Consider the following 64940-nt stretch of genomic DNA (forward strand, 5'->3'; position numbering starts at 1 on the left):
ACGAATGGCCTCCGCAAAAATTTCTAAGTTTCCTCGTCGAACGCCAAAGCACAACTGAACCAGTACCTGTCAAAGTCGGTCAAAGGACCGACTTTGTTGTCGTCCCTCGAAGCTGAGTATCCCCACTTCGCAATTAAAGTCTAAAATCAAATAGACTCTATAGAATATATTAAACATGAGTGATACATAAATATATTTGAATTACCTGTTCGCTAATACGTGTACGAATGGCCTCCGCAAAAATTTCTAAGTTTCCTCGTTGAACGCCAAAGCACAACTGAACCAGTACCTGTCAAAGTCGGTCAAAGGACCAACTTTGTTGTCGTCCCTCGAAGCTGAGTATCCCCACTTCGCAATTTTAGTCTAGAATCAAATAAATCGTATAGAAGATTGTAAACATGAGTGATACATAAATATATTTGAATTACCTGTTCGCTAATACGTGTACGAATGGCATACGCAAAAATTTCTAAGTTTCCTCGTCGAACGCCAAAGCACAACTGAACCAGTACCTGTCAAAGTCGGTCAAAGGACCGACTTTGTTGTCGTCCCTCGAAGCTGAGTATCCCCACTTCGCAATTTAAGTCTAAAATCAAATAAACTGTATAGAATATGTTAAACATGAGTGATACATAAATATATTTGAATTACCTGTTCGTTAATACGTCTACGAATGGCCTCCGCAAAAATTTCTAAGTTTCCTCGTCGAACGCCAAAGCACAACTGAACCAGTACCTGTCAAAGGCGGTCAAAGGACCGACTTTGTTGTTGTCCCTGGTGGGATAGTATCCCCACTTCGCATTTCTAAAATCCCCACTTCGCAAGTCTAAAAGGAAATTAACTGTTGTATATTTGAATTAACTCATCGTTAGTACTCGCACGAATGGTTTCCTGCAAAATTTTCTAAATCCACTCGTGGCGGTAGATTGTCAAAGTCCTCGGGAAGTGAAAAGAAGAAGTCTAAAACAAAAGAAATAGTATAGAATTTCGAAAATGAGAGATATAACATTGTACTTGCGTGAACTCTTTGTTAATACTCCTACGGTTGGTTTCCTGCGAAAACTTCTATGTTCCCTCGTCGAAGTACAAAACACAACTGAACTACTAACTATAAAAATCGGTCAAAGGCACTACTTTGTTGTCGTCACTCGAAGACGAGCATCCCCACTTTGCATGTAAGTCTAAAATTAAATAAACTGTTGTATACTTGAATTAACTGTTCGTTGATACTTGTACGAATGGCATCCGCGAAAATTTCTAAGTCCTCTCGTCGATGTCCAAAGCATAACTGGAAAAGTCGATCGAAGGTCCGATTTTGTTGTCGCCACGGGTGGGAGAGTATCCCCTCTTCACCATTTCATTCTAAAACAAAATAAATCGTATAGAATATTGAAAGAATGAGTGATATAATTATGTACTTGCATTAACTCTTCGTTATTACTTACGGAGAATGCTTACTGGGAGAACTGCGATGTGTACTCGTCGAAATTCAAGGCAAGACTGAACTGTGAAAGTCGTTCGAAGGTCCGACTTTGTTGTCGTCTCGCGAAGCCGAGTATCCCCACTTCGCAATGTAAGTTTAAAATCAAATAAACTGTTGTATATTTCAATTAATTCTTCGTTAATACTGGCACGAATGGCTTCTTGCGAAAGTTTCTAAATCCTCTCGTCGAAGTATGAAATCAAACAAATACAGGAACTCACCAAGTCAGTCAATGGTCCGATTTTGTTTTGCTCGTGCGCAGCGAAGGCTCCACAATGATTTAAACTAAAACAGAAAAGGAAAAAGAGGGGAAACGAAAAGGAAAAGGATATGGCGACAGTAACCCGCCCGAAGGCCCTCACCCTTGTGCCGCTTCCAAGGGTCCCACCCGAAACATTAAATAGAACGTTGTAGTATGCTGCCGTTCGCCCATTAATATTTCATCATATAGTCAAGGATGGGAGAGTATTCCCACTAGACCATTTGATTCTAAAACAAAAAAAATCGTATGAAATATTGAAAGAATTAGTGATGTACTTACATGATCGCTACTTGCGGAAACGCGTGCGTGTCGAAATTGAGAATAGATCGTTTGTCTTCCCTGGTGGGGAAAGCATCCCCACTTCTCCATTTCGTTCTAAAACAAAGTATTTCGCATAGAATATTGAAATAATGAGTGAGTTACTTACACGTTCTCTACGTTACTACTTGCGGAAAACGCGTGCGTGTCGAAATTGGGAGTAGATCTGAACGAGTGGTCGTCAGACTGTTGAATATATAACTTTGTCGTCCTCCCTGGTGGGGAATGAATCCCCTCTTCTCCATTATGTTGTAAAACGTAATAAATCTCATAGATTATTGAATGAATAAGGGATGGACTAATCTACTTACATTAACTCTTCTCTTTTACATGTGGAGAGTGCGTACTGCTTGTATTAAGATGTGAATGGTGGAAATTCGTGGCAAGGCTGCACCTACTGTCAATGTCGGTCTCCTTATATCTCTTCACGAGTATCAGAGTATTCCCACTACACCATTTAATTCTAAAACGAAGCAAATCGTATAGAGTATTGAAGGAAAAATTCATAAAATTATGTCCTTACATTAATTCTTCTTTATTACTTGCGGAGAGTACGTACTGCGAGATAATGTAACATTTTTCAACATAGTTCACAAAGAGGACATTCTTTTAAATATTCGTATTTTTTCTTATTCTATTTCAATCGATATTCCATCGCATAAGTTATATTTTGGAAATATATTTACCGATTAGTATTTTTTTAGTTCGTTCAGATGGCATTTGCACATTCCTTTATATTATATAATTTGATTCTTTAAATTATCTAAATTCAATCTACTATATAAGAATTTCCAGCATAATTAGTAATGATGAGCCTCCTTTCCTATTTCATTCTATTTCAAAAATATTGTTCAGACAATACAAATGTAGATATTTATCTTTATGTGTATAGTTCGATTGAATTTTATCCTAGAAGGGTAGTAATACGTTCCTTAGCACGTATCGGCTACGCGAAACATTCCCATAAAAGTGCACATTATCTTTACCCAATTCTTTCGTCGCACAGTTGAGTGGATGCACATGCGCAAGTCGAATCTGAAGGAATCAATCCATTGTAATCATTAACTTTGCCAGTGAATAAGTTGTTTCCATACGATTCGCATCATGTTAAACGATAGCACGCCATCCGAAACATTAATATTATTCTCTAAGTTCGGTATAAAGGATTGGAGTTATAGTATTCAGCTAAATCGTTGGTTCTTAAAGCCAATAGGAGCATGGCCTCTCTCGTTAAGTGTTACTTTCATAGATAAAATAATTTCTATCTGTTTGACGACTATTAGTAGCTGTTTGATAGGATTCCTGCTCGTTCCGTGTGCTCTCTGCACGTTCCTCGATCGAGGTGATCTCGATGCAAAAATCAAAATGATTGGTCCTTTGAGTTTCTGTGTTATGGCTGCCATCAAATATTACATCCTGATATCCCGAGGAGAGGCTATAACAAGATGTATCCAACATATTTGTATAGACTGGGAACGTGCCTCGAATTATTACAAAGACCGTAAGATCGTTGTCGAGAATGCAGAGTTTGGTCGATCTTTGGTCATTTCCTGTGCAGTCTTCATGTACGGTGGTGGCTTCTTTTACTGCACTGTGATGCCGCTCTGTGCTAGAAGAATGGAGATCATTGATAACGAAACGATAAGAGCACCATCTTTTCCGATCTATCGAAAGCTTATCGATCCACGGACCAGTCCATATTTCGAGATAGTCCAGTTTTTGCAATGTTTAGCTGGCTACGTCGTCTATTCCGTTACGATAAGTGCTTGCAGTCTAGCTGCGGTTTTCGTCATGCACGCTTGTGGACAGTTTCAAATTCTAATGTCTAAATTGGACGATCTCGTTCTCGGTGAAAGACAAACAAATAATCTTGATTCTTCAGACAAACGGATGGGAGACATCGTAAAGTATCATTTACGAATATTCGAGTGAGTTCATTTTGACAATAGTGATGACGATAAACTAAAAATAATATTAATTTTCTTTTTAATACATTTAACCCAACAATTTTACACTCATCAATGTCTTTAGTTTTATATCTTGGATCGAACAGCTCTTCAATGAGATATGTTTCGTAGAATTAGTGGGATGTACATTAAATATATGCTTTTTGGGATATTACCTTATGACGGTATGAAGATCAAGAATTTACGTATATTCGAGTACTCGAAATATTTTAGACGATCGTCAACTTTGCAACATTCAGTTTCTTTCAGGAATGGGAACGTAACGAAACAATAGGAACATTGACGTATTGTACCTTACTTGTGTCTTTTATTTTTAACATATTTATTCTGTGCTACATTGGGGAACTTCTCGCTGAACAGGTATTTCTGTACCAATTGAATCTTTTCTTGTAATGCATCGCCGTCCGATTCATTTGACAGTGTAAAAATGTCGGCAAGACTTCCTATATGATGGATTGGTATCGTTTACCAAAAAAGAAAGCACTTGATCTTACACTCGTGATCGCTGTTTCAAACGCTCCGTTAAAGTTGACAGCTGGAAAATTATTTGAATTGTCTTTGGCTAGTTTTTGTAGCGTAAGTAACATTTAACACTCAATATTCTTTCACTTTTCATTTATTGTTATATTAATGTTTCAGGCGATGAAATCAGCTTCAGCATATTTGAGCTTGTTACGTACTCTTACTAATTAATCTATTTGGGCTCTTTAACATGTGATCATTTGTACCATTAATTGATCATCTAGAAAAAAAGAAAGAAACGAATGATTGATTATTACCAAAAAGATTTCAAAGCCATTTGCTAAAAAATTATCAACAAAATATTACTTGTAAAATATACATAATTATCGTTAAATCATTTTTTTCTTCCACATATCTGCGTTGATCAATGTAGAAAAATCTTACGGTTATTTGATTTTTTACAATATAGAGGCATTTTATTTTGTACCATTTTATTATATAGTAGCGTTAACACAAGTCATCTTTCCGATAATCATGAGAGATAAATCACTTACTTCACTTACACGCGTATAATCACTATCTGGAATATTGTACCACCCTTTGTATGGCGCACGCGCTGTTATACCATTCGATGAACGCACGTTAGGAAATTGAACGACGACTTTCAGTAGTAATCTATCTTCGAACACGATGGTCAGCATATTGACATCCGTAAAAAATACGAATTATAAAAAGGACCTAGATTATAGTACCGAATTGAATCGCTGGCTTTTGAAGCAAATCGGTGTTTGGCCTGCATCCATCAATGCATCTTGGATGGAAATAATCTTGTATCGTTTTTTAAACGTAGTATGTACTTCTCTTATCGGCTTTCTTATATTATCCGCGTCTCTCTATATTATTATAGATGTAAAGGATATAGAAATGAAATTAAAAACGATCGGTCCTATAAGCTTTTGTCTGATGGTACTTGCAAAGTATTGGTTATTTATAATACATGAGAAAGATATAAGTCGTTGCGTAAGTCATATGGAGACCGATTGGAAAAATGTCAAAAGTGAAAATGATCGACAGATTATGATGGATAGTGCACTTTTCGGTCGTCGTATTGTGATAGTATCCGCGACATTCACATACGGCGGTGTTTTCTTTTATCAAGTAGTGTTACCTCTAACATCAGCCAAAGTAGTGATAGGCAACTATACATTCAAACCACTAGCCTATCCCATCTCCAGGATCATCGTTGACGCTCGTCAAAGTCCAGCGAATGAATTGATGATACCATTAGAATGTCTTTGTGGTTTCGTCATGAATGCTGTCACTGTGGGTGCTTGTAGTTTGGCCGCTGTATTTGCTTTACACGCCTGTGGACAATTAAAGGTCATGATGTCCTGCTTGAAAAATCTTGTAGATGGTCGAGCGGACGAAAATAATAGCGTTAATGATCGATTGACCGATATCGTTCAACAACACGTACGAATTCTCAGGTAAAACATTTCTTTTATCATACGTCTCGATTCTTAAGAAAAAGTACGATTATACGAAGATATTTTGTGTCTTAGAAAAGTAATCATCAGCAATTTTAACGTCTGTAGATCATTGTATCTTCTTCCAGTTTCGTTGCTTTTACGGAAGATCTATTACAGGAAATTTCTCTTGTCGAAGTATTAGGATGTACATTGAACATATGTTTGCTTGGATATAATCTTATTGCGGTATGCTCGTAAACGATTATTATATTTTAGATCGTTTCCCAATATTTTTGCTCTTCGAATCTCTGAAATCTCAAAAATAGTTATGTTACACTCGTTCTTACAGGATTGGGATAAAGGAGATATGGTCTCCGATATGACTTATATCGCGTTGATTATCTCTTTTGCATTCAATATATTTATATTTTGTTATATAGGTGAACTTCTCGGCGATGAGGTATAATTATATATACATACATATATATGTTTGTGTGTGTATATATATATATATACATATTTATATTATAATACATAGATCCTATATAACAGTTGAAAAGATATTGTTAAATCATTTAATATCATTTTAATAGTGTAGAAGAGTAGCCGAAGAAACTTATATGATCGATTGGTATCGACTTCAAGGAAGAAAAAGTCTCGCCCTTCTTTTAATAATTGCCATGTCGTCGTCCTCGATAAAATTAACTGCTGGAAAATTCGTTGAATTATCTATCAGCAGTTTCGGTGACGTGAGTAAAAATGAACAATAGTTCGTGCGTTTTCGATCTATCAAATATCGTAAAAATATAAACGATATAAATTCGTATAGGTCATCAAGGCATCCTTTGCATACTTGAATATGCTGCGAACGGTGACGATGTAAAAAATTGATTAAAATCTAAGAAACGATAAACACATGTATAGTCGTCAACATCGTAGAATAATAGTAGGAGTCTCATAGTAACTAATTGTAAGAATTTTATATTATATATATATAATATAAAATGACAAATGTTTTTAATGCATCGTTGATCCAAGAAGATGAGACTCTTAATTATGATACAGGTGAAATTACGAAATAAATAAAATCTTTCGCATGAAAAAATATAAAAATTTCACTCGTCTTTTTAGGATCACCTACTATAATCAAAAGTAGTGTTTGTTATAATATAGGAAAGAGCATAATAAAATAAAATATTTACTTTATTAATAATATGTTTCTTCTTTTTAATATACTCTATTCGTATTTTTACTATTTCATGCGATAATTTTTTTATTATTATATAAAATATCGAATTATTAATGAGCAGTTTCAGTAATGTACGTATACTCACGTATTTGTACTTTTGCAAAATTTTCATCATAAGACTACACGTAATATACGTATTACAGATGATAAAGTTGAAACTCACGTTATATTTCTATAATATATAATATTATAGAACATTAGTTATTAAGTATTGTATGAAACTAACAGATCATTAACATTACTTATTTAATCTTTTTTTTACCATCTTAATTCAATAACTATAATTTCAATAACTATTTGTCATTATTGAATATTTAAAAATAATCTGAATCGGATTCTAGAGAATGTCTTAAAAAATATTCTTGAATGATATCAAGTTCAAAGAAAATACATTCTAATATTCTACCGCCGCGTATTAAAAAAGTTGTATAACTACGGTAGTAGTTGTATACTATGGTCTGTATTATAATTTCCTTGCGCGAACGTAAAGTCAGTAAACACGTAAAGTCAGTCATTACACATGAAAAACTATCCTCACCTATAATTTCTCCCCTCTCGAGTAAAGAAAAGTAACGCACGCGCTGCGACTTTATACGAGAATGTATCGTCCAGAGTTTGTCAGTCAAGAATCGATCTTCGAAGATGGCAGGTAACAAGAATCTTGTCGTTGATAATTCTGTATCGATATCGAATGCCAATCATCAGGAAGATATAAATTATAGCATCGAGTTAAATCGTTGGCTCTTGAAGGCAACTGGAATCTGGCCTAGAAACGAAAACACGAGCTTGCTCGAGATACTTCTTTCTCGATTTTTAAACGTTCTACATACGTCGTTAATAATTTTCCTTTTAATCGGTACGGTTCTTTACATACTCCTGGACGTACAGGATATTCAGGCGAAGCTAAATAAAATAGGTCCAATCTCGTTCACTACTGCAACCTTGATAAAATATTGGTTACTGATACTTCATGAAAGTGGAATTAAACGTTGCTTGGATCACATAGAGATCGATTGGAAAGGGGTTAGGCGTCAGGAAGATCGACGGATTATGCTTGAAACCGCTCATATTGGTCGACGTATCGTCGTAATTTCCGCGTCTTTTGGATTTGGCGCTTTATTTCTATATCGTGTAATAGTCCCGTTAAATTCACCGAAGATGGTAGTAGGTAACTTGACGTTCAGGCCGTTAGCTTATCCGGTTTCCAAAGTTATCATCGATGCTCGTCAAAGTCCGGCCAACGAGCTAATTCTTTTAACACAATGTATTTGTGGTTTCATTATGAGTGCTATCACAGTGGGTTCCTGCAGTCTAGTAGCCATTTGCTCCCTTCACGCCTGTGGACAGCTGAAAATCTTAATGCACTGGTTGAATCGTCTCATAAACGGGCGTGCCGATGAAAATGATACAATGGATGATCGATTAAGTGACATCGTTAAAAAACACGTGCGAGTATTGAAGTACATTGTTTCTTTTATACCAAGTTTAAAACTTTACACCTATGAGTCACTGTCATACAAGTGATCTTGCGTTCTTCCAGTTTCATCACATGTACGGAAGATTCTATGAACGAAATTTCTCTCGTAGAGATCTTTGCATGTAGTTTAAATATGTGTATGGTTGGATATTACATGATTAGGGTAAAAAGATCATGTTCTTCTTATTTCTTCTCTATTTCTTCTATTCGCTTTTGAACAGATAATATTCTGAATTTATCGTTTCAGGGCTGGAATAATGTCAATACGATTAATATGTTGACCTATGTCACACTTCTCATATCCTTTGTGTTTAATATATTTATTATCTGTTATATTGGTGAATTACTTGCAGATGAGGTACGATTAAATGTTACTAAATAAAAATAATAATGCACCATCAAATGCATGAACTATGTTTAATTAAAGTTTCTTTCACCTATATCATTTCACAAAATAAATATTAAATAAATACACATATGTAGATATATGTATGCAAATCTGAAATTCTCAAGCATTAATATCGCATTAATAGAAAGTTATTTGAAAAGTTTTTATTTAAAAGTTAAATGTAACATCCGAACATAATCGTATAATAGTGCAAGAAAATGGCAGAATCGACCTATATGATCAATTGGTATCAACTTAAAGGAAAAAAAGCTCTCAGTCTCATTCTAATAATTTCGATGTCGTTGTCATCTAGTAGACTCACCGCTGGAAAGTTCATCGATTTATCTCTAAGAAGTTTTGGCGACGTGAGTATCCAATTTTTTTTTGTTCAAATTTGATTATTAGAAAAATTATATCTACGTAAATACATGTACCGTAGGTTATCAAAACTTCGATGGCTTACTTGAATATGCTTCGTGCCGTTACATCGTAAAAAAATATCTACAAATTTGATTATACTTGTATAAAATCATGAAAATCGATGAAATATATTTCACAGTATTTATATGATATAAAATAGGCAAAATCAATTAACAAAACACGCTGGATAATCACGAATGAATTGCATTATTTATTCAGAATGGTACTAGCGGAGATCATTTGACATAATGTTTATATCTTTCGCCTATAATAATTTCATATTTTGTTATATAGAAGAACTTCTAACAAAACAGGTAATCAGTTTTTCATGAATATATTACTTGCATGTTAATAATATAAATGTTCGCTTACATGTATATGGTACTTACGCAAACATAGAGAATCTTACAGCTCTCCAGAGACATTGTTTTAGGCAATAAATATTTTAAGAATCAAATAAAATCTTCTAAATATGTGTGAAAAGAAATCTTATAATAGTGTAGAAACTTATATGATCGGCTGGTATAGTGATAGTTTCCATCAATGTTGGTAAGGTGAGGCCGTTCTTATAGATTTTAAATAAATCATATTTCAAATATTATCGGCTCGCATATGAGACACAAAGGGACGGTCCATCATTTTAGATAGTATTCTACAACTGCAATACTTTTGTTCAATACCTACTAGTACATCAACATTTTTCAATACTCTCATAGTCAAATCTGAAAGAAATGAATTTGGAAAAAATACTTAGACAAAATACATACATAGCTACGTTTATATATATATATACACATAAAACTCTTTCACTAAATAATTTCTCGGAACTTACCCACGATTCTTCTTATTCAGGTTGGCTTTACTTTCTACCCCATGTCACAGTAAAACTGTTTCTCTGATATATCCTCGTTTTTATCCACTTGTACAATTATCCCTCTCGCACACACAATCCTTGTCATGATGTCGAGTTAAAATATAGAACGCAAAACTGCACTCGCGCTTGCGCGTATCAAAGTTGCGGAAATACGAATATTCTTCCGACAGTCTTTAGTCGGTCTCGTGCACGCAAACCGTCATAATGCATGATCGATTGGACGACCGCCGAGATAATAATTCGGAAATAGAAAATAAAGATTATCAGAAAGATATTCGATACGCTCTACAATTATGTCGTTGGGTTATCAAACCGATTGGTATCTGGCCGTTAATATACGATGGTGTAACGAAAAGGGAAATAATTATTTCGATCGTTCTCGGTTTCGCTTGCATTTCCTGTCTGTGCTTTGTTCTTATACCGTCCGGTCTCCATACATTGATTTACGAAAAGAATATAAACATTAAATTGAAACTTTTCGGACCTGTTGGCTTTTGTCTCACATCAACAATAAAATATTGCTACCTTGGTATAAAAGGAAAAGCCATTGGTCGTTGTATCGGCTACATGGATAAAGATTGGAGGCATGTACGAGATAAAGATTATCGAAGGATCATGATTAAACACGCTACGGTAGGTCGCAATCTTACCATTCTTTGCGCTAGTTTTCTTTACAGCGGTGGCATGTCCTACCACACTATCATGCCGTTGTTTTCGCGCAAGAGGATCGATGAAAATCATACCATCAGACCTTTGACCTATCCGGGATATGATCACTTTTTTGAATCGCAAGCTAGTCCGACCTACGAGATCATCTTTTTTACACACTGCATATACGCCTTGATCACATACAATATCACTACGGCGACCTGTAGCTTGGCGGCCATTTTTGTCAGCCATGTTTGCGGTCAAGTGCAAATTATTATATCTCGGTTGGACGATCTCGTCGATGGTAAAAGAAGCAAAAACACCGTAGTGGCGGATCGTCTAGCAGTGATTATTCAGGATCACGTAAAGGTGCTTAGGTAACTTAATTGTCTAAGAATCTAAAATGAAAATCCTTTCTAGAACGAAATATCTCTGATTGTATCGTTGTTGTGATACCTCTGTGTACGCCATGCAGAGAAATACAAGATAAAGTAAATATTTCTAGATTTTCAGAACAAGTCGAAAAAGTTCTACGCGAAGTATGTTTAATGGAATTAGTCGCCTCCACCTTGATTATATGTCTACTTCAATATTATTGCATGACGGTAATTAATTTGAAACTAACATTACTATTAATAATTGTAACGATAATATCTTCGCATTGTCAATGAATATTCTCTATAGATATCTGATTTTTAGGAATGGTCTAATAACGATGCTGTTGCCATTTTCACGTACTTTATCCTCCTAGTTTCTTTCACTTTTAATATTTTTATCTTTTGCTACATCGGTGAGCTGCTCGTTAATGAGGTACTCCTTGCATTTTTTCTTTCTCTATATTTTCATTCCCGAATGAACTAAAGTTTTCATTCGATCGTTCATTAAGCTTGAACGCTAACAGTGCAGAAAAATTGGTGCAGCCTCCTATAACATCGAATGGTATCGTCTATCTGCAAATAAAGGTTTAGACCTTGTTTTATTGATAGCGATAGCGAATTATCCGCCAAAAATTACTGCTGGAAAGATATTCGAGTTGTCATTTGCGACTTTCGGTCGTGTGAGTATTTCGATTTATAAAAAATATTTCTATAACAAAAATTTTTTTCTTCGCCTATTTTGAAACAATTTTTTATTGGTAAAGAAAAGAGAAAAAAAGAAAAAAACAAAAAAATAAAAATTGCAGGTTCTAAAATCGTCGGTCGTATATCTGAACTTAATCCAAGCAGTAGCAGAATGAATTGAGAATATTTTATATATAATTAGATGTAAAAATGTATATCGAATTTGTAAAATCAAAAAAAGTACAACTTACCTATTTATTAATGATTAAAATAGTTTTTGCATCTAAACGTTGAATTAAACGAAGGAGATTGATCAAAAAATATCCGTTCATTCTTCACGTTCCTTATGCATCCGGTTTGATTAAAAAACCTTTGGAAAGAAAGTTTTATTACACGCACACACAAACCTATAGTATACGTTCGATAGATTAAGTCACTCATGATACCATGTGTATCGTCGAAGAATAGTCACGCTTGCGCATTTCTTTCAATCGAACTATTCCTATTCCTTCGCATCATCCTTACGCGATCAAACTCGCGCCGAGTTTTACGTTCAGTCAAGCTCACGCTCTCGAGTCGTTCAACTGTATCCTATCGATCGTAAGACTGATCTATCGGTGAATAATTTTTCTAAACGAATTAAAAAAATGTTGGAGGAGGATGACATGAATTATGCGATCCAACTCTGTCGTTTCGTGTTAAAACCAATCGGACTTTGGCCAATGGTTTACAAACACGTATCGAGTGCAGAAAAAATCCTTTCCGCCGTATTAGCACTCACGTGTTTCTCTACGGTTTGTTTCGTCTTACTACCAGCCGGTCTTTACACGCTTTTTTACGAGCATGACGTAAATGCCAAATTAAAGCTTTTTGGACCAATTGGTTTTTGTTTAACCTCAACCATCAAGTATTGTTATCTTGGGTTAAAAGGCAAGGCCATTGGACGTTGTATCGCGCACGTTGAAAACGATTGGAGAATGGTGCGCGATCGGAATCATCGAGCGATCATGAAGGAATATGCTACGCTCGGTCGTAATCTCACTGTTCTCTGCGCCCTTTTTCTTTTCAGCGGTGGCATGTCTTATCATACGGTCATGACACTCTCCTCGAGCAAGAAGATTAATGAAACTCTCACAATAAGACTACTTACCTATCCAGGATACGACAGATACTTCGACGTACAGGCTAGTCCAACTTACGAGATCGTCTTCTTCCTTCATTGCGTGTGCGCCATGGTGATGTACAGCATAACAACAGCTGCTTGTAGTTTGGCAGCTACTTTTGTTACTCATGCTTGTGGCCAGGTACAAATAGTCATGACAAGGCTGAGTGATCTCGTTGAAGGCAAGGAAAGCAATAACATCGAACTAAACGATCGTCTGGTCATTATTGTCCGAGATCACGTCAAAACCTTAAGGTAAATTGAATTCTTCAATCTGTTTTTTGTGTTCTAAACTTAATCCATCAATTTGTTCCCTTTAATGTTGTTATTTCTACCTTGATGATCGTCCTCTTTCATTGCCAAAATAATGTGTCTCTGGAAAGTTTAAACGGATCATTGATCGTTGCGTTATAAGAATTTGTTTATAAAAATTTTATAACAAATTATTAAATAAATGTATTTTTAAATATTTTTGCGTAAATACGTAAGATTTTGACATCAACTTCTGAAAAATTTATTAGCAAAATTGCTTATAAAAAATTATTTATAATAAATTGTTTATAACAAATAGTTTATAACAAATTGTTTATGAAATATTATTAAATATTTATAAACGTATACGTAACTACAAAAATCATTTTTTGTCAATTTATAAAAAATTACTTTGCCAAAATTGTTTATAACAAATTGTTTATAATAAATTGTTAAATAATTTATTCATATATGTAAATGTATAGATATGTACCAAAATATATTCATTTTATATCAAATTATAAAAAATTGCTACACAAAATTATTTATAACAAATTGTTTATAACAAATTGTTTATAATAATAAGATAAGAAAATAGTAAAAAAATTGCCCTTTATAACGGTGCTTTTTTTAAATCTCTGCGATTATTAGTTCCCGAGATATGACGATATAAAAAATTGTATTTACAATGACCCACTGACCTATATAATTTCTTGGAAAACGTAGTAACCTATATAAGTTCATTGAATATTAACAGCTGTTACTAATTCATATAGTAGTACTATCAGTAGTACTACGCACATATGTTATGAATTATGAATGAAATTTTTTGAAGGCGATATCTCCGTAACCGAAAGTCGTAGAGACTTGAAACAAATACCATTTTAACGAGAAAAATGCTCTCTTTTTATCTACGTATTCTGATTATATCCTTATAATAGAATCGATTTTATCAATTTTTCATAAACTTTCATTCATCATTTAGACTCATCTCATCATTTTGCTATTTCTCAGCATTTTCTATTTCTCAATTAATAGCAAATCGCTCTCCTTTTATTTTCTCCTCCTTATACGATTAAAACGTTCCGTCACGTCCACAGAGACGAACGATTTTTGCAGATTTTCTGTACAAGTCGAAAAAGTGCTGCGTGAAGTATGCTTGTTGGAATTGGTAGCATCCACGTTGATCATATGTTTGCTCGAGTATTATTGTATGACGGTAAACACCAAGAGGACGACTGTACTGATATTAACGATATATTTAAAGAGCTTGTACTTTTAGGAATGGGAAAATAATGATCCGATCGCAACTTTGACATACTTCATCTTGTTGATTTCTTTCACTTTTAATATATTTATATTTTGCTATATCGGAGAGTTGCTAGTTGATCAGGTTCGTTATTCCAAATTCCCTTATCGTTTGTTACTAATAATTGAATTTCAAATGATTTGCATAAAATTCTTTATATCGAACTATGCTTATAAATTTTATAACAGTGCAAGAAAGTCGGAGCTGCATCATACAACGTCGAATGGTATCGTTTACCAAAAAGTATTAGCCTCGGTTTAATTTTATTGATAGCGATCTCAAATTATCCACCAAAGATCACTGCTGGAAAATTATTTGAGTTATCTCTTTTAACGTTTGGTAGTGTAAGTATTATTTGAAAGTTATTTTTTTTTAACGCAAAATAGCTACATATTTTATCAATCCATGAACTTCAGGTGCTTAAGACGTCTCTCATTTATCTTAACTTAATACGGACGATTACAGATTAAATTGCGTAATACGAAACAGGTAAATTTACTTTTTAGAATATAACTTTTACGTACAGACATCGAGTTAAATGAATGTAACAGATCAAAATTGTCCAACTGTACTATTATTTATAATAAATTTAAACGTATAATAGAACCAGTAATTTAACGCTAAAATTCTCACCATTGAAAGGCGCTCCTTTTACTCTGTCACTATAATATCGTCAATAATGAAAGATCTGGCTAATCCATTCGTTGAATCGTGGTAAGACTCCGCCCTCGTGCGTCGTACAGATGCGCATATTGTAAAGTTGATACGTTTCTGCTCCGACAAGATGGCGATCCAAGAACATTTTTCCATCGTGACATCTTTGTTAACAATCGATCGATAATCGAAGGTGCATCTAAAATATATATCTAATTAGATATAATAAATGATACAAATGAAACGAAATGTAATGAAGAAATATAAGGATAAAATGAATCGATACGATGTTTTTTAAATTTATAATCCCATATATGAATTTAAATCTATAATTAAAATTAGAATCTGTGGTATGGTCGAATGATATCGTTTACCACCAAAAATAGCAACAGGATTGATCTTAATGATCGCTGTATCGAACAATTCAATTAAAATCAAGACAAAATGGTTAATTTGTCTGTCTTTACCTTTGATAACGTAAGAACTATCATCTTTTATTTTGCTTTTATATAGACTTTCATATCCTGTCGAATGTTTAATTACGTATATATATTTTATTCCAACTTTTGAAAATTCACACGAGAAGAAAGTACGCACCCTGTGCACCAATCAATGATCGTATTTCAACTGATGTATTCACTCATTGGTGCATTGGAAAACTTCGAGATATTCGATATAAATCTCGAAGAACTCACGTGGCATCTAGCAGAAAATATTGACATTATTAAATATTTTAATTAACTCTGATGAGATTGGATGAGTGTATGAATCATTAAAAGAGAAAAAAATGTAGTATATAACGTGCGTTTATTTAAATCCGAATTTTTATGTGAATTATTATGATAAAACATAGTAATACAGAATATGCATTTCTCTCTATGTTATGTGTGTGATCTCTGTTTGTACTATGAAGTCTTATTACGCATTGTTTAGGCATGTGAAATATTTGTTTTACGAAGCAACGTAACGACTAAAGTCGAAAACATAATCTTAATATCATTTTATATTATATACGAATGTATGGGTCCTTTGCACTACTTATCTTATGTTGTCATTCGACAGCAATCCTCCTTATTTTTAATCTTCATCAGTAAGTATTTAATAAATAAAGTAATAAAAAGTATACAAAGTAGAACACTTTATCTTTTTTTTGTTTCTATTGTTATAGGTAATGTATACTTTGGAAGATCGTATTGTATTTCTTTGTAAAAAAATATAAATCTAAAATGTCAGAAAAACAAACAGTAGGAGGTATTCCGGTCGAATGCTTGACAGGAGAATTGGGTGCTATATGGTCAGGTTGGCGTATACTAGGTGATCGAGAAGTTGTCAGAGAAGCTTCTGCTAAAGGTACTCATATAAATTTAGCTTATAAATATCTGGCATTTAGAAAGAATTGTAGCTTGGACAAAGCAAAAAGTTATTTCAATGAAGAAGTGGAACTTTGGATTCGAGAATTAATAAACAAATGTCAAGTTTATAGAGCTTCTCATATTTTAAAAAATATGGTACGTTAAGATCGTTGGAATATATCTTACTTTAATTTTATCTAATTATAGTTTAATATTTATATATTGTATTATGATTACTCTAGGGAAAAGATCCGACCAAGTATATATTTGAAGTTTGTATTAAATCTAAGGAACCTGTTTTAAGAGATTACTTAGCAAATTATATGATAAATAATAACGGCTTTGATGATGTGCAAAAGGAAGCATGGACTATTATACAAAGTATTTTACAGTATGAAAAAAGATACACGTAAGTTCCTTGAATTATGAAATTAAGTGTATTAATGTACATTCATTTTAATATGATATTAATTTCTCACAGGCTTGAAAATCTATTCGGGAGTACAATATGTATAGAGGACATGATAAATTTACCTGAAAATATTAAGCAAGTATTATGTACGGAATTATATATTCAATTATTTGACCCAAAATTGTTAAGAAACATGACAAATAGTGTTGTATGGAACTGTTTGTTACTATATAATAAGATTGATACAATTAAATATTGGATTGATAAAAGATATAATACTAATGTGATAGTAAAAGAAACATATGCAATTGATGAAAATTTAAAAGATTTGATTGATAATCTTACTATTACTTCTGAAATGATTGAACAGATAGATCTCTCAGATGCTAATAATCTTATAAAAGATTTAACAAAGAATCATTTCTGCAAGTATGTATAAGAAACTATATTAAATACCAGATTAAATTTATATAAAAACTAATACTATAAAATGTATGTAATCTTTTAGGTATGGGATATTTACCAAAACAGAACAAGATAATCTGAAATTAATGCTAGCAAGAATATTTAGTAGTCAACACACATTACAAGATTTTGAAAAAATATTATCTTATGAAAGTTGCAATATTAATAAAATTGAATTTTTGGAGAACATTAATATAAATTATTATCTTGTGCAACAAAATTATAACGTAGAGACTACATCAAAAGTAAAGAACTTATATAATATTCTAAATAGAATGAGTGATCCGCAATGTGATATTTTAGATACAATAACTGATGCAGTACTTCAGAATATTCATTATATTTCTGATAACTTTACTGACTTTTTGAAAGAAAATTACTTAATTTCTTTTGCATTAGTTTTTTTACAATATTGCAAGATAGATACTATATCAAGTTCTATAAATAAAAATATAGAATTTACACATGACAATTTCAAAAACATGTTAAATAATAAAGATGGATTACAAATAGGTGCTAATACTGTGCCATACGAAATTCTTTGCAATACACTAGAATATATACCGATCATACGATGTATTATCCAAAATCGATCAAAGGAAAATGATATTACAATGTATGAACTGTTAGATGGTTGTCAAAACTTTACTGCAAGGCTATTCTTTAAATGGAGGTATAATAATGGACCAATACCCCATTTTTCAAACGAAAGTTTAGCTAAGAAATATGGATATAAGGAAACATTAACATATGCTTATTATCTAAAAGAAGGAAGACCCAATATGGCTTTATATACGCTTAAACATCCACAAGGCAAATCTCTTGGAACTATCTCTTCTAGAATGTGAGTTACTTTTTTTTAATTTGTATTTAATCTAAAAATAACTTTTATTTTTTTATTTCAGGAAGTGTAAAGCAGCTTTCTATGCCCATAGTTTTGCTTTAAAAAATTTAAATAACTCTGAGATAATCTGTAGCTGTATTTCATTTCTTGAAATGTTAGGAATCAATTCTGAAATTTTGAGATTACACATTAGTGCAGCAGATTATGTCCAGAAAACTCTTAATATTTCTATTGGTAATATTACTTACATAATTATTAGAAGAAATTTATATCTAAAGTACTTTTAATGTTGTAGGACATCTACTGGAATCTATTATGTTTAAAAATCAAAATAATTTGCAAACTATAATGTTATATTTGGAAAACAGTTTCCAGTCGTATCTAAACGATAATGTAATCAATGAACTGACTCTGTTTTTCGATGCATTGAAAACTTGGAAGTTTATAGTACAATTTGCAAGGACTCATGATTTTTTTTTACCTGATACTCTTCTAAAATACTTAGCCCAAAAAGATTTATGGTTTGAGTTTATATTGGTGGGACATTTTTTTGCTTATTCTACATCTCAAGTATGTATTTCAAATTTCTTTAAATCCAATAAAGAAGTTAATATAAAAAACACTAATCTTAACTCTGTTATAGATTTTAACACTTGCAAAAGAATTTCAAAATATAAACATACGTGAACATTTGTTAACCTGTTTGAATACAGAGTCTACAAGTGTTTTGTTACATTCCAAATATGAGACAAAATTGAAATCCAGAGATGTAAGACAATTTTTATATTGTAAGATTGGATTAAAGCAAAACGTATGAATTAATATTATATTTGCCATAAGTTAAAATAGTATTGTATTCAATCTAAAATTTACATTTTTTGTAGGAAGTACCTTTATCTTCCAGTGCATCGTCTTCATTAACAGATAGTAGCAGCTGCAATACATATTCAACTGCATCTGAAAAAATTTCATTTGCTGATAATATATTTTCTTCGGATGATGATTTATGGATGACATTTTTAAAGTGTCATCATAGTCAGGATCCACCTGGTGCATTACTGCATGTATCTCACATTACTTTAAGACCTATATTGATTATTTTGGCAACTTGTTATGAGGTATTGTAAAATCTATTCCAATCTTATACTTTATATAAATTTACTAATTATATTTCTTTTAGCCATCATTAACTGCTGCATATTGCTATTCCTGGATGGTAATATCTACAGCAAATAAAAGTATTCTCTCTGATTATGCAGAATGTCTAGATCAGATAATGTGGCCAGCTAATAAAGTGTTAGAATTGATACCAAGATTAGTATCTTATGGATACGTTTGTACATTAAGTAGAGCATTCAAAATTTTCATGCCTGTAAGGTTGCATTTGTAACAATCATAAATTATTTCTTAATATCATGATTATATTGTTATTGAATATTGTAGGACAGCATATTAAATCCATTTTTCGAATTCCTTTTACGGTGTACAAATTATGGGGAATTCAAGGAGTGTCAACAATACTTGAAGGACTTTAAAATACAATCTTCAACACTTATATGTAGTGTATGTTAATACTATTAAGATATTAAATTGAAGTATCTCCAGTATTAATAAATAATAAAATTTTATCTTTTTAGAAAATTGTTAATTGGGAATCAGTTGATGACACGTACTTGAAGAATTTTTATTGGGTTGCATTGTTAGTTGCAAAATGTATTGTAGTGGCACTTGCTCATAATTTTCGAAGTACGCAGTTACAGATACATTTCTTGAGTTCTCTATCAAAGTGCAATTTTCATTGTGGATTGCCAGGTAATAAAAAATAATAATTTATAATAACACAAAAGATAATATCACGGATTAAGATAATTTTGTTTTCAGTTGACATACCCAATTTTCAAAACCTTTTAAACATTACAAAGGTTTTGTTGAAAACCGAGATTACAATGAATTTTGCAGCCTTCACTGTGACAGACAATGTATATTGTTATGACCAAGAAATCAATAGATGTATTGATCGTTTGGTAGAACTTAAAGATTATGTCAATGCGTTACAAATATGCAGTATAACAGCAAGAGATACAACAGAAATAATACTTGCTCAGGTATATTCTTTAATAAATTCTTTTAATTTTAGCCTAATAATCGTATATTATAGAATAATATTCATGAAATAATTGCTTTCAGTATCGTAATGAATTTGAACATCATGCAAGTACTAAAAGTAAACTAGAAAAATCGTTTTGGAAACGATGTACAGATGATTTTAAAAAATATAATGTGCCATCTAAAAAGGTAGCAGAGTTTCTAGTTGAGCATGCTGAAAAAGTTCTTTCTCACAAAGAAAGGTATATATGGTAAAGAATATTTATAAGGGGATTATATATAGAATATTATTTGTATATTAATATCTAATTTTGAACAGATATGAAGTATTGAAGTTTGCTTTTGAAACATTGAAAGAGAGTCAAATAGAGCAACAGACTATTGATACCTTAGAAATGGCTATGTGGAAATCATGTATTTTAATAGCTCCTAATAACGTTTTATTAGAATATGAGGGAGAAATCTTACAAAAATTAAAAACTGAATTACTGTCAGGATTGAATAAGTTACAAGTTACATGCACTTTAGCTGATGCTAATGAAACTAGTGCTGCTGAATATTTAATTAATAAATTAATAGATGCAGGCAAACTTGATCTTGCCTTGAGGATTAGTACAATATTTAATTATAAACATAGAGTAAGTATTATTATTTGATATTATAAAATAATCATAGACAGTAAATTCGTTTTTTATTTAGGATTTGCAAGTATTAATGCTGTGTTTAAGTTTGGCAGAAGGAGAATTATCATATACAGAATTAACATTGCAACAAAAATATTTTCTCATCGAAGGTGATAAATGTGTACCACAAAAATACAATATTCTAAAAAATCGTGGACTTCAAAAACTATCATCGACATCGTCGTGTAATTATATCATCCTTTATACTATTGTAATTTATTGTATATATTTTAATTTATGCACACGGTCTCCCGTTTAACGATATAACAAAATGTTTTAGGAAAAAGTAAAAAGGTATCAAGGAAAATGAACTAATGTAAATGTATTTCCTTTTTCAGTGAATACAATTGGTATAGAATCCGGTAAAATAATCGACGTAAAAAGTACTCCTGTCCGACAGCATCAAATCGAATGTATGTCTGTGTTAGAAAAATTAATGAAAACACTTCGTAATGGGACTGATATAGGTTCTAGAATATTTTTATGTTATAAGCTTGCAATACGATTAGGAAAATCGTACCAGTCGCTAATAAAATTAGACGAACCTGTTCAACTTTTGCAAGAAGTAACAGATAGTAACATTGATAATAAGTTTGAGACTGCAAATGATATCATAATAGCGTATAAAATTAAAAGCAATGAAATTGCATTGTTTTTAACGAAAAATATTGTAGAAAGCATTACCAAAGCAATAGAAGGTAAATGAAAAAAACAAATTATTTTATTTCTGAACTTTTATGTTACGTTATAACAAAAAAAAAAAATAAGATTAATTTTTTTAGAAAAACAAGATGATTCAATAACGATGTGGGGCTGTCCTTTAGATGCAAGTTTTCATTTAATAATGGAATTGTGTAGTGATATTTCCATCTTAGGATTAAATCTCTTAGAAACAGCAAACAAGCTAATGGGCTATTCTCAAGGGGAAAAGAGAGATGGTAACATATATACTGGTTTTCACAATTTTTGGACCAATCGTTTTTTTTTTCTTTTTTACTGTATAACTTCTATATGAAAGTAAGTCAAAATAGTTAAGTGAAGAAAATGGAACAATAAATTTCGATAATATTGTCACGATTAAACATCAAAACAATCGATATTTTACAATTGTTTCTGATTATGCTTATAAGTTATTTATTTTTTGTCCAAAACTTTCGTCTGCATGCTACTTTGTTAACATATAGTAGCTTTCATAAACTAATTCCTCATGACTTAAACACGATATTTCAGTTTCAACTTTAAAGACAATAGTAGAATTGTTAATCAGGTCTCACGATTGTTTTACTGCTTGTTGTAATATGGAAGGAATAGCATCTATATTACGAAAATGTCAGAACATTGCAAATACTCTGCAATATCGCAAGTATTGGACATTATTGGTAAATCGTTTATCTTAATATCGTTAGTCCGAAGATTTAACTTGAAAAAAAAAAAAACAAGAAATCATAAAATCTTAATAATGCTTTTTCTCAGGTTCGTCTCGTAACAGGGGTTGGTCGCTTCACGGAAATGAATTATATTTTCCAAATATTAAAAGAGAACGATCAATTTGAGTTTTTACTTGGGAAAGGCTTACACAAGGTATACGCTGGATAATTATATGCCATTATATATCTTATTCTTTGTTATAATCTTTTTAATGAAACAGGTGCCCGGTCTAAAAACAGCATTACTAGAGTTTTTAAAACGTAATTGTCCAGAAAATAAAGAACTCTTTACTTTAGTAGCATTACACTTTCGTCTTTACTACGAAATCGCTTTAATGTGGGAAAATGAAGCGAAGGAAGCAACGAAGGAACTTATATCCGATTTGGCAAGAGAACATGGAAAAGCAGCGGGTCCTTCTCAAACGGAGTTGAAATTAATTAAAAATGAAAGTGTACAACAAAAATTGGAAATAATAGTAATGAACTTTACCCACGCAGCGCAATATTACTTACAAGTAAGACACGAGATTTTTTCCTTTCTTTTTTTTTCTTTTTAATCTTCTTTTAACGTGTTTTTCTATCCTAGGATAATAAATTACATCTTGCAAACAAGTGTTGTCAACAAGCGCAACTCGTTGCTCTGCAAATCGCATTACTTGGCACAACTTCGAATCAATATACGATATGTATCTTAAATTTAAAAAGCGATCAAATCGATAAAATTCTTTGCGAGACGTTAAATTTTCAACAAGCTCTTATAGTTACCGGCGCTTATAATCATCATCCAGATTGGGCAAATATTATTTACAGTCACTATATTCTTAACGGGGAGATAAAGTACCTGAAAGACTTCGCTACGGTAATAAAGCTTTCATCTAATGTAGTTGAAGACTGCGCGCGTAGGTACGTTTATACGATTAATATTTCTATGTCTATTTTTTGTCGTACAAAACATTTTTTTATTAATTTCATTCATTTTGCATTTTAGGTATAGATCCGAAAAAAATCTTACTTATGGTATGAAAAATAATATGAAAACATTAATATCCGAATTGGTAGACGTCGAATGTAAATATATGTTAGCAAGCCAATTAGGATTTAAGGAAATCGTTGAAGTTATACTCAATAGTCCTGCTACAGCTGCTTACCTCAAAGATACAGTATGGAAAAAGGGTTACAAGGCATCATGATTAACGATGATACATTCCATTTATAATGTATTGATTGCACTAATTTTTATATTGGAATGAAGAAAAAAAGAAAACAAAAGACAAGCCATTAGAAACGCAAGTCTTGAAACGTATAAAAACTATATATTTTGCTACGTCGATCCTGCTACAATATAAAAAATAAATTGTATTTTTTATATAACGTTACAATGGTCTTCTCGGGATAATCCTATCAATTGACATGGCTTATTTAAAAAAAGAAAACCTGTCAATTTTCATGTCTTTCCAGATATATAGCATTAATCAGATTTATTTTAAATAAAATCGAAGCTATGTCGATACGATTTTATTTCTTAATTTATCGATCAATCGTTATCGAATAATCAACTATCGAGGGAAGCTCCAATCACAAGACTTTTCTAAAAACTTTCATGAATTGATTAAAACGGTTTATGCACAAGTACACTTCCAAAAAACGTTTATATATAGTCGGAGAATTAAATTCGGATGTACAACGCCTGGATGCATATATAAGAAATTGTGAAAAACTGTACGAGCAAAAAGCAGCGAGCAAAAAGGTATCGAGACGTCGGATGACGTTACGGGAATACATCGATCGTTTGATGGAATCTATTGAGAGAGAAGAATTAAAGAAAAAAGAAGGTAAGGCTACACAAGTATTTCGTATTTACAAAAACCAATAAAGGTAAAAATTCGATATTCATCAGCGTTCGAGTATCTAGAAGCATCAAACGAAGCCATGAAAAAAACTATTTCAAAATTACAAGATTCTATAAAGAGTTATCGAGAAAGCATGCGCGCGGAATTTCAGAAGTTGGATACCCTGAATACCGAGCGACTTTTAAATCTTGATCCAAAATTATTTTAATCTATTTCAAAATTACAATAGTCCTAGCAAAAGTCTTACTTTTATATACGTATACCTATATCTAAAACAATGTACATATAATAAATATATATATATATATACATATCCGCCAGATGAATTAACTCGAGACCGTAAATGAAATTAATTCCAACCAGGATCCGTGTTGGAGTAATTTCGATAAAAAAATATATAACGGAATTTAATTAAAATAAATAAAAATTATCATTAAAATAATCATTATTATAAATATTAATTAAAATTAACGCGTGCTATATCGGTCGTGTATATTTTTTATCTCACATAGAAATGTTGGTTTTTCGTTGATCTCCGTTGATAAAAAGATAATAATTGAAAGAACTTTGAAAGTACGGATTTTTATATACGTAAAAAAAGATGGGAATGCATAGAACGCGATAGGAATATACACGTAAGTTTCGTTTATTTTGCGAAAAATAGAAAAGGGAGAGGCTGGCTCGTTATATCTTACCCTCTTACCGCATTACGTCTTCCATGTCGCTTTTCAGGAAACCAACCCCTCTCGATAATTTTCCTACTTATGGGATTAATCTCTATACGATGCAGTGAGATGGGTTTTCGATAGATCGATACGGCAGCTGACATGGGCACGCGCTTCTAAGCCGCTTATACCGATACCTCCGACGGACACAGATTTTTGCGCTTTTTTGGAAAATCCTCTCGTCCGTCTAATCCGACAGGCACAGAAATTGCTAATAATTTCGCAGGAATAAGGCGATAATTGATTTAAAAAATATGGATGCCATCAACTTCCTTTTATATTTCGAAGCTACAACGCAATCCTTTGCGACATGCTAAAAGAACATCGAACGCAAAACCGATTATTTTTTTTTTCCTCTTATCATCGGAATTTCATCGAAAATCAATTTACGTTAAAATTAACGCCAAGTTGTTTCTTACTTAATCTTTGATGAAAAAAAAGGACTATTAGAAAATAAATTCCATGGTAGAATTTTTACGTACGAGTAAAAGAGAACGAGAAAATGTGAAACGCGATAGACGTAGGTTTCGTTTACTTTGCGATAGATATAGGATATTCCATATTCCGATCGAGTATTCCATGTATACGAATAATCTAAACTAACTTAATTTCGAAGTGTAGAAATATAACTCGTAGTTTCTTTACGATGCGAGTTCGAAACGAGTCGTGGAATAAACGAACGAAAAGGCTGCGGCGTATGTACGCAAACGTTATAATTCTGAATTATGGTGCATATTTTACGAGAGATTACTAGTGGTTTACAAATGAGTCTCATATATCGACGGATTATAGCCCGCTTCATGTACAATCGAAAGAAAACTACGGGACCTGAGTAAACAAGGTATACCTTATGACGATGATCGTCCGTTGGGAAGAACGTTTGGTAAGACTAATCGTAATAACAACACATTCGCCTATCCGTATGTACATATGGACAAAAATGTGTCAGCTGGAGGTCGTCTCATCTTATATTATTATTATTTGTTATTGAAATATCCTTTCTTCCTCGTTTTCTCGTATGTTTTGTTTATCGTTAATCTCTGTTAGAACACGATTAAACCTACATCGACACGTTGGGCGAGTACGTCGTAATGGTAAGTCTGAATGTAATATCTGAGTTTAATTTGATAATATAAAAGTTTCTCATCAAAAAGACACGCGCATCGTATAAGGATTTTACAGATAATAATGTTTTCATTAGAAATTCGTATAAAATTTTGTATAAGATTTGTAAGACGAATGATTAGCGGACCACGTTACTCAAATTTCTAGATTAGCGATCTACGCCTAAAACGATTAGAATTAAACTTTAGATAGAATTTCTAATAATAAATTTAGTTTCCTTGTTTACTATCGATCGTCGTACTTCCATTATCCTACTAATTGTAAGAGCGGAAATGTGATCGATGGAAAATTAATTATTGGAGAAGCACAGCATCCCTAAGCTGTATCCCTAAGCTATATACTGCGGTGTATATAATATATTCTCTTAGATCGAATAACTGCATTATCTTCGCCCATAATGCGCAAACAAATGAACGAGTAAAGAAAGAAGAAACGAGTTAAAGTAGATCGAAGAAATAAGAGGAGGGCTCGTAAAGAAATGAGACAAACGACAAACAACAAACAAATAACGGAAATTTTATCCCCATGGATAGAGCGAACGATGATGGGGAGCATGGGAGACGAAAGAGCATGTCGTACGGGCTTTCAGCCAGGACAATTTATCGCGAAGTAAGCATCGCGTAACTAACGCACCGTGACTAAAGATGAGTTTTGCGCGATACTCGACTCCACTCGAACACAATATCGAGATGCTTCACAGGAATGGTGTTCCACTGTCATTCGAGTCTGCGTTAATAAAGGGGGCTCGAATATTGTCAACGTTGAGAACGATTCGAGACGCGTTAAAGGTATCCGCTAGTTGAAAGGGAGAAAAGTTAAGTAGCCTTTAGAGTTTAGCTAGTTCCGAGACCTCTTTGCCAAAACCAAATAGAACTTTCTTTCACTGGTTTTCACTGGTATCGATGATAATGCCGAAAAGGAGCGGCTTCTTCGAGATCGATAGAAAAAGGTGAAACTTTCCGAGAATCTACCGTCGCCGAGCTAACGAACTTATTTCTCGACGAAAATGAGGTTTCTCTGTTTTTACTTAGTGTATATAACAATGAAACTCGGAACGAGAAGAAAAGTCGATCGAATGGAATCGAAGAAGAGACATGGAAAAAAATATCTTTACTTTTTTCACCGTTTCTATTCGATTACATCTCGAACTTTTACAATTGCTTTTAAATCTACTCATCGTAATTCGCGTTTCAATTCGGATAAATTACACGACAACGAGAAGATAATTTTCCTCGTTGCGATATGCATACTTCGCGATATTTCTTTTCTACAACGGATGCAAGGACATTCTTCTTTTTTTTTTCTTATATTTCTTTTTTCTCTCTTTTTTTAGATAATCTATAGGCGGATACTTGTGCTCATAAATCAACTTAACAAGTTCACGATCTTCAAAGTTTATCTCAGACGTCACATTCTTCCTTGGATCTGAGAAAGAAGCGTACGTTTTAACATTGTGCCATAAATAAAAACGGATCGACGGACCTTTTATAAGGTAACCTTTTCACGCAAAAGAGATATATCGACGATCGGAGTATGCGTTAATTGACCATATTACGTCATACACAAGCACCTTACGTTCCTACGTAACTTAATAATAAACTCCGGCTCTAACAAATAACTTAAGTAGAAAACTGCTACTCGAATCGATAATGAAAGATAGATAATGATAGGTAGAACGCTTTACGTTGTATTCATTTGAAAGTTTTACCGAGCAAATTCTGTCGTGATTTCCTTATCACGAAACAATCGGGACGAAATGAAATTTCTATTTTCGTTCCACGAATCGTATAAATCGACCAAGCGACTTAACTTGCCGTCCTTATCCACTTTATTTTCGCTTTCTATTACTTATTCTATATACCTATCCTTGCTATTATCAAATAATTTTTTGATGAAAATTTCCGTTCTTTCAATCGTTTTCCGACGAGTCAATTTTAATAATACTTCGAAGAGATACGATATCAAGAGTGATAGTAAGTAAGTAAGTAGATTAGATACTCACTGTGCATTTAACGAGCGAAACGATTTGTTGCGTGGGACGATCGTATGACGTTGGAAATCGTTTCGAACCATCGATAAATCACTCGTGGTTATACCGAAAATCTCACGTAGAAAATGACTGGATTCGAATAAACGGCGATCGATCGATCGCCGAGAAAAGGTTCCCGTCTATTATTCGATCAATGCGATTACAAACTATTGACTATTCAAAGGGAACGCGTCGTACGTTCGTCGCCATCGCATTAGCAGTACCTGTTTTTGTTAGGAACCACGAGAGCCTCTTGTCGAGTTTTGGGCGGTGTCGGGCTATTACCTAACTAACACGGAACGTTTCGCCGACGGGGAGAACGTGAAAAAGACAGAGAGAAAATATACGTGTATCTATCTCTCTCTTTCTCTCCCTCCTTCTCTCTTTCTCTCTCTCTCTCTCTCTCTCTTCTTCTTCTTTCTTGCTGTCACAAAACGACACCTGGATTTCAGTCACTTGGAAAATTGCCGGAAAATTGCCACAAAAAGCGATATTTTATTCCTTTCGGTTGCACGCGGCTACATTTTCGGTCCTGTTTACGAGCTTTTATAGACTCATGTCTTTCGATGACAACGCTAAGTCACACCTGGTCGAAGAATCTACGATCGTTCTCGATCGTTTTCAAAATATGTGCTCCTTCTTCTTTTTTTTTCTTTTACGTACGTTCGAAATTGAAAAACTCATTTAAATATTTTTTCTAACGTCTCCCAATGAACAAATCGAGTTTACTCGTTTCCTCCTCCATACAGAAAGTTAGGACGGATGAAAAGAAAATTAACTCGAGGCTTCGTCCACGTCGCGATAATGCAATTTTCACATAGCACAATACAAACTAGACGACGTATTCTTAATCGAGAGACGCGTCTTTCGTTGGTTATTATCGTGGCACGCGTATGGAATTGTTCGTTGGCACGTGGTCTTCGGAAGTCGAAGGGAAGTCTGGATGAACCAAGTTGCCTTATAATTTTCGTTCATTGTCCGTCGGAGAGGTTCACTCCGTATTGCGTCCGACGGTAAAAACCTTTCTACAATAGCTTTATAACGGTATTAGCGAGGAAACATCGCTGTGTCGTCATTACCTCGCTTCGAACGCAACCCTAACTAGAATGAAGTTCACGAAGTTCGCAAAGTTCGATAAAGCTTCTTTCAGAAGACCGATTCACGATCTTTGCTTTATTTTCTTTTTTTCTTTTTAATAGGATCGACAGAGATTTTGCAAGGGTTAGATGACTTTGTGAAATAGTTATTCGATGTCATATTGACGATGCTTAGTCGATATAAAACGAAAAATAACGAAGGATAACGAAGGTAATAGAGGTAGTCTTTGGCACCCCTTTCCCATGGTCCGTGATGAATTTCTAACGCGTACCGACCGGGGACCCGCTGAAATTTCGAACGAATAGAATAGATCCAAGCCAATGCTTCGTCATTCCGCATTCATTTTTTCTTCGCGCGTATGTATGAACGAACGAGACAAAGTTCAAGCTAGTTTACTGCAGCGCGTGATTAAATACATCGCTCGACAGTTAAATTAGGTGATTAAGGATTTAATTGATAACTTCTTTGATGACGAAACGTTTTACTTGTGTATACCTATATATACGTATATAAATGCTGAATCGAGTAATTCATTTTTTATAGAGCCGTGACAAAACTAATATATGGTTCCAACTTTAAAATTGCAACGAAATGATAAATATCTACGATCCTTATTGTTTCAGAACAATTTTCTCTCGGAGTTTTAGCATGATAAATTATATTCTTTCTATTTCCGCTTAAATCCTTTTGATGATCATAATTCACTTTCCTCTGACAGCCGAATAAAATATTACAAAAATTGCAAACTTTACGGTATAATCCGCTTTCAGCGATTCAAGAAAACGCGAGTCTGCTTTTCGTATTTTCGTTTTCTTATATCTTTCTTCCGCTTCTCTTGCCGCTTCTGTTTCCATTTCTTGACATTTATCGTTTGAAAAAAAAAGAAAGCATCAAGTATCTATTTCGCATTTTGTCGGAATTATACGTTGGAAACTAATCTGGGGAAAGAGAATAAGAAAAAGAATAAAAATGAGAAAAGGTAAGAAAGGTAACTGGTAATAAAAGCGATTAATGATCCATAGATGGTTATGGGCCGATGTTGCTGCTCGTAGAACTCCCACGCGGAATTTTAAAGTTCGAAATTTTCGGCTGGGCGTAATCCACGTCCGCGGCATTATTCTTGTGTAAAGGTAAATGCGCTTATACCGATCTTTCATTCACGATCGGCCGACTCCTCGAGCGTTCGTCTGCCGGTAGTTGCGCCTTTCACGATACTCTCACGAGTGTTCAAAGCTCGCGTAGTAAAGTGTACGGGGAGGAGAAGAAGGAGGAGGAGCAGAAGCTGGAAAGGGCGAAAGGGAAAAAGAAAGAGAGAGAGAGTGAGAGAGAGAGTGAGAGGAAGGGAGGGACAGAAAGAGAGAGGGAGAAGAGATCGTTTTCAATTCATCGTAGCCAACAAACCGTGCTGTATCCGTCTTTTCCTCTCCATGACTGCAACCATTACCAAGAGAGGTATCCATAGCGCGTGTCAAAACAGAAATACTAAGGCCGAGAATCAAGGAAAGTATGAATGAAAGTAACGAGTGAAGTATGAAAGGAGGAATAGAGAAACGAACCGCGAAAGGAAAGTGAATGATGAAGGTCGGTCAAATAAGAGAGAAAGATTGGCCAGGGAGCTAAAAGCGAATGGTATGCTTTAGCGCACGGGCCAACGTGTGCGTAACTCACTGAAATTATCGAATGATACACGCTAAGTTGATCCTGACAATACCGTACGAAACAATACTTCGACAACAAAGGGCCATCGATGCGAGCCAGATTCGAACCTAACTAATCCATGAATTTCGTGCTGTTCGAGCGAGCCGATTCATTTTACGAGGACGAGTTGTTTCCATGTTCTTTCTTTTTTATTTATTTCTTTTTTCGTTATCTTTATTTTGATTAATTCGCCAGGTCCTTTCGCTTATGATTCTACGTAACGAGAAATTCATACGTAATTGCAAGTCTTTATAAATAATATTAAACGTAACATTTTTTACAACAAAAAGAAATAAGTATCAAGGGACGACGAAGAAGCTTATAGAAAGATAGATGTTGGATGTAGGAAAAAAGAAAGGAAAAGAAAAAAATCGAAGATACGTTCGTCGTTCGAATTGAAAGGATTGAACCATATGTATGGCAAAGGATGCTGAGTGAGGAAATACAGAGTTGTGATCGATCGTTGTGCAAGATATTCATCCGGATATATATATATATATATATATATAGAGAGAGAGAGAGTCTAGGTATAAGAAAATGAACGTGTACCCGTATGGACGATCGGTAATATACATATGTATACACCTATCTATAGGAGGTAAAGGATAAAGGATTTTCGCGATAATCTCTGTTCTCCAGACGTTGCCGTTCAAATTATCCGCTCGAAGTGATACGAAAAGGATCGATTTGAAATCGTATTTGCTATTCCCATGATTGCTATTTCTTTAGCCACTGTCGCAGCCAACCACCGCCGTTCTTTTCTTTTTTTTCGACAAAGTTTCCCTTTTATGAATGACCGATTGGCGTGGGTCGCGAGTCTCGAACGGGATATTCCTTTGTGTCAGTGCATTCTTTTCGATGAATGTACTTCTTCGCCGGGTGAAATGAGCCGTACCGATTTTTTGGTACTACTTGTCTGAGATGCGTCCTTTCGACGAACGGAGCGGAATCGCGCGCGGGGACTACTGCAACGGAAGAGAGAAAGGGATAGACTTGAAGAATATGAAAAACATTCGAGGGTGGATTCGAGAGAAAGAGAAAAAAGAATAAGAAAAGTTTGTCGTAAGACGTCGATCACGGTGTGTACACACGAATCCTTTTTACGAGAGCCCCTGAGGAATTTTCTTCGATATCTTATTCGATTCCGTCGAAGGATCGTTCTCAGGACGATGCGTCTTCTTTTACCTAGGCGTGGATATACTACCCGATATACTCGGTATTACCACGGGCTACTCGAGCCAAAAGTATTGAAAGTGGCTTCGACGAGATGCTCGATAGAACCCTTCGATAGTTACTCAAAGAAACACGGAGAAAGATGTCTATTGTATCGAATTCGATCGTTCTCTTATTCTTTCCTCGATACATACTTTCCTTTCTTTCTTCCTTCCTTCCTTCCTCTCTTCTTTCCATTTCCTTCTTCAAATGCTTCTAAGAAATAAAATTGATTTATCCGTTAAGACAGTGGCACTAGACTCGAAATACGAACCCTTTCGCATATCTTACGAAAAAAAATTAGATTTGTTTTATCATTAATCCTCGATCCTTTTAATATCAATCTGAAATCTCTTAAAAATGTCTCGTTAAATATTTAAATCACTTGGAAATAACTCATATTTTATTTTATACATTGAAGTGAAATTTTCTCTCTCCTTGATAAATGATACGGCAAGATTAAAAATTTCATAAAACTTTCAATAGAGTCTTTCAATTTTTCGTATTACTCTTGAATAAATAATAAAAGCGAAATATTAAACTTACATACATATGTACCTTTCGAACTCTCCAAGGACCTTCTTTCTTTTTCTTCTTCTTTGCTTCATATCTTTGTATAAGTTTGTTTAAACTTCGCAGCGAAGCTTCTATGTATTGACAAATATTTAACCAGTCTTGAAGCTCGTGGCTGTTTTTGTTTATGCGTCGTGAACTTTTCTTTTTCCATCTCCGTTCTTCGTGTCATTGATACGCCACGTCAATGTAATCGTCTTGTGCAATATGTGTTTTAAGCTTTCACTCTCTCTCTCTCTCTCTCTCTCTCTCTCTCTCTCTCTCTCTCTCTTTCTCTCTCTTTTTCTTTCTCTCTCTTTCATGCACATACACGTAAAAAATTATGTGTAAACGCCGTAGAATATGTAAACAGCTTGTTTCTTTATTGTCTCTTTTTCGTTTACAAACGGAAAACTTGCGAGCAAACAAAAACATTATATATTTGTTGTTGAAACACATTGGAGGAACGTATATTACGCACAATAACATCGATTTTACTACGATTCGACGCGTTATTTATTTCGACAAAGAAGAAGTCTGACTTTCCGAGAAAGAAAAAATTAAGAAAGAAAAACAATTTCGTCCGACATTCGTGCAATATTATATATGATATTAATATAATAAATCGTGAAACGTAAACGAACCAAGTGTCCTTAATAAAATGAAAATATAATATTGAAATACTCGATGACGTAATAACACAGAAATATAATGGTATAAGAAAATGGAAATCGTAGAGTTCTGTTTGTCCCTTCATCGAATAGCCACGCCTCGAAGGAGAGAACCGACCAATAGGAGAATACTCGACCGAGGGTACCGATCGAAATTAAAATATCCTTCGCTAGTAATGACGTGAGATACGAGTAAGCAAGTACGATACCCTATGGTGAGCTTGTGTTTGTCGGAAAGCAGGGTGGTCCTATATCGCCACGAATCCCCTCTCTTTTTTCTCTCAACAAAGGGTTCTCTATCATGAACCCTCTTTTTCGTGAGTATGCCGGACATATGCACGGAAGGAGAAAAAGAGAAAGATTGTATTATTCACGAGTCGCTGGTAAGATAACACAAGCGTGATTTTTAATACGAGCCGAAGGAAGAAGGGTCCTCCTCCTAGTACGGCCCTTCCGTATGCTTTGGTAACATTGTAATGGGATTAGTCGTGTTATTAGGGGTTTCGAATCACGGCTGTGTTTTCTCTGTTCCTTTTCCATCGCTCCTTTTATGCATCGCATAAATTCATAAGCGTAAACGAAGAGATTGCAAGAGTTGATTTTTCTTTCTAAAGAAACACGATGTTTCTGAAGGTCGATGTAATATTACCATAAAAATATCTAGAAAATTAATTGCTACTACGAAACGGACCTAAATATCAAAAGGGCATTGTCCGATTTATTAACAGAGTACAATTGTAGGTAAACTAAATGGTAACAATTACTTAATTAACATGCTAGCAAGCAAGCAAACAATCGGCTACACTTACAATTAGTACCGAACTCACGTATTCTATGATACTTCACGCAAAGCTATTAGAAACTATTCGTGACACGTTAATTACCGTGCAAATTGTCAAAGACATTCTCCGTACTCGCACGTACGTACCTATAAGATATCCATAACTTCATTTTCGCTCCTCCATATACTTCGTTATACCTCGCACTGCTCGCTTAAATTGGCTAGCTGTCAAGTATATCGAGTTGCTTTTAGCGCAAATGAAAATTACATTCGGTCGAAAACGCGACCGAATACCTATACACACACATATATACATATACGTATTTGTGGTCCATGCCATGCAGACCATCGCTGATTTCAACTCATGAAAATTGCAACGAGAAAATGTTTCGTTTAACTAGGATTAAAACCATGTTTTGTTGAAAATACATATTGACTAAAAGAAAAAAATAAAAATAAAAAGGAGACTGACGATCGAACCATATCTCAAAAGTTTTTTATTCTGTTCGTTTCTTTTTTTGCAAGAATTTATCGGAATTAAATTAGTTTAAAAGCATATTAGGAAAATCCAGATTAATCTCGAAAAGAAAAAAAAAATACCGATCTCGTATACGTTAAATTGACTCGCCGAACCCGGGTCCTTCCGTTGCCGGTGCGGTTAAATCAAGCTACGAAATCTCATAAACGACGTACATGCTCATGACCTTACTTTACCTTACCTTACCTTACCTTATTTTACCTTACCTTATCTTACATACCTACATATATACTCCTCGTAGATGGAAATCTTTGAAAGGAGTACGGAAGTTCCTTGAAGATTCCAGAGAGTTGATTTGGATCTCTCGTGAATATCGATTCTCTTCGTGGAGCAGCGACGTTAGATTTCTCGCGTGATTGAATCTCTTTTGAGAAACGTACGTACATGTGTGTGTATGTGTGAGCATGTGTATATATATAAATATATATTGATTGACATCTCGCGTATGACTATCGTTTATCGCGATTACGCGTATGCGTGTATATACGAATACAAGCAAAGGATAAGGATAATTATCATATAAATCCACCCTGTCGTCTCTTCTTATTCAAAAAAGGCAAAACTTCCTAATTAATCCTCTCTTACTAATTCCCTATCTGCTTTGAAATCAGATCGTAGTCGTACACTAATGACTCTCTCTCTCTTTAAACTAACCAACTCTTTAAACGGACCAAGTACTATAGTATTCAGAATGTTTGAGGACTCCTTGCATTAGTTTATCTCGATCATCTGGCCTAAGATTACTTCGTGCCGATACTTAATGCGTTCGCGTGTTGATAAAGCTGAAAAGAAGGAAAGAACTCGTTGGTCTTTTTACTCTTCCGTTGAGAAAAGATGAAAAGTCAGAGAAGGGACGAAAGCTTCTTTCTCTCGTTCTCCTTATGAAATGCAGCGATGAAAGAGTTCTCTAATAGAATAGAATAATTTAACTGTGAAATTGACAGTAATAACAGAGAACGGAGAGTACCGACGGAACGCATAAATGGAGCGACATTAACCGGAGATGAGGCTTCCTTCGAAAGGATTATCGAAGGTTTTCCTGTATCCTTCTCATAATTTGAATCCGTACCAAGATATACTAAAGTAATAATCCGTTGTACGGGCAGAGGTTAACAATAATAGAACGATGCACTCCGATGCCGTATAAAGTTTCGAGTAATATTAGCTACCACCCGTCAAATTGGTGCTGCCGAAAAAAGAAGAGTAAGGGAGAAAGGGAGGAAGGAAGGGAGAGAGAGAGGAAGAGAGAAAGAGAGAGAGAACAAGAAAATACCCTACTCATTGTCGTCCCTGGGGGACGATGTTCGGGATGATAGTTCGGGCGTACTTCGTTAGGGTGAAGTTAAAAGGGGGCACCCTCGTGAAAAGGGCGGGGCCCGATAGAAAGAGGGCCCCTCGAGAGAACCAACCCCTGGGTGGAGTTAGCAATCGGTATATATGCTCTGACAGGGGTGTCCGAGATGCAGAACTCAATGCATCGTCGTACCGTCGACCAGCCAGACGAACTTTTCATGCTAAGTGTTACGAACTTATCGGGATATATCGTATTGTCGAGAAAAGTTAACGATATCGAAAAAAAAGAAAAAAAAAAACAGTGCAGCAGAATCAATGAACAAGCAAATCTCGTGAATTAGATCGTCGCGTCGCAAGATTCTTTAGTGAACTTCTCCAGGATTTTCTTTTTTCAACGAGATGTCTCGAAGTTTCCTCGTGGATTCTCTCATCGGCAACAACTCACCGCCGTCCTATCCGTTGCCTTATTACGGGAATCAATTGCCAAATTACATGTTCAACTTCTTCAATCTGGGATTAGGTTATCAACCAATTAGACCCGTTCCTAGAACACCGGTGATGCCTGTGGCACCAGTTCCTATCAGTCCGTCGGCAAGCGTGTCTTTACCTATACCTGGACAAAGTCCACCTTCTCCTCTAAACGTCTCGACCAGCAGACTCTCAGGTACGTTTCTAAACCTCTCTTAGATTAAATAGGACCACGTTTACAAACGTAGTCTGACCGATCAAAGATCAAAGTCTATCGCTAGCTAACTCGCTTGTGTTGCTCCTTTACAGATGTCTCGGCGTCTAACGAGTCACCGTCGCGCAATAGCACTCCAACGCCACCACCGAAATCACCAAACTCCGTTTCGAATAGCTCGAAGCGTATCAGAACGGCATTTACGAGCACACAATTGCTAGAACTCGAACGAGAATTTGCTTCGAATATGTATCTCTCCCGTTTGCGTCGTATCGAGATTGCGACGAACCTAAGGCTTTCCGAAAAGCAAGTAAAGATCTGGTTCCAAAATCGAAGAGTTAAGTACAAGAAAGAGGATCTACCGTCGGGACAGAATCAAAAGTGTTGTTGTTTACGTACATGCGGTAGAAAGAAAGAAGGCTGTACAGGCGGTTTGCAGAGTCGACGGTGCGATCAGGAGGAAGAACAGGATGGAAGGTCCTTTGATACCACGACTACAACGTCGACCTCACAAACGCGAGAAGAATCGAGCGGTTCGATCGAACTCATGGTTCGTCGTGAGTATGAATCACCGATTCGAAAGACCGAACGCTTCGAAATATCTTCGCTTTCGAGACAAACGGAAGACTCGCCATTTCCTGGCGAACCCGATGAAAAATTGAATTTTCGAAGGATCGAGCCGTTTCACGAGCGAACGAAAGAGGAGACGAACGAACAGCATTCGGCCGTTGGCTGCAAAAGAAATACCGAGGATGAATATGACAGGACGGATAAGAGGAGAAAAATGGACCTACCACCGACCATGCATCAGAGTACGGAGCATAGAGACTCAATCTCTAGACCGGTGTTTGACAGCTTGTCTCGCACCAAACATACCGTGGACAGAATCGTTAATTCTTAAAAAAGCGGAATAACGTTTCGGAAAGCTTTCGAAAATGTTTCCAAAGAATCGATAAACTAAAATATCGACGAACGAACGATCGAAACTGGTGGAACGACAAATTTTGTACGCCACATTATGTACATATATATATGTATAAATATTTATATAGTCGCGATTTGTAAATATTGTAGATATATTTTTGTACGTTTTACGCGAGAAATAAGAGATCGCATATTTTTCATACGAATATAAACGAAATAAAAAAGAAAAACCATCTATTTTACATGCTTCTCTTGTGAATTCCTTTTTTTTTAATCTCATGAGTTATTATCAACATGCTAATTAATCCAAGTTACATTAGTAGAGGTTCTTTGTCATTGCGATCTAAAAATTTCAAAAAGTGATCGCTCTTTGCAAAATAATGTCGAGAGGTCGAGAATTTGTTAAGAAGATTTATAAAAGCTTCTATCCGACGAGGAAGACGGATTATAGCGGATAAAACGATCAGGGTGCAATAAGCTTCCTACTAATGGAAATGAAACGAAAACAGAGCTATGAAATTAAAGAGTGAAGTAACATCGAAGGTTGTCCGGTTCTTTTTGTACGAGCATTTAAAATATATCCTTTTGATGGAATATGAATATACGAGGTATTACGAGGAGACGTCTGACGAAAAAGGCAAAATGAATTCTATAAGTAGGAGGGTCGCAAAGAAATAAAATATAACGCATCTTGTGGTACGTTTTCGTCGCGGTCCTCGAACTTATTGTTGGCATGATGTTGCCGTAAATCTAAAAAAATTTGTCAAGAGGCCTTCCACTTTGGCTTGAATTTAAGGTAAAACGTAGTTAATGGTGTTAAAGAGCCAAAGCGACAATGCGAGAAGCGACTACTTCTGGTATTCGCGCCTTTTGACAATAGAACACTTGCGTCGCCTTCGTGGGCTCAGCGGGAGATCAGCGTTTCAAAAGCAGCTACCTTTTTTCTTGCGTGCCACCCGGACGTGGCGAGGCCTATTCTCAAAATCTCTTCGAGATCGTCGCAGTCTTCTTTTCTCGGTTCGTTCGTTCCTTCGAGAGGGGATCTATTCGATTGTGTCAACTTGTCGGGAAGTTCCGATAAAAGAAAATCTGTCGTTTTACCCACTCTATCTTTCAAGGGAGATAGAGCAGTCTAAAAAAAAATGTTTAATCTTTCGAAATTGTCATTATCATGAATATCGTCAAACTATGTATTAATATCATTGATAAATCGTATAAACCTTATCGAGAAACAACCTCTCTTCCTATCGATATTCATTGACGCGTTCAATATCATTTTCATACGATTCCGGAGGAAACGTATTCAGCGTTTTATGGTTTGCTAACGAAGCGTATCGCTTTGTTTAACGTTCACGCGGAATCGTATCTCGATTTACTATTCGAACCGTAATCATATACGCGTAATGCGCTTGACGCCAAATTATCGATGCCAATTATGTTACGGTTCGTTGAGCAAAGAACAATAGAGGATTTCATTGAACGCTTGCTCGGTCGATAAGCTTTTTCCTCGGGAAGCTTTATATAATACTTGGCAAACAAATTCAATGGGATATTCTAAAGTGACGTTGGAAATCAACCTTGCTTTTTTCATGAGTCGATTAGCGATCGACTTCAAAAACGATCGCGCTAATTTTGTTCGTGGTCATCAGTTTTTTTTCTTCTTTTTACTGGATCTCGAATTAATGCTTTCTATGTTTTATTATAGAATTGCGGTCATAAATCGTAATTAAATAATACTCGCTCACGAGTTTTTATCCTGCCTATTTTTTGTTCACTCCCTTTTTTTTTGTCATGAATCGTGTGCAATTCAATTTTCCGCCACTTTGCGTGCCTGTCGCGTTTGGGATCGAAATCTTCTCGTGTCGTCTTTCGTCTCGTTCAAGATACGTTAGAGATACATGGATATCGTGCGAGAAAAATTACTTTCGCCTAAGACCGTTATCTTCTTACTCTTCTCTCTATCTATCTATCTCTCTTTCTCTCTTTCTCTGCCGTACATCAACCTTTTAGAATTCGGTACTAATTTCAGGCATCCGCCTTTAGAATAATCCTTCTAGTGACGTCAAAGAGCTATCGTCTTCGCTCTACTGTTTTAAACGAAAATTCATCGTGTTTCTACTACGAACGGATAATTTATAAGCTCTACTTCATTGTTCATTTCTTTTTTCTTTTAGTTTTAGTTTTTATCATACCCTTGTACGCCATTATTTTCATTCACTTACAAAGATTACCTGTTTCCATTTTCTCTTTCGCTCGCGCTCTTTTTATGCAATCTCAAGAGAAAAAAAATATCAGAAAGAATTTCGATGAATAAAGAGGAGATAATTAAAGTCGATTCGAGTTCATTAAGATTTACATCCATTAAGTCCTTCAAGGAGATAACCCATTCGTCTCATGTGTTTTTACCTTTCGCGTATTGTAAACGTCACGATTGAAACTAAAAAAAAAACTTTGCTCTTCGACAATACTTTCGACAACACTATTCGGAGAAAGAAGCTGAAACGGTTTCCACTCGACTAAATGTTGAGACGGAAACACTAGGTCCGACAAAAGAAACGATCGTGGTTTACAGGGCTGCCACCGTTTTGTTGTTGTTGCTCTTCTGGAGTGGCTTTAATGAGATTGAACCACTCGCGCGATGCTCGAGGAAACTCGTATTGTGAAGCGTAGCAACGGTTGCCTAGCCACCAAATTGAATTAACAAAAGAAAGAGAAAGAGCGATAGAAAGAGAGAGCGAGAGAGAGCGAGAGAGAGAGAAAGTTAGTTGTAAGACTGGAGGATGGATAAAATGAGAGGGAAAGAGGGAGAGTGTGGAACGAGCTGTCAAAAACCATAGAAAGATGCCGATCGAGCATCCAGAGTTCCGGATCGCTAATTCATTTCATTTTATGCACACTGAAGAGGCGCTCGATCACAACTGAAAAAAGCTACCGCGACAGCGGCACTCGAGAGAGTGCTATTGGCAGGCGAAAGGGAAAGGGAAGACTGAAGGGAATACTCGGGAGGAAAGGACGGACAGGATAGAAGGACCTTGCGGTAACGCGGCCACTCGACGAGCTCTAAACCGTTTTCTCCTTTCTCTCTCTCTCTCTCTCTCTCTGTCTGTCTGTCTGTCTGTCTTCGTCTCTCTCTCTTTTTCTCGCTTGCACTCATTTTGAAGCAATGGTGGCAAACTGTCGTCGTTCACTCGTCGTCCATTGTGAACATTCTCCTAAAGTCGTCGTTCAGAAAAATCGCTAGTTTTGAAGATGCCGGTCATCTCTCTCTCTCTCTCTCTCTCTCTCTTTCTCTCTCTCCCCCTCTCTCTTTTTCTTTCTCTCTCTCCTTTCGAACGTCAAATGTACATTCTTGGCGAGTTCTGACACTGTCATGAGTTCGACGGTCGAATTCCCTGCTCGATGACGCGTAGGTAATATCGATGTACCGCCCACAAAAAAGCCGAATGGAAAGGTCCTTTTGACTTCAAAAGAATTATCGAAAATTCTCACCTCATAGCAAATTTCAAGGTATTTCAAAGCGACGTAATAGATCGTATTAGGCTTCTGAATATCGTTTCTCAGTAGTGAACACGTGCGAGAGAAAGCGGAAGGTAATGGTCGATACGTTTGCGCGTCCTTCCTTTGGGAAAAACGTCCTAATTAAATGATATAGTTGCTAATGAAGGAGAGTCTTCGAAAACGCTAATTAGGGAATGCATTTTTTTTTAAAGCGAATAAAAAACGATTCTTTCCTAATGGAAATTTTTCTTTGAACGTAATATCTTCGTTTCTTTAATTATCGGAAATTTTTATCGGAAAGGGTGCAAATAGAATCGATCGATCTCGAAATTCTAAGAACGTCGTACCTTTTCGTATCTCGTTGTAATATGCTACTAATATATTAGTCGAAGAAAATTAATTCAAAACTGCCGACAAAAGATAAACGAGAAACGCGTCCGTACCCAGTCTTCTTTATCTATTCGTATCGGTGTAAGTATATTTTATGAGTTCGTGAGAAACGTATTAAGAGGATCGTATTAAAACATTAAACTGTGAAAAAACAACAAGATTACGGTAGAAATTAAAGTCGCTGGTTGTATAGAGAAACGTCGAACCTTTCTCTATTTTACAGAAAAGCAATAAAGGTAGGGTTTCACCTAGTCATTACTCGATCATTACGCGCAGCAGGTGAGAGCTCTCCTACGCGCGTGTACGGTGTTTGACCTTAGCATTAAACCGTAAAATACACACGTTAAATGCACCTGTGTCTCAAGCGTGTCCAGCCGATTCTAGCAGAAGCCTTTCAGGAAATTACCTATAGGACGAATTAGATCCAACGGTAGAAGTTAACCGAGCGTGTGATGATCAACGTCGATTGAGTTTCCCCGAATTCCCATCTGCCATTGAAACTCGATCTTAACAATTCGTAAATGCATTAAAATATATTCATGAGGCGTGTAAAGAGAAAAGGTTATGTAAACATTATTTAGAATCGTTTTGTTAAAAATAAAATGAGAAAATGAATGAAAAAAAAATTGGGCTCAGCCGGGATTTGAACCCGGGACCTCTCGCACCCAAAGCGAGAATCATACCCCTAGACCACTGAGCCGCTCTTGTTGGATTCTTCTTATTTCATGAAGACATTCGATCGATAAAAAAATCTTTTTATTTTCTATTCTCGTTTTATATAAACTTTGTTCCTTTTTTTCAAGCAATACGAAGTACATCCCTCTAAAGAAAAACATAAATTATTAATACCAAATTTAATTTTTTTCATTTATATATAAGATATACGAAATAAGAGTAAGACAACAAATGTAATTGTTTTAGATAAACACGATATCATACTAATACGCTCGGAATAGTTTCGCTGGTACGTTTAGTAGTTCACTGTAATTTGTCCGAACATAATAGCGCTCAGGGACTGCCGTAGCATAATACGATAATTAAACTTGAAACTACTGACCGAATAACTTGTTCCAGATTCGAAGTAGGAACGTTCATCGCTTTATTTACGGATGGACGAAAGATTTCCGAATTAAGGGTTTATCAAAATAAAATAGATTACGCTAATTGATTTCTCCCGATTCTATTTGAACGTGTCGAAGTCTTGTTTACACGTCATTTTAGTTGGAATCATCGAAAACGCAACGACAAATCGATATTTAATATTTTTGATATAATTTCCAGAGATCGATCGGTTGACCAATAGTCCCTTCTATCTCGTGTCTCGTTTCATTATTTCATATTTAATTTGTGAAACTTCCACTCTGTTTGAATTGCTACATGGGACGCATGTACTTACTTAACTGCTAATGAATTTCGCAGTTGATAATAACTCGGCGTGGTCGTATAAATGAATTTTGGATAACACAATGTTCCAGTGAATTCGTGTTTAAATTAAATGATAAAATTAAAGCTGTCATACCGACTCGAAACCCTTATATATGAAGTAAAACCGGCAACTAGATTAACCGCTACTACAGTTCAGCATACATATGTATGTACCTCCATTATAAGCTAAAACGTAACGTTTATTTATTTGTGCAGAGATCGCAAACATAAGGTACGGACTCTAATCGCGTAGCAAATCGAAAAATGAGCGTTTTAATGCTACGCAAATAGACATGCATTTGCAAACGTTTGTCCGAGACATTCGTCATAATTAGTGCCGTAAAATTGCTACATTATTTTCTATCTCGGGTTTTTTCCACGCCCTCTTGTTGTTCCATTTTGGGCGATGGAAAGACAGGAAGAAAGAGAAAGAGAGAGAAATATGAGCGATAAATCTCGTAACATCGGGACTATAAAAAGTCTCTATTGTACTTTCATTTTGTCGTACTTAACGTTCACGCGGAGTCATCCTGGCCCTTCGCGATCTTTCATTTGAAAAAAGAAAAGGGACCGGGAAAATAATTCTCCTTTGTGCCGAGCTCGCAGAGCAAAAAAATATTTGGGATTATACTTCTCGAATGTGTTAGAAATATGAAACTATATATGCAGATATATCAACAACATAGCATTTTTATGAAATAATATTGTGAAAGACATCAGTGAACAAAAAATAAAAAGAAAATTACTCGAATTGAAAGAGAAAGAGCGGGAGAGAAAGAGAGAAAGAGACTAAAGGAATTAACAAAGGACGAAAAAGAAAGTCTAGTAAGCTTTTTCGGGTCAGAAACTATCTAGTAGAAACGAATCTCGTGTCTTTTAACGTCGCTTTAACGCCACCCGATATCGATCTACCGATCGTTTCGACCCTAAGGGCGGTCTAACATGCCTTACAGAGTAAAGACGAGAGTCTTTGAGAGAAAAGATTCTGATTGGATCGCGATTGGCTTTTCGTCAGCGAAAAGTGGCATGCGGAACGGAGATGTATTCGAGTCGGCGATGGTTTTTCGAAAGAACGTGTCTGGTATAAAGGTTCTTTCGATTCTGTCGCGTCATCGTGCTAATCCTTATTTAACCCCGGGTTTATCTTAGCATGATCGTACTATAGGATTAACTCGAATGTCCGTGGACAATGGGTAGCGTACGAAAGAAGACATCGCTTAACGCCTTCTACTCTTCTCCGTCGTCCTCTTCACTCACTTTTCCTTTCCTCACCCTCCTTCCTCCTTCTCTTCTCTTTTTTCCCCATTAAGATTTATCTCAATCGAGAACGACGAAAATCGTGTGAAGGTCGTGTCGGCGATCTTACGTTAACATCAGAGAGAATGTTTTGTAATGATAATAGTTCGTAGAACAGACGGACAGACAGACAGAGGGAGAGAGAGAGAGAGAGAGAGAGAACAAGAGAATGGTGTCTCCGAACGAATTTCAATTAACGTCGAGCCGCTTAAGGTGACGCAATTAAGATCGGGAAGATGATGCTTACCGATCGAATCGATCTCGTCGAGTGTTATTTCATATTTATATCGTCTATTCAACAATCTCGTAATTTATCGCATTTTAATTAATCGACAATCGATCAAAATTCGATTAGTTCGTTCGTTTAATCACGAAGCGCGGTAATACGATTGCGTTTAAGAGCCGTTGAGATTGTTACCTAATATTTATTTATACTTTTTTATAGAGAACGCTCGTGTCGCTGATGGATTATTATTTAAATAATAATCTATTCAGAAATAATATACTACGTCGGAAATAAGTTTTATGTCGACCTTGTAGCTCCGAATGAAGCGGCATCGTTAATGAAGAATTTGCATAACGTTATGGGGAGTCCCTTCGGCGGTGAATTAATGTGCGCACCTTCGACTTTAATGGAGGGACAATAGGTATACTCACGAGGGTTACTACTAACCGGCTATAAAAAATCGTAACCACTTATGCCTATGCTAATTTTATGTTACAGTGAAACCAATCGCGCTACTAAATCAGCTCGGGAAGTTCGCTATCACGTAAGAGATGTAAAATTGAAATATGAATTATTCCTCGTGACGAAGGTGACGAGAGACGATTAGTCCCTTGCGAGATAATACTCACGTCCGGCTACTCCTTTGCCTAGTTTCTGACGTCAGAAACAACGTCATTGATATTTCATTATCAATGAAATAACGTTCTTATCAAAACAAATCGCCCAAAGGATTACCCTTTTAAACGGAAATTCTAACTTTTAATTAATAGAAACGTGATCGCAGATACGTAATTTTAATCGAATTTAATTATCTAATCACATAAACGCAAACGTCGTAAGGTATTCTACGCTAACTGTGAATTTATGTAAAGTGGAAAAGTTTATTTCATGCTTCTGTATATATCGTAATGTGTATATTTTACTAGAACGTCTGTAGATCTTCTATAAATATACAGGATGAGGTAAGCCGTTTAATTATAACACGAAGATCCATCAGACATTGCCTGCTTAAACTTGTAAATGTTTCAACATATCTAAATAAAACGAAAATTTAATAATGTTTCAATCTCTTGCATGTTCGAATTTTTTTCTTTTTTCGTTAATATCAACTATACTTTTCGTTCTATTTTCCCGCGCATTTATACTTATATTCGCAGGAAAGTTATATAAATTTAGAATTGCACTTTTCAAATCATATCTATGTAATCTAACAGGCTTCTAACGGTTTCTCGTGATGCCAACGTAGAAGTTAGGTACAATCGACCTATTTTCGTGGTTAGAACTTTGGTCAAATCGAAAGGGCGTGGCGGATGCCTAGTATGAACGATCGTTCGAACGAATTCTTTTGGCAAAATAATTCTAGTAGTTTATTATTCGAGTGAACGTAACGCACGAATTAGTTGGGCTTTATACGTTAGGAAATGAAATGATGCCGTCCGAGTTATGATACGAATGACTAATTCGTAAATCGATTAACCCATTCGTTTAATACTTGAAAAAAAGCAATCTTGAAGGAATAGTCGAATCGTATACTTGGATAAATATCGTTTGTTGCCTGACTCTTTTCAATTCCGACTGGCTCTCTCGACGAGAGTAGTGCACTTAATTAAGTGAACCTCCGACCCTTTTTCTGTCGATATTGTTCGTGTTGCAGTAGACGACAAGACGGTCATGTCACAGTCACCGTTCCTACTTTCCTTTTCTCTCTTGCTCTCTTTCTTCCTATTTTTTCTTTTTCTTTTTTTTCTTTTCCATCACTCCTTTGAACTATTAACATTGTGACCCGACCAAGCGAGCGAACATTCCAAATCGTATAAAACTTCTTTTTTCTCTTTCTTACTTATCCTTTTTTCGTCAACTAAATCGATAGCAAACAGTACCTAAAACGAAATCACATTTCATAATAATAAGTAGAGAAAAAGAAAATCAGTCGTTCGATTGAAATGATATGAATCAATTTGTTGCTATCTTTCTTATTTTTATGTCTCCAAATGAATAAAGATATGAAAGTCAGGAAAAAAGGTAGCTAGAAGAATAATAGTTCCTTCTTTTTTCATTTTTTTTTTTTAAACCTGGACGTAGGATAGCTCTTAAACACGAAATGACGTTATGTAAGCCGAATACTTTCAAAAAAAAGTTATATCGACTCAATCGTTAGAGAGTTCCTTTTGTCCTCTTTTTGCTTCTTACCTCTTGTCATGCCACGAGCTCCTTTAAAGGTACCTTATTAAAGCAGGAGCTGACGATATATCAAGGTACTCGAATATAAGCGAATAATGGAGTCAGTAATACGTATGGAAAAGTACGAAAGTGAGCCACGTTAACTCAAACGAATTATGAGTTTTTGGCTGATATTAAAATAATCGCTCAGTAATACACGACAATATCTACCATTGTTCCAAACAAAACGTTTGAGCAGATCGCCGAGGATCCTTTCCGTAGCTAGCGTAATTCCGTCGTCTCGTTAATTACAACAAGTTTCTATTTGAGAAGTATCGTAATATCTTCTTAAATTACAATTTCGTTGTATAACAATGTTTAATTCGTCCTACAAGCTATCGATAGAAACATATTTCATATATATTAATCCAAAGGAAAAAGAGGAAAAGAAAATAAAAATAAAAAAACAAGACAAAGGAATCCAAAGCAAAGTCACCGGGTTTTATTTCTAGAATTCTCTAATTAAACGGCAGCAAATGCTTATCTTACAATTAGTAAGATTTAATCGGCTTTCTCGATGCTCTTCTTTCTTTTTTAATGGATTCTCTTTTACTTGTACATAAACTTTGTGCTAAAGGCAGAATCCTGATGGACGGTTTCGTTTTGCTGACTTTTCAACAACTTATCTACTCGAAACGTTATCACTTTGTCCGAACTTCTGACTCGTTTCTTTAAAGTTTCAATTAAAGACAAGAGTTCTATACTTTCCGACGGTAGACCGTTAGAACCTGGAAATTTACGATATTATTCCTTTATCGCTTTAGTACGAATACGTTCTCGAAGAGAGATGTCTTTACAAAACAATACCGTTCTACTTTGGTCAAAACCTTACATCCATTCGCTTTGGCAATCGAACGATTTTCTCACTGGTTCTATAAACTTTTCTCATAAAGAAAAAGGATCTGTTCTTGTTCTGTCGGGATAACGTTTAGTGGAATATTCGAATACAATGGTTCGCATTCTTTAACAATGGCATTTGTGTTCTCAAGCTTGTTTACGAACGGATTCGTCAACCGAGAAGTTCGATCTCTGAGGAGAACTCGCAGAAACAGATTAAAACCGATCGCTAGAGATCGTCTCCGTTTCGATCTTCGTCGATCACTTTCGAATGCCTCAAGGGAAATGGACTTGTATAGAAGTTATATCCACTTTTCTTATTGGCTGCAAACTGCAAAACAATCTTCCTTTTCATTCATTTAAAACGTTAAAGCGAACAAATACTTTTTACATTGTATTGACAATGGCAATTTTATTTAATGGCTAATAAATCTTATTCGCCTAACGAACCTTACGAATACTTTTAACGAAATTTCTTTACTCGAGTTATAATCTTCGACTATGCAATTTCAACGAGCTAGTTTTCTCCTCGTCAAGACAGAACTTTCTTTCTGATTTTTTTAAATGTCTGTGATTGTGCTGGGATCTCTCAAGCACATTTCCTTTCCTTGCCGGGTAAACATTTCATCCGATGAAATAAAAATGTCCTTTTTTCGAGCAAAGCCAGATATTTTTAATATGCCATTTTCAGCTCTTCCTTTTTCTTCTTCTCTTTGTTCCGAGCGCGAATGAACGTGGGAGATGATTAAAAACAATTGCGTGGGATAAGTACGAAAAGAACAACGTACTTTTGTTGATTCTTTTGTATTTAAATCGGTATCCTTAAAGAAATAACATTTACCCGGAGGAAGAGAGTCCGAGAAAAAAAAGATTACAAAAAGAATTTACTTTACGCAGAAATAAAAGATAATTCTCAAAAGATGTCGACAAGAGAATTCTTGTTTCGTTTTATCTTTAAGAGAATTTTTTCCAATAAAATTCTTTATGGACATACCTATAGGCGCAAAGAACAAAAGTCCTTGCTGCGGGACGGGGAAAAAATGAAGAGAAACGTCCTTTGAAAGTTTCTCGTAAAACACAGTTAACCCATTGCTACGGAGGATTATAATACATCGAACATGAATTCTACTTTTTCTTCTTACGAAAAAATACTCTTCCCTGGATACGTCAAGCTTAAGAAAAGAGATATTTATTTCTCTAGAGGAGCACAGGTAAACGAGCGATATCGATTTTAAACTATTCGAAAGAAATGCGATCGAACGCACGTTAACGCATTCAAATGCACGTATTCTCATGGGCTTTAGCGAACGATCGTTTAACCGTCGTTAAAATAACGCCGTGAGCTGTGCCGCAGTTATAATCATTTTTCGATCGATACACGGACGTGAACGAAAGAAAAAAGGAATCAAAGAAATTTTTTCTGCGAAGATCCTGAGCAAACGATGTTAAGAAGAAGAAAAAGAAAAAATTTTGACGGGATATTTATGGTGTGTAAGTTAGTATATATCATAGTATATATCGCTCGAGCGGAAAAAATACTTTCCCGCGCGTGTTTGGTGCAGGTCGTAAGCGTGTTTGATCGAATGCAAGCATTGTTACCGCGGTAATAGACGAAAGAGAAAATGGGGATGGTCGAGCGGGCTGTTCCGTCGGTAAACTCCCCTCTATCCACCTCTTCTCCTCTACTTCCTGCCATTGTTAGCCCCGTTATTCCCGATTCTTACCCCCTTGTCCGTGTACAGAAGTGCTTAATGCAATAACGCTATATAAAGATACCATCGAGAACTCGACAATCCATGCTTTTTGCTTCGCACGCATGTACACGCGCGACCCTGTTCTTTCTACGAACGATTCCCTCCTCTTTCTCTCTCTCTCTCTCTCTCTCTCTTTCTCTCTCTGTCTGTCTGTCTGTCTATCCGTCTGTCTGTTTGTCTATCTATCTGTCTCTCTCTCTCTCTCTCTCTCTCTTTTTCTGCTCAAAACACGGATCGATGAAGTCTAATTAATAAATTATATCGAGGTACCGACGTATCATTCGCTCGTCTACGATTCGTCGACGAGCATGTTTCTCTTCCGAGCATCTAATCAGTAAAGCGTTATAGTCTATCTATATCTATATTCTTGTTACGTATTCTGACCTTTCTCTTTTGCACGTTAAGTCTGATGAAGTTATACGAATGCATTACCAACGAGTAATGGATGCCGTTATGGAAATAAGTTTAACATATATTACAACATTCTCTCTCTCTCTCTCTCTCTCTCTCTCTCTCTCTCTTTCTCTCTGTTTTTCAATTTTCCTATTCCTTGCCCTTTTACGTTGAAAGAATCAAAAAGAAGAAGCGCTTGAACTCCGTCGGATTACCACTTGCAGTGATCAGCCATGAGGTAAATTATGTCACGCCTCGCAGTGGCCAGGTATGCACCAGGTGTCACCTAGACCCTACCCAGCATAACCATTAACCATTTGAATTTTTCCACTTCTCCAGATTTCCTCCCCGAGAAAAAAGAGAGAGAAAGAGATAGACGAATCCCTCCTTCCCCTCCCCTAACACGTTGGACTTCCACGCCGTGTTTTGCCACACTTGTAATGCACCCTCCCCTTCGTCCTTAACGGATGGCTCTCGTCGACGTTACCGCGTTTCCTCGGCGACTGACAAATTGCTAAAAATGAGGACATCTTTGAATGGAGCGTAAACAAATAAACGTTGATTTTAAAAACGAGGCTTCATTAACAATCGTCGAAGAAAAAAAAGACTTTCTTTGAACGATCTTTTTATGTTATATTAAGAGAAATTTTTTTCGTCGCCAATCAAACTTTTAACGATTGTAATTTCTTTTTTGGGATAAACTTCCTTAAAACGTTATCGTAGAAGCAGTATATTCGAAGAAAAACCAAGAAGGTAAGAGAGAGAGAGAGAGAGAGAGAGAGAGAGAGAGAGAGAGAGAGAGAGAGAGAGAGAGAGAGAGAGAGAGAGAGAGAAGACTAAAGGTAAAAGTCAAGTTTGGAGGAAGCGAAAGCTTTTCGTTGATCTTTCAAGCGTTAAAAATACAAGACTTCAAGCAACTCGAGTATTTCGTTCCTTCGAGTTTCGTCACTCGCACGTCTGCGGGAATTCAAACGTCTCCCGCTAAATTCTTAAAAAATAAAGCACAAGAAGTTTTACTTCTTTCTCTAAAATTCTCCACGAGAAATCTATTTATTTCGTGAAAACACGAAAGATGGCGAACGTAGATGCACTCGACTGCAGCACTCATAGGTTTTCCAATTCCAAGGTAGCACGAATAAAGCAATTCTAGTGTAGTTTTTTTTCTCTTTCTTTTCCTTTCTTTCTTTCTTTCTTTTTCCCGTTTTTATTATTCGAGAAGAAAAATCGGGATGAGTTGGACAAGAATTCTCGAGAAACTTTCGAACGAATATCACGAAATTCAGAATTTTTCGTCGAGAAGTCATCGTTCTCATGCTCGTCGTCGTTGTCGTCGTCGATATTTTCATGCAACGACAGCTGCAACGTCGAGTGTCGTCGAACGGTGATTTTCAACGTTGCAGGCGAAAGGTCTGCAACAATTTGTCGCTCCGGCAAAGCCAATCCCCTATATAGATTCGATACGCAGCATCTTGGAAAAATCGTTGTACGCTTAACGCGAAGAAATTTCATGGCACTCCAAGAACCGCATACCACTCTTCTTTGGTGGTTGCGCTTCTTCGAGTGGATATTGTCGCTTTAACGCGCCCCTAACCGACCATATTCGCGTTTCCTTTTGATCCTTTTGATCGTTCGTTCGTTCGTATTAATCAAAATCCAAGTTAAAAATATCGTATAAAATTCTTACTTGATCGAGAAATCATTGAAAGCTTTAAGATGATTCAATGACACGATTATCAAAGATATTTGATATGACATATCAAATCTTTTGTTATGTAAAAGACAAGAAAAAAGTATATCGCGCGATTAAAGTAATTCATTCTTGAGATGGAATCCTATTCTTATCGAATTATTATCTCGGTTATAAATCGACGACAGGCGGATGAAGTCGATGAAAAAGACTGGTTTATAACGTTACCGTAAGATACGTAGCTTAGCTACCTGTGTATACGTATAAATCTGTTCTACACAGTTATGGCTCTTCCCTCCGTGTACTGCCTCGAGTCAACCGATGGCAATCTTCCCAACTATCTTTTATCGAACGTTGAATCGGTCAAGTTCCTATCTTTTGCTGAGTACTCTATATAATCCCAATAGCAAATTCGTATCCGATACAAAAAACGATATTTTTTGATTGGAAACGTAACTATGAGTCACGATTCGATACTAAATTTAAATTGATCGATGATAGATATAAATTCGAATTCGTTGATTTATAGGAATATGTACTTGTCGTGTACATTGGATACGCGCAATACATCATAGTATTTCATGTAAAAAAAGGATATATAGAGCCTCGTCGGTAGTAATACTAGTTGATAAAGTTTTTTATCGAAGTTGATTTAAAATCGATGATAGTTTATAGTTTATAATTTATATGTGGTCTCCATCGACAAAGGAATACGTCAATTATGTCGTTACTGCCATCCATTGTAGTTAGACATCAAAGCTTAAAAATCTATGAATTTTCCTTTTCCTGGATTTATCGGTTGACCAGTTTTTCACAAAAACGTTCATACCACTGGTAAAAACTTTTGTACGATTCTTTTTAATCTTTGAATATTTATATTACTGATAAATACCGACGAGACTCTCAGAGATCGATGGATTAACCCGGTTAAAATACATCTAAGTAATAATTTGAACATTACAAATTCTACTTCATTAGATTAAAAAATTGAATATAACGATAATCTCATATCATTAAAACTGTTTAGCGCATAAACAAGTTTTTATCAAATTTATAAATTCATCAGTATATATGTAATAAATGGGATCAAATAAAATAATAAAACATAAGGTTCAAGCGGTAGGTAAAAAATAAACACGAAGGTAAATCGATTGAAGGAAACCTTTTGTAGAACGCAGTTGGCTGTTATTAAAGGCGAGCTAACGAATTTATTGATCTCGCCTGCGTCAAATATCCATAACATCTACCCACGCATCATTTTCGTGATCGTTGACCTCTTTGATTGTTTTATCTAAGCTTTGGCCTATTCGAATAAACACATTGAAAGGAATATACGAATATTTTATACACAATTTATATAATACGAAATCGATAATATTACAGCTTGTTTATAAGACGTTACAAGGAGAAATGAAGAAACAAGAAAGGAGAAAGGAAAAAAGATTTGTTGATATATTATCTCTGAGTGACAATAGATACGTTCGTCTTTTTCTTTCTCTCTGTTACAAGAAATTTCTTTGTTCTCTCTCTGTTTTTCGTTCTTTCTCCCTCTCTCTTTCTCTCTTTGATTCTTGTGTTTAGCTCTCGAAACGACGCCATGGCAGACGACCTGTAACCTTTGAGCGCTTGTATCTCGTCAAATGAGTGAAAGGACCAGTGAAATGCGGTAAAGCCGAGCGTCACTTCGTACATGAAATGTTATTAACGTCGGATAGAGATGGACACCAAAATCATAGAGTCATACTCGTTAATATAATAGGTACTGTCGATGTCAAACTGTCTCTAAGTTTCTAACGAGTTTCTCGTAAATTTGACATTTAGATATGGTTTAAGGTGTCACTCTTTCCTTTTATATTTAATTTAAATAAAATACGATTTATATTCAACTCTATATTGAATCCGATTATAACGTTATACTAGTATATACAACTTTATGCGATACTATGCGGCTGTATAAAACAAGTGATCTATTTTATTCCTCTATGCATCTTCAAAATATATGTGTTTACACTGATATCAATACTTTATCTACTCCAAAAGGTACATATTTACGATATAACAACTAACTCATTTATGTATGACGTGATATTCTATCATTTCTTTCACATAATATTTGTAAAAACAACATCTACACGAAGAGTTAGAATTATTTATTCTGTATTTTACAATATCCTTTTTTTTTGTCTCATATACGAAAAATAATGATTATATTAACGATTATATTAACGATTATATACGATTATATTAACGAAAATATCAAAAACAAACGTGTGGCAATTCATACGACCTTTAGATACATCTGTAACAATAGCGAGTCAATACGAAAACGATAATGTAAGGTTTTCACATAAAAAAGGAGAAAAAAAGAGGGAGAGAGATCACGTAAAGCTCTTTCGTGGAAAGGACGGTAAACGCGTTTGTATATTTGTATTGTCCCACTTCGAAGCGCGTCGTATCGTTTGCGAGACAACGATACGAAATGCGTATACTTCTTCGGGTCACCTTCTTCTTGCTCAGTCGTTGTTAAACCTTACAAAAGGAGAGAGCATCGCTCTCCTTCCAGAAGGATTTTTCGAGCAGCGAAATGATCCCCGTGCGGCCATTATTATCCTCGTAGTAAGTCGAGTTTGACCAGATGTTAAAAGTCCCTCTCTCGTACTACGCAGAGATTTCATTCACAGACTCGTGGGCGACTTCTCGAGCCGTTTCATTGTTGGTCTGGAGTACCTGTAACTTAGAAGGTCTTTAGAAGAACCGAGTATCATACTATGGCGTACGATCGGGGATACTTTACGCTTTTAAGAAAACGTAGGATTTGAATTTCTCGCACAGGAGGGTGTCCTCATTGAAGACGGAAGACTTTCATTGAGTACCTTCTTGCAATGATAAAATATTTCTCTAGGGAAGAGAGAGAGAGATGAAGATTAGTAGAGAGGATACTGCAAAGAGGAAAAAGCAAGTCGAAACTTCTCAATGAAACGACGTTCACGACCGAGAATAAGAAGAAGAAGGAAGGAAAAGAATGTGGCGAGGTCGAGTTTCATTCACTTCTAAAAACGATGAATGAAATCGAACGATTCACCGCATTGAGGAGTGAAACGAAGTAATACCTGTTCCTAAACTAAGAAAACTACCCCGGGGAGTCCTCATAGATGTACTTTAACAAGTCGACTTCACCGCTATAGATGTGGATTGAATGGAAACTGCATTTAGGACATTTGTCCATTTTGTAAGTAATATCATTCATTTCGTGAGAAAACTTCACTTTTCGAAATGATTTCTACTCATTTTCCATAGCTCTCTGAATATCGTATTACGACGTATCGCATGAATAACGATAATTATTACAAAAATAATCATAAAGATATTTACGCGTAACGTTTCGTTATTTCACGTTCTTTCATGACGATTTAATAGTATTATATACAAAAATCCCATCACTTTTATCGGCGAGATTTGAATTTTTTCTCTTCATTCGTATTCTCTTTTATCGCATCAACCTTCATCGAGCTATTTTATTAGAACGCCAGGTAACGTATTCCAACGTACTTGAATTGTTAATTTTATTTTTATGTTGCTTTTAACGCTCGACGTCAATAAAACATTTTTTTCTATTCTCTGAATACTTTTTTTAAGCGTATATCTTTGTATTCGAACTATTCCCGTCAAAATAAGTAAATAATGGATAAAAACGAAAAAGACAATCGTCAGTACCGCTAGGACATTCGTAATCATTTAGAATAAAATATATTCGGATTCTTTTTAATACTTTATAAGAACCGGAAGAGCTCCGAAGTTTTTCCTATTACGACGATCCACTCGCACAGCTACTGCTCGTTTCTTCAGTCGTAAATCCTTATTTGTCAGAGTTTCTTAAACCCTGCGGGTGTTCTCGAGCTTCTTTCGACGAGAAGGCTTTCTTCCATCGAGCATGAACGGCGAGTAGCACCCTCTTCCTCTCGTAGTCGAGCATCCATGGCAACTCGCTCGAGTGAATACTCTAGAGACCATTTTCCTACTCCTATAGTATAATAGCAAGAGATGACGGAGAAAAAGGAAGGAAGGTGAAGAGTGGGGTAGGAGGAATGATATACTTAAACCTCGACATCGAGTCCTCGTGCTTTACGTCCATCGACTGCGCGCGTGCTCGTGCTTCCAACGACGAAGCACCTTACGTTTATCCACGCTAATGGAGAGTCATCTGTTAAACGATCTCAACTTACTCAAAGAACGAAGACTATATACTGAGATTCTGAAAGAATTAAATACTTCGATTATCTGTTTAACTTTTTAACTTTTTATTCGTTTATACTTTTTTTCTTTTTCTCTCTCAATTTCTCTTGATAAAAACTTAGACAAAGAGATGGTTAAAAAATTCTATATATATATATATACGTATATGTGTGATGATTCTATACATTTATTCTTCGTTTCTTTATCATCAATTTCCCTCTTTCTGTTTCGATATCGTCGCTTTAACCACTTGCGCTTTGGAATGACGTGTTATGCACGTAGATAGTTTACTGTCGTAAATATGTAAACGATGTGCATATCACGTCGCCTGAAAGTCATATATATATATAAAGGAGGTGCAAAGTGTCTGTCATGGAAAAAGAATTGCGAACTGAAATTACATGGGAGTGTAAAAAATGTCTTGCTACTTTGAACATTCTAAATTGTTTTTGAAATTTATTACTGTTTAAAGGATTATAGATTTTATTAATAAAACGTTTTATACATTTTCACAAGCTCTTTTTTTTAAGACATTATTGTCTAATACATTATTTAATACATTATTATACATACATTAATCATATCTATATTTATTCAAATTTATTTACATACATTGTTTGCACGCAATCGGCCTAAATATTTTATGAAAATGATTTCGATTACCGCAGTTCGCTGTAAATTTATTTCGACGTGATTTTCATGCGCGCCCTTTAACAAATAGACGGCGCAAGTGGTTAACTGATGTTTTATTTTTTTTTACTTGTCCCCCTTATACTTTTGAAATATGTCGTGTGAAAAGATCGAGATCGAGGCGATGATTTCTAAAGATACTACGAACGACCTACCTTTTGTTCACCCTCCGCGAAACCGCATTCTCGATTGTTTTTTTTCTGTCTGTCTCTCTTTCTCCTTTTCTCTTTCTCATATACATGCACACACTTTATCCCTTGGGGACGTTGCTTATTAAATGAGGACGAAAGGGAACAGGAGGATAAATTCGAATACCTCGAGTACAACGGGATGCAAAGAATCCGTAATGTACAACGAAGGGAGATCTGTAACGTCGAAGAAGGAGAATGCGAGGCATTTATTATCTCGTGACAACTGTTCGCCGTCCTCCTACTCTAACACGTTCTTCGAATATGTGAATTCGCTTGAGAAAAGAATACAGTAGAATTTTTCGTAAACTGCGATAAATAAAACTTGATTTATCTCGATGGTAAGTAATATCTATGTATAACATCGAAAAGACTTGTTTTTATATTACAATCTAATCAACCAATATTCAATTTACATTACAATTCAAGAAACTTATTATACGTGCATCCAATTTTAAGTTGTTTACTACAGAAGCTTCGTCAGTAATTCGATATATGTTTGTACACGAGAATTCTAGAGTAACAGACAAAGGTATCGGTATAGAATGATGCGAGAGATTCATTGCATGACAAAATTACGGTTTCACGGACTACGATAGTAGATCGTTACATATTCATTGTAAGTCACGAAGTAATAATTCCACGTGATTATTATACTAGGATAACAGGGTGTATACGTGCGCAACGAAGCGAGTGAGAAAGATAGAGAGAGAAAGAGAGAGATTGAGGGAGAGAAAGAGAGAAAGATGACCGCATTAATCTTCCTCGCAGCCCTTAATGAAACAGTGAAACGACAGTTCCTTTTTCACAAAGCGAATCTTATATCTAGCGTGTATCTGCATACGTATGTTACTAATCCGTTTTTGGTTTCCGTTTTTTTTTGTTTATTGTTTAATACGTTCAGAACCATTTTAATTTGTCGTATTTTTAAAAATATCGGTTATTTTACTATAGAATTTTTTTTCAAAACAAAGAGATGACGAGCCTATAAAGCAAGTAAAATGAATAGACTATATAAAGAAGATATCGATCAATCTATCGCTATGTCGTCTTGCGACACAAAAACGGTAGAAACGTTGCCAAAAAAGTAAAGTAATAAATGTCGATTGAGTATGGAGTGTGACGGTATATCTGTGTGAATGCGTACATACATAGATAGTTACATAGATGGTAGCTTTATCGACATTATTGGAAAAGGGAAAAACTTGAAACGATGAGATGCTTTTCTCTTGTATATTTTTCTCGGTAGATTCGGTAGAACGTCAGGTTTGTGTATCGATGAGCCTTGAAGTAACAAATTCAGGTAAACGTATAACTTCAGTAGCGATTGACCGCGAGACTATTAACTCGCCAAGAGTATTGCTAAGCTGCTTTTGACAGATTCATTTAGTTTCTGATATACGTGAATAAGAGTCACAACGGTGGAAAATAAAATGAAACGGAAAAGAAAAAAAAAAGTGGAAGCGTCTGTTACGTTAATGCGTGAGTTATTTCGTTAATCGATCTTAGCGATAAACTTTATATTTATCACTTTGTGATCCGATCGAACTATATGATCGTTCACGTTGTCCAACGAGTCAAAATAAAAAACACGAAAGGTTCCAATTGCGAGCAGCTGACTAAGGAAACGTACTTACATTTTCTCTGATGCGTGATACATCATAATTTTATGTAGCTGATTCTATAACGAGAGAGAGAGAGAGAGAGAGAGAGAGAGAGAGAAGGGGGGGGAGAGAAAAAGACAGAATATGTTTCATGTATTCATAAGTCAACAATAGACACTTGAACCTGCCTTGTTAGACGAGAGCAGTGAAGCGAAAAACTGGGTGGAGCTAGTACCTATAGATTGCTACGGAACATGGTCCGAGTTATTGATGATCCATAGGATGAGAATTTTGCCTTTGGAAAAGAATGAAGCGACGAGTATGCCTCGCAATAATAAGTTGTATTTAGGTGAGAAAAAAAATATTGTACGATGGAGGTGAATATTTGATCAGGAATAAAAATACAGCATCGAGAGTTTGAATTATCAAAAGAGATAAGATTTAAACGGAGCTCCAATTAGGGAAAGCAAACACGAGAAAGTTAAAACGAGCACGATGATATCGATCGACGCGCGTAGAAGGGTAGCACCGATGTTCCTTCTCCTCCTCTTCCTTCTTCAAAACTTCATTCTTAATCAAAGCTTACACAGAGGGAGAGAGACAGAGGGAGAGAAACAGAGGGAGGAAGAGAGAGAGAGAGAGAGATGGAAAGTCCAATTTGTAACGCGACCAATTCTCTTCGCTTCCATCGAAGGATGCACCTGTGCATGCTTCGCGAGAGTTTGGCATCTCCTAATATCGCATTTATCGTACGGAACTCTCGGAAATGGAATCCGTAGAAGAACATTAAAGTCCGTGAAGAAGCAGGCAAAACGAATACACGTTGTTCCTATACGCGGGAGGGTCTCTTTCTCAATGAATAAACGCAATATGCTTGTCCTCCACCCTAAACTGTCGTTGCTGATTTGGTCACAGAAAGAGAGAGATGGGTCGATGCGAGAGAGAAGGATAGCGCGCATACCAAATTCATTGCGACGATCGAATCGAGCACAGGCGTCGAAAGCGAAATTTTACAAGCGACTTCACGTTACTCAGCATTGCGTTGAACTGACAATAACGTGATCTTTTATATCTTTTAACGGGGAATAAATAGATCTTTTCTTTATTTTTTTCTGTTTTCGTAGTCTACAAATTTTTGTTATTTATATTCTTTTCCCTTTTTTTAATATTGAAAAGGTGCCAGTGCTGTTTAAACAAACGATATAATGTACGCGAATCTTTATAAACGTTAAAAAGGAGAAAGAAAATATAATAGAATTGCTAAGAATCGAGCTAAACTTTCGAAACTTTTTTCTCCGCCTTTTGCATTTTATATGTAAGTAATTGTAAATAAAAGAATATTTAAAATCCTTTCTAAGAACGTGATGTATAGCATGATGGTATTATAAAACTATTTACTAACTCAAGAAATGTCCGGACATTTTTTAAATGAATTAAATTTTCCTCTTTCTCTCTGGCTCGCTTGAAATTGAAAACATCGTTTGACAAGTTCGTTCACTCGAATGAAATTCTGCGTTGAAGAGATTAATCGATTAATTTTTGAAATATTGTGAGCGAATGTTCTCTTTCTCTCTCTCTCTTTGATTTTCTAGAAAAGGAAGCAGAGAGAGAGAGAGAGAGAGAGAGAGAACGTCAATCACGATTATCACGACAGTGACACGCCGCAATATTCTGTGGTATATGTCGCTCGATGTCGACGCCACTGAAATTGGAGCACGCAGCCTTGTTCGCACCCTTCGTTTTGCGTTGTGCACGTGTACAGTACCCTGGTCCCGCTACGTCTCTTCGTCATGCTCTCTCCTTCCTCTTGCTAGTGTCCGAATGACGCGTATTAGCAGCGATGATATTACGTGTCAATATTACGTTGCCAGTCAGAACCGCGAAATTGCTACCGGTGAGGTAATCAACTTTTAAAACACACGTTTAATTTCCGTGAAAAATCATAGAAGGAGTGATCGCATGCGATTGCAGATTTTAAGATTGAGTTATTCCAGTTATTCGGTTTAATTTTAGTTAGTAATCACCAGTAGTTTGTACGATGGATTAAAAAACCATTCGCGTAGGAATTTTGACTTTTTAAAGTTTGAACAAGTAGTTTAGCATTTTTTAATAAATATAAAGAAGTTAATATGGTGTGTGTTTCTGTGTATATATATATATATGTATGTATGTATATATATATAAAGTGGATGTTAATAATGAAATATAAATAGTTTTTCTTCTATAATACAAAATAATCCTCTTAGGAATTTTCTATCAAGTGTTCTTATAAGAAATTGATATAATGTGTTTTGATAGTATTTTGATATAAATGTATTTTATAGATTTGGTTGCCAATAAAAGCAACTATTCGTTCTCATATCAGGACAAGCTAGACAAACAAGTAGAAAAAAAGACAAAACACAGTTTGTACTAGCGACGATCGATGAGTCTAGTAGATGAGGTAGCTACGATTGAGAACGTCCATTGTACGTCATTGTACTCTACTGTCCTCTAAAATTGGAAAAAAGATAGAAAAGCTAGACGTTAAGCGAACATAGGATTAACGATCCATCGAGACAGGAAGCTAAATTTTTGATAATGTCCTCCTAAGCGACGAACGATAATAGTCGACGGGAAAATGTCGATGGGCAACGTACGATGATTCTGGGAGTTATTCGTTGATTCAATAACCGACGAGGAATGCAAGGTGAGCATCGTTGAAAACGATATCGATTCCATTCGAGGACGAATGGGCTATACGACAAATTCGTATTAATGACAAAGCACGTTTTCGTTTTACTTTTTCTGCATGCTCATCCTAAGCACAATGTGACGTAACAGTTGGGACTGATGCCAGTCTGCTGGAGTTTCTATCATTGTCGAAGTTCGAATTAACTGTAGATCATATGTCCGTGTAGGAACATTTGGACCCTCGTCATGCAGATTCTTTCCTCTAATGAAAAAGTTAGAAGATGGTGGCGAACGCGACGACAGAAGGTAACGTAAGAGAGAAGTTTACGAGAAACGCGTAGTTGCTTTACGAACGAAAGTCACATTTCGTTTTTCTCGCGTTAACTTTCGCGCCTCATGGGAATACATTAACCTGTATGACTTGCGCTACTTCCTCGAAGAAAAAGGGAAGAGGGTCATTTTTAATAGACTCGTATCGACGTGCCATCCTGACAAAGTTATTAATGACATCGAAATAGTCCAATGAGGAAATTTTTAATGTATCCCTTGACGTCTTTTTTTAATAAAGTTATCTCGTATATATTTGCATATATATTTCGATTTAATAGTTTCATCAAAAATTACGAATTCTTTTGAGAACAAAAATTCCAGATAACCGTCGAATATTCTTTCGTTTGCATTTGACATGAAAAATTGATCGGACATTCCTTGCTCTTTCGCTTTATACATGATTTGTACAAAGTTTACTTATACGTAACAAATTGCTGCGCAAGAAAATCGATAAAAAGAGAAGGAACATGAGAAGGAGAAGGAGAAGGAGGTGGAAGAAGAGTTTGAAGCTACGGTTCCCTTGGGATAAAAAAGTCCGCGTGGACCGAACGAAAGCTTTTCAAAGACCATAGAGATATAGATATGATGAGAGAGAGAGAAGAAAGAAAGAAAGAAAAATGTAAGCACGGGGTGTAGTTGGTCTCTGCACGCGTGTCTTCGGCTTTGATGCATAATCGAGTGTTTTCTCGTTACTTACAGTGGTTATTTGCCTGGGCAGGCAGTCAATGAGAAGCGATTTAGCAAATAAGTAGCATATTGCCGATGGCCGTTCATTCGACCGTATGATTCGTGATTTACGTTTCACGATACGCCGACGGTATATACGCCGTAGAGACGGCGTATCGATCTTCCTACCTCTTCTGTGTGTTTGTGTGTGTATATGTGTGTATACATCTTCTCTTTCTCTCTTTTCCTCCCTCTCTTTCTCTACTTCCCTTTTTGCTGTGGTGGGAAAGTTCGAGTGGACTACTACAAGGCTTCTTAATTCGAGTGTCCGGATAAACAAACAGCATCGTGGTTCATTAAACTTTCTGGGCATTCGACGAGTCGAATTATATACGTTTAGTTAACTTTCGAGACCCAAATCAACTCGAAATCGCCGGTTAGATCGAAATTCATTTTTAGTCTTACAACGTAATTTTAATATCGACGCGATATCGTATAAGGAAATAAAAATTAAAAAGTACCATATTCGATTCGACGTGTTCACCTTTTGAAAATATTATATTTCGCGTGCATATATCGCGTTTTATATTCGTTGTTAAAAATTATTCGCACAATTTATTGATTTCCATTCGGCTTATCGTAACCACGGAAAAAACTTGGCCACGCATGCACATTACGAGAAGTTGGCAGTTACGTTCGCGTGTCCCTGGAGATTAATGGGCCGTCGTGAAAACGGGGTCGAGCCAACGGAAGAACGACGAAGATGGACGGATAAAGGAAGCAAGGTGGAAAAAGAAGAGAGAGAGAGAGAGAGAGAGAAAGAAAAGGAGAATATGTATGCGCTGAAGCGCGAAAGAAAAACGTGCGATCATGTCGAAGTCGTGCATCTCTAGTTTTTCTTTGAAGGCGGCATAAGTAACCTGACAATTTTCCATAACATTGATTCTTAACAATTCTAAAGTTCTTCGAAGGTATCCCGTAAAGTCGAGTCGACATAACATTTATCTGTAACAACGGTATATAAAAAGGGGCTAGCAGTTGACCACTACTCATAACTTAAATACTACTATTGCAAACAATTCTTCGTAAGATATCCCATTGGTCTACCTTCTTGCACTACGCTTCGGGAACATATGTTTGTTTTTTTGTATGTATATTGCATTACGAAGAGAAGTCCTTTCTGTAGTCTCCTCATTTTCTCTCTCTCTCTCTCTCTCTCTCTCTCTCTCTCTCTCTCTCTCTCTCTCTCTCTCTCTCTCTTTCTTGACTCGGCGTTCGTGCCCTTTTCCGAAGGGACTACTGGCGCGTGGTCAATTTTATTAATGATCCGGTCTAGCTAGATTCGCGGACAATCGAACGAATGTTTCGCCTTTTCTATTTACCTTTGGAAATCGTCATTATTAGGATCAAATAAAAAATTTTATTCGACGTTTTTTCTTTTTCCTTTTTTTTTGTTGTTTCCATTATCAATCAACGAACGTACGAACGAAATAAATCAAATTAAGTAGGTACTTACTTGTCCCGTTGCATTTCTTGTTCTTTTTTCTTTTTCGAAGCACTTTCTATCTTTTACAAGCGCTCGTTTTTATTCTAACGATAAGTAGATATCTAAATACATACCGGTCGTTATCTACGCTATGTAAACTTTCACCTACTTTAAACCGCAATGCAAACATCGATGTATCCTCGAACGACCGCGCAATACAACGAGAGATCCTTTAACAAGCGTATTTCGATCGTACCTATGCGTAACGTCCATACATACGCACACATGTGTATGTTCGTAAACGTATGGGCTAATAAAACGAAGTGTGTACGAGAAAGAGAGATAGGGATAGACAAGGGTAGTCTTTCGTGCTCGCCTACCTGAATTACGTAAAAGAGAAGTGAAGCTGATCTCTCACGCACGTGCTGTGTATTCTGCCTATCTGTTCCTTTCTCTCTCTCTCTTTTTTTCTCTTTCTTTCTATTCCCCACCCTTTTGTCGATCGTTCTTTTCTTCACCAATCTCTTTTGTATCGTCGTGTTCATTGTATCGTCACGCGGTCGAACTTACATTGACGATAATCGACGCGTACCTCTTCTGTGTGCAATTGTGTCAAACGTGTATTGTGCGATACGATCGATACGAATTATCAATCGATGAGAAAGAATCTATCTAAATTTATAGCACTTCGAAAGAGCCTTTATATACGAGAAAAGGGTACGAATGCTTATTTCGAAGTTGGATGTAATAAAGTTCGATGTAATAAAGTCGGAAAAAAAAGAAGGAAAGAAAAAATTAAAAAGAAAAAAAAATCATTTTACTTCGAGGAACTTTAAGGAAGTACCTTGCGAGAAACTTCGGGAACGAGTGAGTGTTAAGAGATTTATCATTAAAATAAACATGGTATATATCTACAATGATGAAGTTTCGTAAAGTACAGAGGTAAGAGGATAGTTGTAGAATTGATTCGCTCGGAAACTTTTCTTCAATTTTGTAGGCGGATATTCCTTACGAAATCGGAAAAGTGTAGACTGGCACGAAATTGCCGCTTTGAAATGCAGGGCTTCATGAAAGACGAAGTTAATCGCCTCTATGATTTGTTGTGATATTAAACATTATATCTATTATTACGTACGGGATCACGAACGTGTCTCTGGAGAAATCGGCTTTATTTGCGTCCAAGAGAGTAACTAAAAAATATATAGAGCTTCGTTTTCTTAAAGAAAAAAAAAAAAAAGAGAGAAAAAGCATCGCATTGTCTTTAAAGCTCTTTAGAATTGTACGAATACTCATGAAGTTAATCAACGTTATATCATTGAATTACTGGTGCTGAAAACAGGGATATTAAAATTGGTAGAACGAATGATCTATTAAATAAATTAAAGAGCTAAGTAGAGAGATTTATCGTTACAAGGAACTAAT

The 64940-nt window shown here is 35.6% G+C and overlaps 7 protein-coding genes, 1 long non-coding RNA gene and 1 other non-coding gene across 13 annotated transcripts; 8 read left to right on the plus strand and 1 right to left on the minus strand.

Moving 5' to 3' along the window:
• The first annotated feature begins 3167 nt into the window (after positions 1–3167).
• On the plus strand, positions 3168–4729 carry LOC127071467 (odorant receptor 13a-like). Its single transcript, XM_051010767.1, has 5 exons — positions 3168–3991; positions 4095–4194; positions 4280–4390; positions 4451–4606; positions 4670–4729. Exons 1-5 carry the CDS (start codon positions 3168–3170, stop codon positions 4721–4723), a joined length of 1245 nt encoding a protein of 414 aa, XP_050866724.1. The 3' UTR covers positions 4724–4729.
• A 448-nt stretch (positions 4730–5177) lies between these two features.
• LOC127071468 (odorant receptor 22c-like) lies at positions 5178–7133 on the plus strand. The gene is made up of 5 exons (XM_051010768.1): positions 5178–5979; positions 6108–6207; positions 6254–6421; positions 6555–6710; positions 6791–7133. The coding sequence occupies exons 1-5, from the start codon at positions 5183–5185 to the stop codon at positions 6842–6844; spliced, it is 1275 nt and encodes a 424-aa protein (XP_050866725.1). The 5' UTR covers positions 5178–5182; the 3' UTR covers positions 6845–7133.
• A 719-nt stretch (positions 7134–7852) lies between these two features.
• Positions 7853–9568, plus strand: LOC127071469 (uncharacterized). Its single transcript, XM_051010769.1, has 5 exons — positions 7853–8670; positions 8751–8850; positions 8935–9045; positions 9285–9440; positions 9515–9568. The coding sequence occupies exons 1-5, from the start codon at positions 7853–7855 to the stop codon at positions 9566–9568; spliced, it is 1239 nt and encodes a 412-aa protein (XP_050866726.1).
• A 985-nt stretch (positions 9569–10553) lies between these two features.
• LOC127071461 (odorant receptor 4-like) lies at positions 10554–12653 on the plus strand. The gene is made up of 5 exons (XM_051010761.1): positions 10554–11394; positions 11523–11622; positions 11717–11827; positions 11919–12074; positions 12201–12653. The coding sequence occupies exons 1-5, from the start codon at positions 10574–10576 to the stop codon at positions 12252–12254; spliced, it is 1242 nt and encodes a 413-aa protein (XP_050866718.1). The 5' UTR covers positions 10554–10573; the 3' UTR covers positions 12255–12653.
• An 11-nt stretch (positions 12654–12664) lies between these two features.
• LOC127071459 (odorant receptor 67c-like) lies at positions 12665–15365 on the plus strand. Of its 3 annotated transcripts, none has more exons than XR_007785075.1 (4): positions 12665–13495; positions 14612–14711; positions 14775–15145; positions 15218–15365. XR_007785075.1 is itself a non-coding variant. In XM_051010759.1 (4 exons), the coding sequence occupies exons 1-4, from the start codon at positions 12726–12728 to the stop codon at positions 15158–15160; spliced, it is 1152 nt and encodes a 383-aa protein (XP_050866716.1). In that variant the 5' UTR covers positions 12665–12725; the 3' UTR covers positions 15161–15272. The 3 variants fall into 3 exon arrangements, 2 of the variants coding, with proteins under 2 accessions (XP_050866716.1, XP_050866715.1); XM_051010759.1 differs by having other exon boundaries at positions 14775–14885; positions 14990–15272; XM_051010758.1 differs by lacking the exon at positions 15218–15365 and having other exon boundaries at positions 14775–15151.
• An 810-nt stretch (positions 15366–16175) lies between these two features.
• Positions 16176–24115, plus strand: LOC127071458 (spatacsin). 2 transcript variants are annotated; one of them, XM_051010756.1, is made up of 23 exons: positions 16176–16545; positions 16624–16963; positions 17050–17216; positions 17289–17648; positions 17728–18528; positions 18590–18762; positions 18824–19098; positions 19172–19297; positions 19413–19646; positions 19709–19900; positions 19972–20091; positions 20166–20340; positions 20410–20633; positions 20716–20876; positions 20954–21272; positions 21334–21502; positions 21656–22015; positions 22100–22255; positions 22548–22696; positions 22791–22898; positions 22966–23259; positions 23331–23647; positions 23733–24115. In XM_051010756.1, exons 2-23 carry the CDS (start codon positions 16682–16684, stop codon positions 23932–23934), a joined length of 5364 nt encoding a protein of 1787 aa, XP_050866713.1. In that variant the 5' UTR covers positions 16176–16545; positions 16624–16681; the 3' UTR covers positions 23935–24115. The 2 variants fall into 2 exon arrangements, with proteins under 2 accessions (XP_050866713.1, XP_050866712.1); XM_051010755.1 differs by having other exon boundaries at positions 16177–16545; positions 19172–19339.
• Positions 24116–24815: 700 nt separating this feature from the next.
• LOC127071460 (GS homeobox 1-like) lies at positions 24816–38127 on the plus strand. Its single transcript, XM_051010760.1, has 4 exons — positions 24816–25229; positions 25327–26413; positions 27778–36980; positions 37094–38127. Exons 3-4 carry the CDS (start codon positions 36716–36718, stop codon positions 37897–37899), a joined length of 1071 nt encoding a protein of 356 aa, XP_050866717.1. The 5' UTR covers positions 24816–25229; positions 25327–26413; positions 27778–36715; the 3' UTR covers positions 37900–38127.
• Positions 38128–42438: 4311 nt separating this feature from the next.
• Trnap-ugg (transfer RNA proline (anticodon UGG)) lies at positions 42439–42510 on the minus strand. The gene has a single exon. It is a non-coding gene; the product is annotated as a tRNA-Pro (tRNA).
• A 17641-nt stretch (positions 42511–60151) lies between these two features.
• Positions 60152–61691, plus strand: LOC127071173 (uncharacterized). 2 transcript variants are annotated; one of them, XR_007784922.1, is made up of 3 exons: positions 60152–60257; positions 60688–61052; positions 61264–61691. It is a non-coding gene; the product is annotated as an uncharacterized LOC127071173 (long non-coding RNA). The 2 variants fall into 2 exon arrangements; XR_007784921.1 differs by having other exon boundaries at positions 60153–60262.
• The last annotated feature ends 3249 nt before the right edge of the window (positions 61692–64940 follow it).

This window comes from Vespula vulgaris, chromosome 21, assembly GCF_905475345.1.
Source record: "Vespula vulgaris chromosome 21, iyVesVulg1.1, whole genome shotgun sequence".
Taxonomy (NCBI): domain Eukaryota; kingdom Metazoa; phylum Arthropoda; class Insecta; order Hymenoptera; family Vespidae; genus Vespula; species Vespula vulgaris.

What these genes read in the sequence shown, in the direction of transcription:
- LOC127071467 (XM_051010767.1), top strand. Translation starts at nt 3,168, where the DNA reads ATGTTAAACGATAGCACGCCATCCGAAACATTAATATTATTCTCTAAG. An exon ending in TATCATTTACGAATATTCGA is followed by an intron (nt 3,992 to 4,094) that starts GTGAGTTCATTT and finishes CAATGTCTTTAG; the next exon opens with TTTTATATCTTGGATCGAAC. An exon ending in TGGGATATTACCTTATGACG is followed by an intron (nt 4,195 to 4,279) that starts GTATGAAGATCA and finishes AGTTTCTTTCAG; the next exon opens with GAATGGGAACGTAACGAAAC.
- LOC127071468 (XM_051010768.1), top strand. Translation starts at nt 5,183, where the DNA reads ATGGTCAGCATATTGACATCCGTAAAAAATACGAATTATAAAAAGGAC. An exon ending in CAACACGTACGAATTCTCAG is followed by an intron (nt 5,980 to 6,107) that starts GTAAAACATTTC and finishes ATCTTCTTCCAG; the next exon opens with TTTCGTTGCTTTTACGGAAG. An exon ending in GTGAACTTCTCGGCGATGAG is followed by an intron (nt 6,422 to 6,554) that starts GTATAATTATAT and finishes TCATTTTAATAG; the next exon opens with TGTAGAAGAGTAGCCGAAGA.
- LOC127071469 (XM_051010769.1), top strand. Translation starts at nt 7,853, where the DNA reads ATGGCAGGTAACAAGAATCTTGTCGTTGATAATTCTGTATCGATATCG. An exon ending in TTGGATATTACATGATTAGG is followed by an intron (nt 8,851 to 8,934) that starts GTAAAAAGATCA and finishes TTATCGTTTCAG; the next exon opens with GGCTGGAATAATGTCAATAC. An exon ending in CTCTAAGAAGTTTTGGCGAC is followed by an intron (nt 9,441 to 9,514) that starts GTGAGTATCCAA and finishes CATGTACCGTAG; the next exon opens with GTTATCAAAACTTCGATGGC.
- LOC127071461 (XM_051010761.1), top strand. Translation starts at nt 10,574, where the DNA reads ATGCATGATCGATTGGACGACCGCCGAGATAATAATTCGGAAATAGAA. An exon ending in GATCACGTAAAGGTGCTTAG is followed by an intron (nt 11,395 to 11,522) that starts GTAACTTAATTG and finishes AAATATTTCTAG; the next exon opens with ATTTTCAGAACAAGTCGAAA. An exon ending in GTGAGCTGCTCGTTAATGAG is followed by an intron (nt 11,828 to 11,918) that starts GTACTCCTTGCA and finishes GAACGCTAACAG; the next exon opens with TGCAGAAAAATTGGTGCAGC.
- LOC127071459 (XM_051010758.1), top strand. Translation starts at nt 12,726, where the DNA reads ATGTTGGAGGAGGATGACATGAATTATGCGATCCAACTCTGTCGTTTC. An exon ending in GATCACGTCAAAACCTTAAG is followed by an intron (nt 13,496 to 14,611) that starts GTAAATTGAATT and finishes CGATTTTTGCAG; the next exon opens with ATTTTCTGTACAAGTCGAAA. An exon ending in TCGAGTATTATTGTATGACG is followed by an intron (nt 14,712 to 14,774) that starts GTAAACACCAAG and finishes TTGTACTTTTAG; the next exon opens with GAATGGGAAAATAATGATCC.
- LOC127071458 (XM_051010755.1), top strand. Translation starts at nt 16,682, where the DNA reads ATGTCAGAAAAACAAACAGTAGGAGGTATTCCGGTCGAATGCTTGACA. An exon ending in CAGAAATAATACTTGCTCAG is followed by an intron (nt 20,634 to 20,715) that starts GTATATTCTTTA and finishes AATTGCTTTCAG; the next exon opens with TATCGTAATGAATTTGAACA. An exon ending in GCAAGTATTGGACATTATTG is followed by an intron (nt 22,697 to 22,790) that starts GTAAATCGTTTA and finishes GCTTTTTCTCAG; the next exon opens with GTTCGTCTCGTAACAGGGGT.
- LOC127071460 (XM_051010760.1), top strand. Translation starts at nt 36,716, where the DNA reads ATGTCTCGAAGTTTCCTCGTGGATTCTCTCATCGGCAACAACTCACCG. An exon ending in CTCGACCAGCAGACTCTCAG is followed by an intron (nt 36,981 to 37,093) that starts GTACGTTTCTAA and finishes GCTCCTTTACAG; the next exon opens with ATGTCTCGGCGTCTAACGAG.